The sequence below is a fragment of the Triturus cristatus genome, chromosome 3_1 (genome assembly GCF_964204655.1).
Source record: "Triturus cristatus chromosome 3_1, aTriCri1.1, whole genome shotgun sequence".
NCBI classification, from domain to species: Eukaryota; Metazoa; Chordata; class Amphibia; order Caudata; family Salamandridae; genus Triturus; species Triturus cristatus.
The window spans coordinates 254,459,790-254,531,878 of record NC_140583.1 but is presented as its reverse complement, the minus strand read 5'-3'; positions in this window follow the sequence as shown (position 1 = coordinate 254,531,878).

Below are 72,089 nucleotides of genomic sequence, written 5' to 3'. Positions count from 1 at the left end.
AAGGTTCCCAGAAAATACAACTTCTCTCTATCCCGCCACTTTTCCAAAGAGTCCAACAATTCAGCAAGGGATAACTTGCCCTTAAGTGCACGAAAAGAAATTTTCCGAAGCTCATCCATACGCTCAACTGATAACATAGACCGCGTGTCTACCTTGTCCGAAACCAATCCAGAATCCTGTGAGCTCGGGGCAGTCGCGCCAACATAAGGGGGCGGAGAGCGATCTAATAAATAAAAATCATCGTCAAGATTAGTAAGGACAGGATAAAGCGGTTGGCGGACAGCATATTGACCCGAGACTTGCAACCTACGCTCTTTCTCTTGTCTCTCCGCCAGTTCTCTTTATCCCCGACGCTTCGCTTCCTGCGCTCTCACATGATCATTTTTCCGTTGCTCTTTATCAAACAGCGCTTTCTCACGTTTCTCTTGCTCACGCACTGCCTTCACCCATAAACGTACATATTCAAACATGTCTTGACGAGCACGCCGTTTACACATACACTGTTCCACATACTCAATCTTACGCATATCAAACGATCCATACAAAGGCCAGCGCAACTCAGGATCCTTTTTGGTGTATTTCCTCCATACTGTGCTGTACATTATAGAAGAAAGACCATGCTTCATATACATATCCCTATTAGGAGTCCCCTCTGGGGGGGCTGGAGCAGATTCCTCGAGGTTTAACCGGTTTCCAAAGCAGCAGCACCACTTACGGAGTGCGCTAAAAGCAGGCATGCTAAAAAATAATGCAAAATATGCAGTATTATAAAAAAAAAAATGCCACTTAAACTTTGCGCCGTTCAAAGTTACACAGCTCCGGAGAAATATCTCCACATTACCTGCCTATATGTGTTGCAACGCATATATTCTCACAGTAATCAATACAAGATATGACCGGTCATCACAAATCAAACTCAAATAGCCAACCCAGGCTTCAAAACTCGGAGCAAGTACCGTACAACGGTTCTTACCAATCAAGAGTGTCCAGATTCCAACTGCCAAGTTCCAAAATTCGCCCAAACGGCTGTCACGGCAAAACCGACAGAAGAGGTCTCAGTCGAGGACCGGCGCCACCCAGAAGGTCAGTTCGGAAGGGAAGGAAGAAAACCTCGGGATGCCAGGACTAAAACCGCCACTGGCAGTGATCACATCCCCGGCCAAATTCCTCACCTTCGTCACGACCAATCCTTCGAGCATCCGAGTCGCCGATGAGCCCCATGTTGGGCGCCAATTGATGAATACAGGCCCCAGCTAGGCCCGCAGAATACAAGGGTTCGCTCTCCTGTAACAAAAGCTAGAAGGATGTTGGCACGGAAACTGCAAAATACAAAGACAAAGTTTATTAACCCTTAAGGGTGGTCCTACAACCTATACAACACTCTTCAGTATTGCATAGAGTAGCACAAAGAACTTGCGTACACAGTCCCCTTTTATACACAACAGAGGGGCTCATAAGTGGGTGGATACAACATGAAGCAAAGAGTATTTCCTTTTATGGACATTTTCGATACAGAATCAATATGTGGGCGGAGCTAGCGCACTCCTAAGCCCGCAAAAACATGGTCAAGCAAGGACTAACTGATAACAGATGTGGTCAAGTCTAGGCATGCGCCAGACGGACAAAGGAGCTATTTATAGACTGTTACTAGGCAGATTATGAGAGCAACTGACACGAAGATAGGACTCTTCTCGTGCTGAGCACGTGGAGACACGACAATACAAAATGGAGTCCAGACATTAGTTAACATAAGAAGAGAAACTTGGTCCAAGGAAGGGGAATTCATGTCTTTAGTGAATGCTTAATCATATCGCTGTTTCAATTTTCAACACTCATGACCATAGGAACCTGAACAAGATTGTCCCTCCCTACCAGAGTGGGTATGACATCCACAAATGGATAACTGCACTGGAAAGGGCCTGTAAAGTACAGAGGGTCCCTTGGGAGCAGTGGGCAGCAATCTTGTGCCTCTCCTTAGCAGACAAAGGTAGCGACAAGCTCATAACTGTTAGAGAAGTGGATGCTGATAATTTCAAAAGTCTTGAAGAGTGCTCTGATTGATGGGTTTGGCTTAACCACTGAACAATACAGGTTAAAGTTCAGAGATACCCAAAAGGCACAGACTCAAGACTGGGTTGCCTTTGTAGATTGTGCTACTAAGGCTCTGGAAGGTTGGATACATGGCAGCAAGGTGCATGACTTTTTATAATTGTACAATTTGATTATGAGGGAGCAGATCCTTAATAATTGTCACAACCAGCTTTTACACCAGTACCTGGTGGACTCTGATCTGACCTCTCCCCAAGAATTGGGAAAGAAGGCAGACAAATGGGTCAGAAGCAGAGTAAAGCCAAAGGAGCAGGGTGGTGGCCAGAAGAAAGCTTCTTCCAGGAAACAAGAGAAAGTGGGGTTAAATCAAAAGATAAATCCACTACAGGGCCCCAAATGTCCTCTTCTGGGGGTGGGTCCCCAACTCCTTCCTCCCCTGAAAAGAAACCTTATTGCCATGTCTGTAAGAAACCTGGCCACTGGAAAAATTATCCCATTTGCCCTCAGGTCAGCAATAAGGAAAATGTTACTCCTAGCAATACTACCACTCCTACTGGTACTAAAAGTAGTAATCCCCCAGTTGGTAGTAGTGCACCCAAAAAGTTAGGTGGGTTCTCATGGGGAACTGAGGTGGACCATAATTTAGAAAGGTCCCCCTCACAGGCCTCCTCTGTCTGTGATGGTGGCATGGGATTTGCCACTTTTACTGTCAGCCCCAATTCCTTGGGCAAGTACAGACAGGAGCCACTAATCAATGGTCAGAAGGCGTTGGCATACAGGGACACAGGGGCTAGTGTCACCATGGTGACAGGGAAGCTAGTCCCCCCTCAACAGCTTTTACCTTAATTCAAATACCAGGTGACCAACATTGATGGTATCAGGAGTCGGGACAGATCATCCCATGGCCATAGTCAATCTCGGCTGTGGAGGGGTCACTGGCCCAAAGAGAGTGGCAGTGTCCCCAAACTTGCCTGTAGATTGCCTGTTGGGTATTGATCTGGAAATTTCAGTCTGGGCTGAAGTTGAATACCAGGCCCATTTGAGAATGCTAGACCTCCCTGAGAGAGTTGGTGGGACTCTAATGGCCACAGCCCAACCCCAGGGAAAGTTTGGAGTGATGGAGCCTGAAAGAATGGCCCACTCTACTCCACAAGAGAGCACAAGGGTTAAAGAAAAGTATTCTTCCCCCCAGACTATAGGTAAGGGTCAGTATCCTCAGGGAACTGATCCTACCCCTAGTGAAGGAACTGTCCCAGAGGTGGTCAGGCCTGTCCTGGCAACACCCCTGATGGCAGGGGACCCTTCCAAGGTGGTACCCAGTCTGGAGCAGGTAACCTGCCCCTCTCTACCCTACCTCAATCAGCCGAGGGCTGCAGAGGTCAGGGAGGTCAGTGGACACCCAAGGGCCCACTGTCCAGAGGAACCCCCTCATCCACAGATTAAAGGCACCCAGTCTAGTAGACCTACCCAGGTGAAAGTTCCTCAACTCACTAACGGATCCATCTTAACATTGAATAGGGACCACCCCCAGATGGACTCTGTTGGGCAAAGGCAAACCTGGGACCAAGTAGTTCCAAACCTACCATGTCCCTCCAGTGTTCCAACCAAAGGGACTCAACCCCCAGCTGTAGGCAGCCAGAGGTTGACCCTTAGGGCCAGATACAACTCAGTCATGAAAAGAAAGGCCTCTATGGTGGCCAGTGATCTGAGTAGGCTGAGACCAACTTTATTAGGGCCTCACTTCTCTACCCAGACACCCCACCAGCCTTTTACTTTGCCAAAACACACTACAGGTAGAAATCCCAACGTTTGGAGACCATCCCATACCCTTAGGGCTGGGGACTGCCTAGTGGACCATAAGACAGGGGATATCCATGCTTGTGCAGGATCTTCCTTATATGGCCACTCAGTTAATAAAGGCTCAACTGGCCAAGGTTAGCCTTATCTCCTTTCGTTTGGGTTGGTTTATGTAGGAAGGTGGAATCTGACTGCATGGTGTTTTGCTGGTTTTCGACTTAGTTTGACTGTGATTCTGCTAATCAGGACCCCAGTCTATCTGCTTTCTCCATAAATCGGTTGTTCATGTACTTTAGGTACTCTTCAGATTGAATTCTGGGGTACCCTTATAAGTCCCTAGTATATGGTATACTATATACTCAGGGCATAGGTACCCCAGAGGCCTCTCAAGGGCTGCAGCATGTATTATGCCACCCCTGGGAGAACATTCAAAATGACAAAACAGGTCTGCTACAGCAGCCTGTGTAAGGTGGTGTAGGCACCCCTTACTTAGATATAGGTTTACTATATCTAGCTATATCACTGCACATATAAACCTATCAGTCACCTCTTTGGCAGGCCTTATCAATCCTGAAGGCAGGGTGCTGGGTTTTATGTGAGAGGGTGCCCATGCATGAGCAGAGCCCCTCTGCAGCTTTCGGAACCTTTATTCCGAGGTTGTTTGTGGTGCAGCCTACCATATACTCTTAAGTGCATTATAACCTTGCAGTAAATGCTAACTTTAAAACGGCTGCATGGAAACATGTCGTGTTTGGTGTCAAACACCTTGGAATCATACCTCCACACCAGTAACTGGTGTGGGAGGTATGATTCCACCCTACTAGAGGGAGAAATATGACAGCACCAGTACACCCGGTACCAGCTTTGCAAACCCTGGCATCACAAAATGGATGCTACCAGCCACAGATACGAGTCTGCCCTCCAGCTGCTGGATGAAACTCCGGCAGGGAACGGTTGGACAGTAGGTTTCCTGTCACAGGGAGGTGTGATCACCTCCCAGACAGGCTTTAGTGTATTGGGGCTGGGTGGGTGCACTCTGAGAGTGCTATGATGTCTGCACTGGGGGCACATTTGGTGTCCCTGTGCATAGTCCAGCTCTGGTGCGAAACTGGACAAAGGACATGGGTGTATCCACCCCTCTGTCCTGACCCTCCCATAAATGGGTCCCCAGAGTTTGTCCCACCCCTTCCTTGGGGATAAAGTAGGAACCCCTGACTACAAGACTTTAGATTTACCTGGACGAAACTCTGCTACAGAAACCAAGTACTTCAACTATCTGCACTACTTTGGATGACTGAAGAATCTCCCTTGGAGTAAAGGAGTTACTCCCCTGCAAGGCAGGCACCCAAGACGCATCTGACCGGTTTGCATCTACGCAGCTCCTGACGGACTCCGAAGATTTTGCAAAACAGGAGATAGGTTCCTAAGCTTCCCCGAGGCCGGCCAGTGCTCTCAGCAAACCTGAGACCCGCAGCCCTCGTAGGGACTGTGCAACCCAAACCCCTCGACACCGTGCACATTTGCAGCAGCATATGGTTTTTGGTGATCCCTGAGGCTGTGCTTTGGACTACTTGTAGCCACGAGTGTTCCGTGGGCTGGTATTAAGTGATTCCTCTCAAGGTCCCTTCACGATCCCTAGTCCGTCCACCTGTGGGTCCTTGAGAAGGGTACTTTAACTTTCAGTGGGCTTTCCTTGTTGCTCCAGACGTGCCCTGACTCTCCATTGCTTGGGGAGTCCACAGGACCTTGCTGGTCCACACCGAAGCATCTTTTCTCTGACTGTGTGGGTTGCAGTTGCCAAGGCTTGTTGGTCTCCAATCCGGACACTGACTCCCCAGCACTTAACATCCTTCGAGGGACAGCTCGCCTGTGGACATTGGTTGTCGTCGACGTCTCCTGATCCCTGTGGTTGCAGAGTCAAGCTTCACCTCATCTCACCTGAAGCACCCGAAATCGGTGGGCATTCGTCTACCGAGCCCCTGGTCACTGGCAAGTGACCCAGACTCTGTCCCCTCTGCTTTCAGGTTCTTCTCAGCTCCGATCCAGGCTTGGATCACACCGGACAGTTTTCCTCTTCACGGCAGCAGCACTTTGCAGCATTATGCCATTGAAAACGACAAAGATTCCCGACACCATTTGACACCTATGCACCCAGCTTCCCAGGCTTAGGTAACCCGAGTACTCTGGTACTCACATGGGTGCTGGCCTTAGAACCTTCTAAGTTTGAGAGGGTTTGCTCAAAGTCCTCTCCTAAATGTCCTTAAGCTTTAAAATTACAACTGCGACTTTCCCATAGGATTGCACGGACCTCGCGGCTGTGTTCTCACACTGCGCGCGTCCCCCGTGGGTCCCCTGTGTCACTACCTTGGGTGGTTCCTTGGGGTCCCTGCGATTCTACGTGCTCTATGCACTATGTCTAGTCAATGTCGTCGTTGTTAAACCACTTTCTTAATATATGGTTGGGTCTCCCCCTGGGGCCCACTGTATATTGTGCTATTTACTGTCGTTCTAGTGTATTAATATTGTGTGCCTTGTTCTCTAATCTCATAAAGAGGTTATTAGAGAGTGTTTAGTAATAAATACATATATTTTATATATATACCTTGTGTGGTTCTCCTTTCATTTGGTCATTCACGAGATTATAATCTGGTAAACCAAGCTGCTTTACATTCCTTCGAGACTTAGCCTGAAGGCTGCTCTCCATAGGTACCACTAGGATAGCTTTCAATAAAGGTTGTCTTTAACCTAATCATAAATAAGGGTTGTTTGGACTGGTCCAAGGTGCCCACTTTAATTAGTGGACAGCATATACCATGCCAACTTTTCACACCAAGGTCGCAGCAGTTTCACACTGGTTTGTAAAGCCGAAGAAAGAGACTCATCCTCTCTTAACTCTAGGCTGGCTCCCTTATAGTACCAAGTTCACAGCAGTTCTACACTGCTCTCTAGAGTTGAAGAAAGGGATCCATCACCACTTTACATTGGCTCCCTTGACAATGCTAGTTCAACAAAAGAGTCTAGTGAGCGCGTCCATGCCAATACCTTATTGGTATTTTTGAAAATACTCAACTTGTATAAATAAACAAATAATTATAATACGTGCAGGAACCTAGGGGTTTTCTTAGGAGCCCATCACTGGTGTTACCAAATGCAAGAGTTGCCAAATATAAAGGCCACCTGGACTTGATTCCATCTCTTTCTTGACTCTTTACCCTATCACAAAAACTTCCTTTGTCCTTATCTCATTCTTGCAGATTCTTATTTAATCCCTGCTTCCCCCTTTTGCCACTGTTTTACTATCAATCCCCTCCTCCCTTCTTTTCTGTCTTTTTCTCTTTAACTCTGGGTTAAAATATGATGATGACAAATACATCCCAGTCCCTAACACGTCGCGCCAGTGCAACCCACCCATACCCACCAGCACAAACGAAGAACTGGTTTTAGGATACCAAGACCTTCACAGACCTATAGCAGCAAAGTATGGTCTTCCTATGATGTAAAAGTCTAAAGCCAGCAAGAAGCTTGCAGGCAGAGACTGCTCTGATGGCCTCGTTTCCACCTCTACAGGCAGATGAAGGACACACACGTTTTGTACCAGGCACTAGTCCTGGGAATAGGGTTCAAAGGGGGTAACCAGCTCAACCACACCCATTGTCATTCACTGCCGTTGATTTGCACAAAGGCCTTTACAAGAGAAAGTGTAGCTTTAGTTGCCAAAGAACGCAGTAGAAACTGATTTACACAATGTGCCCTCTTAAAACGTTGGCGCAGACCGAACACTGGAAAGAGTTAAGAAAGACTAAATGACTAGAGCAGCAACAATAGACAAAGGCTCACCCACTCTACTGTATGGAAAAAACTTGCTACGGGCACGAAAGCAACTCACACCAAGCTAAAAAAAATGTAAAGGAAAAAAGTGGGTGTTAGTGACAAAGAAATGGATATCTCACAACAGCAAGTATAACAACATAACCCATTTTTATGTAAAAAATAGAATTTATGCACTTCGAGTTCCTAGATGGAAATTCGTGGAAGAGCCGGACTGTGTTCAGAAAATAGTGCATAAACTCTTTTAAGAAAGTCGTGTCAAGGTCTTTGCAGGAGGATCTCCGGACCAAGTTAGACCCAGGAGGGTGCACATTGCACATACACCTATATCAGAAATCCAGCAACGTGAAGGAAAACGCCATCTACTCTTCCTCCCGCTTCCTCCGCACATCAAAGGCCACGTGCCCTTGGTGGCAGTCCAGAAGACAAGGATGGAGACGGGACGGCAGGATCCGCCTGGGGCAGAGAAATCATTCGCTCCAGAAGAACAAGGACACGAGATTGCTTTCGGAGGCAGAGCACAAACAAACATATTCGGGCCATCCATCACGCAAGGGCGAGGCCCACAGACAGTCATCTCATAGACCTTAAAGTGGTGCCAGTTGGAATAAACATTAAATGCATTTTCGGCAGACCAGCTTGCCAATAGTTTGGGGCGTATTATGCAGCAGAAGCTAACGCTGTTGCCTTTTGAGCGGCGCCCGAATTTCCTTTGACCTGAGAATAACAGGTGGCTGCTAACTGTCCCTTACCGCGTCGGGATGTTTCCAAAATTGCTGACATGACCAGGTGAAGGGGTAGTAGAAATAATTTGGTAAAATGTGAAGAAGCCATTTTTAACCCTAAAACAAGAAATGCCAGTAGAAAAAATCGCATGAGTAATTTACCCTGTTTAAACTACAACATTTCTGTAGCGCACGTATCCCCGGCCCTAGTGCCAACCTGTACAAGAGTGGCACACAAACCAAGTGACCTTGGGGTGAGATGGAGAATAAAAGTCCTGATGACGGGGTGGGGGTGCCCAAGCTTACCATTAATTTGAACACAATGATAGTGCTTCCTCCTGGATTTCCTGGCCTAGGGACAGTTTGTACACACACATACAGCAGATCGGACTGGGGCCCCAAAGCAGCCCTGCTTAGAATGTTTCTACCAGCCCCACATTGCACCAGGGTAGCAGGTGCTATCCTGCATAGGAATGTGTTGGGAAGGCGGTCGCAACCTTCAATCTTCAGGAACATTCAGGAAGCTCTTGAAGACGTGGCTTTTCAAATGTATTCCTTTTCTGTCTTCTCTGTTTACCTGGCGCTGGAAAACATTTTCAGGTAGCCATGAGCTTAGTAATAATAACCTATGTTAGCCAATGATGCTAGGCCTCACCAGTACACTGTCCGACCTATGTATAGGAAAGGGTTTCCCACATCGATATTACTTCAAATATAGCGAGGATGTCCATGATAAATTTGAACAAAAGAAATGTTTTCATCATAATATATTCAAGATACTTTACCGTGCCTCTGGAGAATCTCAAAAAATGAACAAAGAGCAGTTTTTCCCCTTCACATATGTGATTTGGGTGGGGCTGAGCACCCACCCCAAGGATGTTGGCCAGGTGGTGTGTTCTGTGCTTTGGTGCTGTCCTGTTGGGAGCCTAATTGGTTCCCAGGTTGGCTCACAGCAATCAACACAAGTGCATATGCCCACTTTGCTTCCTAGTGTGTAGTTACTGTAGAGTCCTCCCCAGCCTGGGTCTAATGACTATGCCACACACGGAGCTTAGTATAACATGCCTTTATTCTTCTGCGTGTAACCGCGAACTCAAAATTCTAAACCTGTATTCACTTCACTACGCTCTAACATTTACGTCACAGTTCCACAGAGTCCATCAGCAGCCAAAAGAGTTCCTCATTGCTAACTCACACAAGACTACATCTCCCTCTCTGTTAAGTAAAAAATTGTATTTTTCTTATAAATGTATACAATCAGAGATCTTGGATGAGCCTTCGTGGTGCTCTGATCACACGTCCCAACCGTGTCATCGGAAACTGTGGACAGGCTTTCGAAGTGTCCATGAACTGCATTGGCGATGTAAGAACAACAGCAGCCAGGGGTCTTTCATTTTCATTCAGACCCAGTCTCTACATTGACATCAGTACATGACGAGAAATGAGCCACATGCCGGAAATGAGAGGAATCTCGTGTAATGGACTTCCCAGGATTTTACGCAGTCACTATATGCCCTTTGCTGATCACAACATGAAATGGCTCACCATCAAAGGGAGCATCAGATTTCCGATTTCTAGGCTAACGGGCAAGCACTCAATCTCCTCCTCCTCCTCCTCCTCTGATGATGATGGTGATGATGAGAAATTGGTAGAGCGCGGCAAATACCCTAGGGTGTCTAGGCGCTGACTTTGATACAATCAGTACAGAGGGAGGAAAAACAATTAAACCAAGAACAACAAAGTTTTGAGAGGCCCTTCCTAAATTTAGAGAGACTATTCTCTTCTTTCAACTGATAGGCAAGGAATTCCAAAGAGTGACCGTTGTGCCAGTGAAGCTCTTACCGCCCCATCTCACCTTGCTGATTCTGGGTGCAGTTAGGCTTCTTAATTCGGCCGATCTGAGGGCTCTGGCAGGAGTGTAAGGTTTAAGAAATTTCGTCAGCTGTAATGGCCCTATGTTGTGAAGAGATTTAAAAGCAATACATAATGATTGAAATTGGATCCTCTTAGCCACCGGTAGCCAGTGTAGTCTGATCAAAGCTGAGGAGACTGAGTCAAATTTACGGATGCCCAACATTAGTCTTGCCACTACGTTCTGGGTCATTTGAAGTTTGTTGATACTACGCCGTGGAGCACTAGAAAAAAGGGCATTACAGTAGTCAAGTCTTAAAGAAATCAACACTCAAACTACCGTCTTCCTTAAATTCATAGGTATTACCGGGAGGACTTTCCTCAAAATTTTCAGGATAAAGAAGCATGCAGAAGTGGCAGCATTGATTTGTACTTCAAAGGACAACTTGGTGGCAAACAAGATGCCCAGATTTTTGGCTTTAGGTACTGGCTTGAGCAGCGGGCCCAATTGGTCAGGCCACCAACTGTTTGTTCAAAATGAAGGATTGTTCCCCGGCAGCAAGACTTCAGTCTTAAAGGAATTCAATTTTAGACAGTTGTCTGACATCCACTTTGCAATGTGGCTCATACAGTCGCAGAACCTGATAGCCGTCTGGCTGGCATAGCTGCACACCGAGACGATGATCTGTGTGTCGTGAGCATACGACACAAGGGCAAAGCCGTAGCTTCTAACTAGACTAGCCAGAGGGGTGACATAGAGATTAAAGAAAGTAGGGCTAAGAGAGGAGCCCTGGGGAACCCCACAGGGCAATGCAAAGGGGCTGACATCATGTTACCCATAGCCACTTCCTGAGACCACTCAGACAAGAAGGAGCTTAACAGGGATAGCGCTTTACCCCTGATCCCGATGGTGTACAGCCGGTCCCGCAGCAGCCCGTGATTGACAGTATCAAAGACTGCTGACAGGTCCAGTAGGATCAGCACTGCATTCCCCCCAGTGTCAAGTATCAGCCTAAGCTCCTCTGTTGCCGTGATAAGAGCCAACTCAGTGCTGTGCTGAGCGCGAAATCCGAATTGGGAGGGATCCAGGATGTCATTGTCCGTAATGAAGGCAGAGAGTTCAGTGTTTATTGCTTTTTCAATTACTTTTGCGGGTAATGGAAGTCTTGAAATTGGTGTATAATTGAGCGGCTCTTTAACATCCAAATTAGGTTTCTTTAATACCGGAAGTATGGAGGCTTTCTTCTAATCCGTTGGAAAGTGTCCTGTTCTAAACATTAAGTTAAAGGAATGGCTATAGCTTCTGGCAAGATATGCAAAATTATGGGGGGGCATGCATCTAATGGAGAGCCAGATTTGATAGCAGTAATGAGTATAGAGGTTTGTTCGATTGTCAATGTATTAAAATAGGAGAGGGTCGGGGGTCTGGTTCAATGGGGACTTGTACATTATCAAATAGAGCTGGTTGAGTCTTATCATACTCAATCGGTAATTGAACCGGGCTTTTATCCTGCTGCACAAATAAGTCAAAGACCGACTTGATCTTTTGTTGAAAGCATTCTGCTAGTGCATTGCAGAATTCTTGGCTAATACCATTGTCAGATCCAGATGGCAGCTTTACAAGTTTCTTCACTGTAGTTAACAGGGCTTTAGGGCATCTGTTGGCTGCCAGAATTTTCTCAGAGAATTAAATAGTCTTCTCTCTGAGGATAAGTTTCTTATAGGTTAGGAGAGATGCCTTGTATTCCAATCAAGTAGTTGCATTAACATCCAGTCTCCTCTTTCTCTCAGATTTGCGACAGTTTTGCTTCTGAGCTTTCAATGTGTCATTAAACCATGGTTCTGCTGGGGTTCTCCTGGATTGTTGACATTGCTTGAGGGGCGCTTGTAATGTCAGAGCCGCCTCAAGCCAGCAAAACTCTGGCATATGGCCGAATGGAGGTAAGTATAGAAATAAATAAAATGAATTACATTGCGCGCGCTGCATCGCCATTTGGCGTTGCAGCGTGCGCAATGTAATTCGTTTTATTTAATTATTTCTTTACTTACCATCGTTTGGCCGTATGCCGGAGTTTACTACCCCCCACCCTGCCCCTGCCCCACCCCACCCCACCGCCCCACAGCACTCACTCCAGGAGCCACTACTGCAAGCCAGGAATGGTATTGCGTTGCGGCTTGATCGGGTTCCATAGACAGTTTTGGCAGTGTTTTCAAAAGTGTTGCAATTAACGAGCAAGCCTCTACTTTCTTTCTTCCAGGGGCGACTGACATAGAGTTCTCTGGGGGCTTTAAGAATGTTTTTTTGGGCCGTGTTATATCAAATAAGATAGCCTTATGATCTGACCAGATCAAGGGCAGAACTCCAGTCCAACTTTCCAGGGGGGTGTCTGAGAAGATACCATCTAGGCAGTGTCCACCGTTATGTGTTGGGCCCTTGACAAGTTGGCACATCCCTGTGCTATCCATTAGATCTAACAGTAATATGATATCAGGATCGTCAAGTTTTTCTAGATGGAAATTAAAATCGCCTAGCATCATAAATTTAGGAGGGTCTGTTTTGTGAGCTAACAAGGTGCCCAGGTTATCTAGAAAGGCGGCCTTGGATTTGGTCTGGCGATAGAGTAGGATTCCATTAAATGAGAGTTGGCCAAGCAGTTTGATTTCAAAATCAATTGCTTCACAGTCTTTATTATCCATATTCATTTTAATACAAGACATGAAGCTGGATTTGAGAATAAGGGCAATACCCCCCCTTTATTCCCTTCCTGGTCCATTTTGTACTTTACCGGTAAGGCCAGTAATAGATTAGGGTCCGATGAGGTGTCTGCCCAGGTCTCTGCTATAGTGTTCCTGATTAGTGATCTTACATCGACCAGAGCGCAAGATACCCCTCTGAAGGGTGACTTATTGACAGTGTGAGTTTGGGTGGTTGATGCAGTATGCAAGGTTGTTAGGCTACATTTCATGCATTGTATTTCACCCTGAGCTTTATGCAGCTCAAAGCGTGTTCCAGAGCAAGTCTTACCCACCCATTGTACTCTGGTGAGAAAATCTCGACTATACTGAGTTTTAGGTTTCAGACTAGAAGCATCTGACCAAAAACCGGCTGCATGGCCGGCGCTGAGCGCATTCCGAGTGCTGGCGGGCACACAAGGGCTTGCCTTTCGCGTGCCTTCGGTGCGCCAGTGGCACGCCCACTGCGCGCCCGGATCTCGCCCATCTTTTGTAGTGGGCTGCTGACCTGCAATAGGCTAGACCGTCACCTCCTTGCAAGATGGTAGTCAGCCGGAAGTGAGTTACGCGTTCTAGTGAATGGATCAACTCTCTCCGCGACAAACGGGAAGAGCCCGGCAGCGGACCAGAGAGTTGATCCTGCTGGCAGGGGAGGTTCCCACTGATTGCAAGCAACAAGTAAGTGCACAGTGGTGAACGTAACGTCTTTTGCATGTTGGTGCTTGTCTGCATAGGCCTTCATTTTCCTTTTACGTCTCTTATACTGGTTTCTTCCTCAGTTCTTGATCTTCGATTGGTCTATCTGACAGGCATCCGTCAATAACTCTGATACATTTAGCTTCCTTATCATTCAATCAATTGAACTTACAGCGTTTGATGAACGTATTCAGTCTCTGAACATATTTGTAGATTGCTTCACCAACTTTTTGTCATTCTTCACTGAAAATGTACCTTTTGTAATCTACATTCGGCATTGGATTGAACTTGAAATACAAAGTTTCTTTGATTTGATGGTATGAATTTTCATCAACTCGCAACATATTTTTTATGACTTCTTTTACACCTTCACCAGCTAGATTCTTAAGGTATTTGATAATCTTCTTGTTATCTGTTTCTTTCAGCACATCAATGAATCATTAAATGTCTCTATCCAAGCAGCCCATCTGTCGCCAATATTCAGGTTTTTGATGTTATCAAATGGTGGTGGTGGTTTAAGGCAGGCGGTGGAATTGTAACCATTTATGAGATTGAGAGTGGAGTTCTCGGCAACACTGTCTGCTATCCACTATGACCTGCTTCGATCATACTGTCTCTAAGGCCCTTTTCAGTACTTGCCTGTGGGTCATTTTGGATAGTGTGTGGAACCTTCACCTCCCTCTTGACCTCCATTGGAGGCCTTCACTTTTCTGGAGACCTCTGGAGTTGTTCTTACATATTAAAACAAATAACTATAAAACATAGCAGAGCAAAGTAGTGACAATGAAGTAAAAGGTACTAGAATGTTTCTCTGAAGCTTTGGTGGCGTGCCATTTCATGTATGGACAGCTCTGTAAACACACTCCGGGGCTTCTTCTGGGGGCCACCTCACCCAACACTGCCACATACACACCCATGCAGCCGCTTAAACACTGACTCACAGACCTACACAGCACTTATACTGTCAGTCACACACTCATACCTCAAAACCACTGACACAGCCACTCACACACCCATACAGCCACCCACACACTACTCAGTGACCCACACAGCCACATACACACCCAGTCATACACCCATACATCACACACTCACATGTCCACTTAAACACCCACACCCTCGCCTGCACAACCACTAACACACTCGTACTGCCTCTCACACACCCACTCAACACTCAGAGAGACAGAAACCCACTCACATACCCATACAGATACTCACACACCCAGTCACAGATTCATACAGCCACTCCCACATCCTCTCATAAAGCCACTCCTAGAATCAGAGAACCGCTCACACAACCATTACAGACCCCCAAGGGCACTGACACACCCACTCACAAACACACACACACACACACCCATTTACACACCCACACAACCACTCACGCACATACAGCCACTCAGATCAGGGGCGGCTCCTCCATTAGGGCAGAGTAGCATCGCACCACTGCATTCTCGCAGTGCGAGAAGCAGAATCATAAAATGGTATTTTAAATACCATTTTATGTTTCTGCTTCTCAAGCTGCAAAACAGCAGATAGCAGGGTATGAATGGTTGGGGACGGGCGGTATGGTATGCCTAATTGGATGGGGTTAGGGAGGAGCATGCAGCCTACATAGAGAAAATAGCCCCCTACAGGGGCCTGGCACTGTCCGCACCAATCACAACCCTGCCATTGTAGCGTTGTGATTGGCTTAAGGGAGAGAAGCGAGGATGCCTCTTCCTGTTCCGAGGAAAGCATCACAATGCCAAACCTGGGACCCGGCCACGAGCAGAGGCAGCACGGGACCTGGTCAGGTATGTTAAAAAAACAAAAAAAAAACAACCACGCACGAACCCCAACGTGAACCCTGGCACGACCCCCCCACCCAAAAGTGATGTGAGCCCCGACTGCCAACGTTATGACACAATAGTGTTCCAGTGCCCCAAAACAGGAAAACCCTCCACTGCCATCGCCATCCTCAGAGGGTCCTGTTGTAGAGAAATTATACCTGTTACCAGAGCCCAAGTCCTCAGCCACGTTCCCCTGTCTGTCATGAGCGTGAAAATTTGTGGCACGGGCAGCTCAGCAAAATCCCTTGTACCACAATCCTGGCTGTTGCAAGGTGCATAATTTGTGGTGAAATAAAGTGAGATGTTATGTTTATTTAACCCAGTGACTCTGGCAGTATGCAGGCAGTAGCATAGACAATATTTGTAACAGCCCCCCGCGCGAACCCACGCGTGACTCCCCACCCACCACCCTACCCGCGAGTCATGCGAGCCGCAACTGACTCACACACCCATTGTATTAAATGTGTTTTGTATTGAATGCATTGGATCCATAAGTCCGCCACGGATCTGCCCGCAGCATAGCCAGCAGACCCCTTATTTGGCCGAGGATCCACAGTGGATTCACGGATCCAAGTGAGAAATTAGAAAACAGGATTTAAAAACTAAGAGAACCAGTGTTTGGGAAAAGGGTTGGCTCTGAAAAGAGTCTTTGTATTTATGGTGTGTAGATGATAAGTACACATGGAACAGGATGCGATCTTTTAAGTTTTTGAGAAACACCCTGTTGCCTTTGCCTGTGATTTGGACAGTGTCTTTTTGATATATCCCGTCGATGTTGAAGCGTAAGTTGTTGTGGTATATAGAGCCCATGTTGCAGTCTCGGAGAAATACAGAAGCAGCTTTATTGACACGTTTCCTGGTTTTCACTACTAGCGGACAAAATTGGGTTGACCACTGCTACTTTTGTCTTTGGCAAATTCTGGAGAACACCAAGGCAGTATGTAGGAAAAGTGTCATTCATTGTCCTAAGGTATCCTTCATTATGATTCCTGTCCTACCTCAAAATTGTGCCTAGGTCATTGCCACCACAGTGCACAACCATGAGGTCTAGATGTTGGCAATCCACAATGCTTTCTACTAAAGGCAGCAATTGATGCCACTTTCACCCTCTCTGGCCAACCCAAGTAATGTCTACATTAGATAAACCAAGGTCCCTGTAAAAGCAACTTTTTCTAGCACTCTCTCTGGCCGAAAACTCAAAACTATGGCCCACAATCTAGACTCTGACCATTTTGGAGACAAGCAGGAGTAGCACACAGGAAAAGGCTGCAGCAGAATGAGGCCGTTTTAAGGTGGAAGTTAGCTAAAATGGAGGACAGCAAGTAAAATATTAAATAACTTATTTGATTGGAAGGCGAAGATGTGCGGGAACTAAAAATAGGTAGTGATTTTAAGAAAAAAGTAACAACCTCTGTGATTGGCTTTGGAAAAAATCAAGTATGTTGTTTGGGATATGTTTGGAATTGCTAACAGTAAACCACACCTGCTACAGTTAAAGTGAAGCTAGTATGCTGGTTAGAGAAAGTCTTTTGAACTTTTCACCTACTGGTAGGCAGAGGCTCTTAAAAACATGGTTACTATGGAAATGGAGGTAAAAGAGAGTGGGGGAAGGGAACAAAAGTGAATGCACTGTGAAACTGAAAAGCAGACTCGTGACCATAAATTGCCCATTAAGGAGTGTTTGTTTGCTAATTGCTAATATTTTATTAAATGAAATATAAATGAAAAACATTAACAGCAGATTGTAGAATGCTTTTAAGGGCTTTCTTGTGGATTCGCCGCAGATTTGCATGGGCGGGGGGTGCGCTGAGCGCCAGGTGGATTACTAAAAAAATACAACCAAATTTGGCTTCTTTTCAAGTAACATGGAAAGAGTTACAAAATTTGATAATTTAGGAATGGTATAACCAAAATAAAAGATGCAAGGAAGTCTGTGATTTGTTAAATACAGAAGTATGCGTAAGATCACGTGGGGAAGGGTAGCCATTTTAAGTACTTATCTACCGAGAGTGGAGTAGGATTGCCATAGTTCTGACTTGGGTTTTGAAGTGGAAAACAGATGTTAGCAGATATTGCACTAAAAGTCGTACAACAGCAAAGAGAGTTTACAGGTTTGATGATTTGGTTGTGCTAGAAAAAAGTATATTAAAAAAACTGTGAGTATATATAAGCTGAAAGAAAATGTAGTTTCTAGACACTACATTAAGAGGCAAAATAGAAGGGAGTTTAGATGAGAACTTTAACAAACGATATAGTGAGCAGCAAAGGAGGAAGAGGAATTTCTATACTGAAAATATAGGTATTCTATTAAGCTACTATGAATGAATGTGTCAGGAATTAGATGTGGGCACTTGCTTATAGTGGGTAATTTAATAGTATACCATTTGCACCTATTCACACAGTCAGGTGGGCATGCACACACCCAGTTACAATCCCACAAAAGTACTTATGTGCCACCACTCATATAGTCAGACAGTGACTAGCACACTCAGTCTCACACCCATAAAACCCAGCAACAGTCAGTTGAGCAAACTCCGACAAAATGCAAGATGCAGATTTATACCCTACGATACACAGGTTTTGAGTTTAGTCGCATGTGTATTTCTTACAATAAGCACTATCAGGTCACTACTATGAGATCAGAGGAATGAGTGCAGCCCCCCTCCCTGACCCATTTTTGGCCCTGAGGACCCCATCCCTGGCACACATTAATTAAAGATGGGTGTCCTGGTTCCCCACGGGGTGACCACCATACATTCGTTGGGGGCTGGGGAGAAGGCCCAAGGCCCTCAGGGACCCAAACGCCTTGCCTAGTGCTGCAGGAGCCGGCATTCCTCCCGCCCCCCAGTAGCAGCTATTTAGGCTGCTCTCTCTGAGCTGGAGCAATCTCTTGATCTGTTTCTATGCCAGTATCAGTGCAGACAGGGAAACAGATCAAAAGTCTCCTCCTAGCTAGCAGGATAATTTTCAAAGCTCCAGCCCGCTAGGAGCATATCAGTTTTTGCTCCTGCATAGCAGGAGATTAAAAAATGTTCCCTCCAGGCGGGAGCAAATACAGGTTTCCCTGACTGTGCCGATGCTGGCAGGAAAACTGTTGTGTCCCGAAGGTGGGATCCCCGGTTTACAGCATGTGAGCTGGCCCTAGGTGATGGGATGCCATCACCCGATGCAATAAAAGCCTCACAGAAGGGGTCTGCAAGGGCCCGTCCATTTTAAAAAGTTTAGTAGCCCCGAGGGAAGGGGTCCCCTCCCTGAGCCATCACAGGCCCGGGAGCCCACCCCAAATGGGGCCAAAGTTATTAGCAACACAAAAATGCTTTTCCTATGGATCAACTGACCTAACTATAACTACTCTGTGACCACTGTCACTGAATGATATATAGATATGAAAGTATGTGTATATATATATATATATTCAGTCGCTTCACCAGAGGATTCGTTTCCGGGATCCATATCCCATTGTCAGGTGGCGTGTTATACTCGGCCAATCCCACCGCCGAGTAGAGTCAATAAAGTTTTCTGCTACAATAAGCAAAACACGCTCTCAGAAAGGTACAGCTATGTTGTAAATTAAAGCAGAATGTGATTAAGCATTTACTGAAAACATTAATGTTTCCCTTTCATCGTGTTTCCCTCATTATGTTGGCCGAAGTCCGGACTCCATTTTGTATTGGCATGCTGCCACGTGTTCACCACGAGGAGAGTCCGACCTCTGTGTTAGTTGCTCTTGTAATCTGCCTAGTAACAGTTATAAATAGCTTTCTTGTCTATCTGGCGCATGCCCAGACTTGACCACATCTGTTATAATTAGCTTTGCTTGACCATGTGTTTTCGCGGGCCCAAGGAGTGTGTTAGCTCCGCCCATGTATTGATTCAGTATCGAGAATGACCCTAAATGGTAATGTTCTTCAACTTCTGTGGTATCCACCCACTATGAGCCCCTCTGTTGTGTATAAAAGGGGACAATGTACGAATGTTCTGTGTGCTACTCCTTGCAATACTGAAGAGTGTTGTGTGGATTGTAGGACCACCCTTAAGGGTTAATAAACGTTGTTTTTGTACTTTGCAGTTTCCGTGCCAACTTCCTTATAGATTTCGTTACAGAAGAGCGAACCCTTGTCTCTTGCGGGCCTAGCTGGGGCTTGTATTCATCAATTGGCGCCCGTCACGTGGGGCTCATCGGCGACTCGGATGCTCGAAGGACTGGTCGCGACGAAGGTGAGGAGTTTGGCCGGGGACGTGATCACTGCCAGCGGCGTCTTAGCCCTGGCATCCCGAGGTTTTTCTTCCTTCCCTTCCGAGCTGACCGTCTGGGTGGCGCCGGTCATCGACTGAGACCTCTTCTGTCGGTCCTGCCGTGAGAGCCGTTTGGGCGATTGTGGAGCTTGGCAGTTGGAACCTGGACTCTTGATTGGTAAGAACCGTTGTACGGTACTTGCTCCGAGTTTTGAAGCCTGGTCTGGCTATTTGAGTTTGATTGATGGTGACTAGTCATATTTTGAATTTGTCTTTGTGAAAATATATGCGTTGCAACACATATAGGCAGGTAATGTGGAGAAATTTCTCCGGAGCTGTGTAAACTTTGAACGGCGCAACGATTAAGTGCCATTTTTCTTGATAATACTGCACATTTTGCATTATTCCTAGCATGCCTGCTTTTAGCGCACTTCGTAAGTGGTGCTGCTGTTTTGGGAACCGGTTGAACCTCGAGGAATCTGCTCCAGCTCCCCCAGAGGGGACTCCTAATAGGGATATGTACGTGAAGCATGGTCTTTCTTCCATAATGTACAGCACGTTATGGAGGAAATACACAAAGAAGGATCCTGAGTTACGATGGCCTTTGTATGGATCGTTTGATATACGTAAGATTGAGTATGTGGAACAGTGTATGTGTAAGCGACGTGCTCGTCAGGATATGTTTGAGTGTGTGCGATTATGGGTGAAGGAAGTGCGTGAGCGAGAGAAACGTGAGAAAGCGCTGTTTGATAAAGAACAACGGAAGAATGATCATGTGCGAGCTCAGGAAGCGAAGCGTCGGGAGGACAAAGAGCAAACGGACAGACAAGAGAAAGAGCGTAGGCTACAAGTTTCGGGTCAAAATGTTGTTCGTCAGCCACTTTATCCTGTCCTTAATAATCCTGATGACGATTTTTATTTACTAGATCGCTCTCCGCCCCCTTATGTTGGCGCATCTGCTCCGCGGCCGCAAGATTCTGGTCCGGCTCCGGGTAAGGTCGACACACGGTCCATGTTATCGACCGAGCATATGGCTGATCTTCGGAAACTTTCCCTCCGTGCACTTAAGGGCAAGATGTCTAAGGATGAGTTGTTCCATACTTGGGGGTCGTGGCAAGATAGAGAGAGGGTGTATTTTCTATCTCATTTCTCAGAAGAAGTAATTGCTGCTTTCCGAAAATATTCTAGTATCCTTGAGCCTGACGAAGTGTCTTCGGATGCCGGAGCATTGCGTAATGGTGTTTTTTCTCCCCTTAAGGCTTCTGAGGCGGCTCGGTGGCTGTTCGCTTTGCGGGACGAGGTGCTGGCCCTTAGAGAGAAAGCACGTCAACAAACGGAGGAGGAGAAGCAGTCGGATTCGTCTGCAGCAGGGGGCCACCCATCCGCCTCCCAGTCAGATAAGGATGACATAGTGCATGTTAAACCAATGCGAGAGGCGGCGCCTTTGTATGTTCCTCCCAAGGGAGCAGGGACTAGCTCGGATATTAATTCTGTCGATGCTAGGGGATATTTTGTGTATAATTGGGTTTATACTCCATGGCATAGGGCCGATGTTATGGCATTAAAGAATGCGCTGCCTGACCCCCGCAAGAATCCAGCGGCCTTCTATGAAGAAGTCGAGGGGGCCTTGAATTCTTGCATTATGACCTTAGCGGATATAGACTTGTTCTTTGGCCTTATCCTACCGCCGGATACGTGGCGCTCTGTCCGAAAGGTAGATGATGCGGTTGCCTTCAAGGCCCGGTGGTCTGACCTTGAGGATGAGGATAGGGAACGGAAGCCCGCACAGAAACCACCCCAGAATATTTTAGATCTCCCTGCGGCTATTGTGGCTAAGTTGAAGACGATTATCCCCCCTAAAAAGATTGATTGGAATATGTTAGCTGCGTGTAAACAGAAAGTTGACGAGTCAGTCGCGGACTTCTTTACGCGCTTTGAGGAGACGTTTCATGATTTTAGTGGCCAGTCGCTTACTGACGACACGGGCCGCCACCTTTTCGCGGACAAATATGTGGCTAATCTGCTGCCGGCAGTTGCGGCCCGGTTAAAAGCGAGTGAGAGTTCTTGGTCCTCCGCGACACCGACGGCCCTTCTGACCATCGCTCAGTATTATGAGCGTCAGGAGCACGAGGCGAAGGGCCAGGAAGAGAAGAAATCGAAAGATCTCAAAACCAAAGTGATGTTAGCACAAGTATATGGCCCGCCCCGCCGGGGTAATAATAATAGAGGAAGGGGCGGATCTTATGGTCCCCCTTCGGGCCGATCTGATTTGAATAGGAACCAGTGTGCGTATTGCAAGCAGTTGGGCCATTGGGCCAGGGATTGCCCAGCGTTGCGTGCTTCGCGTCAGGGGCACACTCCGGGTGGCCCGAGAGGTAGAGGGGGCTTCTCGAACTTTAGAGGGAATTCCAACGATAATGCCCGTTTCGATACTGCCGGACAGCACCGAGATAGCTCTAACGTTTTCGATCGCCAGCACCAGTATCATGTATCGGACATCGATCGCTCGGAATATCATGATTCCCAGCATGCATAGGAATGCGTTGGATGGGGGTCTGAATCAGTTGAGGTGCCGGTCGATCAGACGGGTCCTTATGTATCGGCTGAGGTTTTAGGTTCTACCGATCAGTTCCTAGTGGATACAGGAGCGACACGTAGTGCATTGTCTAGGTACTTGGTTCCGGGGGCTCCCCCATCCGGCTCAATAGTTACATCGGTAGGGTTTGACGGTACACTCTCCCGAAGCCCTCTTTCACAGCCCCTTGCATTTAAAGTCGATTGCTTTTCTGCGCCTTGTCCGTTTCTGCTTGCTCCGTACACACCGGATAACATTATGGGCCTTGATATGTTAAAGTACTTTAGGGCCACAATCCGCTGTTCCCCTGAGGGTGTGAGGGTGATTTTAAATGACAACTACCCCCGATCTGGGCGGATGTGTACGATCTCAGAGGATGCATTGTTGGCTACCCTCCCCCGAGCTTTATGGGCGACTTCGGACACAGATGTCGGACAAATGGTGATTCCTCCGGTCCACATTAGTGTCCAGGAGGGGGCGGTGCTACCACGCCTCCCACAGTATCGTATTTCCCAGGAGGGCGAGGAGGCTCTCATACAGATTGTGCAAGATTTGATCGCAGTAGGAGTAGTGGAAGAAGTTCCCTATAATATCTGTAACAGTCCGATTCTCCCTATTCTGAAAAAGGACACGGATGCAAAAGTCTATCGGTTCATAATTGATTTGAGGGAGGTAAACAAGATCGTGATACCTCAGTACCCGGTGGTTTCTGATATCACGACGTTGCTTACCTTGGTCCCGCCTACGGCGACCGTGTTCTCAGTGATTGATTTGAAAAATGCCTTCTTTTCTATTCCCATTCACCCTGATAGCCGATTTCTTTTTGGGTTCACATTAAACAATAGATCTTATCGTTTTTGTAGAATTCCCCAGGGCTATACAGAAAGCCCTAGTATTTATAGTCAGGCTTTGAAGCGACAGTTGGACTCCTTTGCCTTACTCGAGGGGGTCGCCCTCATTCAATATGTCGATGACATCTTGTTGGCGGCTGACACCCTGGAGTTGTGTGAGAAGAGCACGTTGAACTTACTTTCCTTTTTAGCATCCCACAATCATAAGGTGTCTAGGAAGAAGTTGCAATTCTGTAGACCAAAGGTGACTTATTTAGGTCACCTTTTGTCTAAGGAGGGGCGTGCACTCACACCAGATCGTATCCAAGTAATTTTGGACACACCAAGGCCATCCACGCAGAAGGATGTGCGTGCATTTTTGGGTCTTGTTTCTTTTTGTAGACAGTGGATATTGGGGTTTTCACACATAGCTAAGCCATTACTAGCTCTCTTGACAAAAGACACGCCCATCCCGATCCCCTGGTCAGATGAGTGTGACGCTGCTTTTCAGCAATTGAGACAGGCCCTTTGTTCAGCACCAGTGTTAGGGACCCCTGATTATGCAAAACCCTTTTCGTTGTATGTGCATGAGAAAGATGGATGTGCATTATCAGTCTTAGTGCAGATGCATGGTGATAAGCAGCGCCCTTGTGCATACTTTTCGGCCGTACTTGATCCTGTCGCCCGAGCATTGCCAGGGTGTTTTCGCTCGGTTGCGGCGACAGCTGTGTCAATACGGCAGAGTGAAGGAATTGTATTGTCCCATAAACTGTTGGTGTTAGTTCCCCACGCTGTTGATGCCCTGCTTAATCAGACAAAGACGCAGCATTTGACCAGTGCCCGTTTAACGGGATATGAGTTGACGCTTTTAGCTCCTCATATTACGTTAAAAAGGTGCGTGACATTAAACCCGGCCACATTGTTGCCATATCCCGAGACCCAGCCTGAGGCACAGAAAGCGCATGATTGTATTCTTGTGACTGAGGAACAAACAAAGGGTCGTATTGATCTCCAGGATACGCCCTTTTCAGAGGTAGATGGAGAATTGTGGGTGGATGGATCATGCCTGAAGCTACCAGATGGTACGACTTCAGCAGCGTATGCAATTACCACGTTACAGACGATAGTGGAGACAGCACGCATACCACAGAAATCAGCTCAAGCAGCGGAACTGATAGCGTTAACACGAGCGTGTGAGCTCAGTACAGGATTGTGTGTGAATGTTTATACAGACAGCCGCTATGCCTTCGGAGTAGCGCACGATTTCGGCCTACTCTGGAAGGAGAGAGGGTTTCTAACGTCACATGGGGTACAGATAATGCATGGGGAGTTAGTCCACAACCTTTTAACTGCATTGACATACCCAAAGAAAATCGCTGTTGTTAAGTGTAGCGCCCATAGGAAAGTGGTTGATAAGGTTGGAGAAGGGAATGCGTTAGCGGATCGAGTAGCACGGGAGACTGCGATGCAGCCCGGTACTACTGCCATGTATGTAGTGAAGTCACAGGTGGAGAGATGGCATGATGCGAAGGAGGAAGTGCGAGAAATACAAAAGACCGCTTCTGACAAAGAGCGGGAACAATGGGCTAGCGAAGGAGAACTGGATGACGAGGGTTGCTGGAGAAATAAGCAGATGGATAGATGGAAGTTACCCACGGCTTTTGTACAACCTATGGTTCAGATGGCACATGGGCTAGCACATGTTGGAGCTTCCGCAATTGTGAAATTGCTTACCCAAGTCTGGGAGCATCCAGAGATTGCTAGCACGGCAAAGAGGGTGGTGCAGACCTGTATGATCTGTCTGAAGTATAACCCAGGGAAAGGCACGCGAACTCCAGCAGGAGGATTTGCGACGCCCACTGCACCCTTTGAGGTTCTGCAGATGGATTATATCCAGCTTGAGCGCTGTAACAATTTGAAGTATGTTCTAGTAGTGGTTTGCGCCTTCAGTAAATGGGTTGAGGCGTACCCTGCGAAAGACAATACTGCAATGACTACAGCGAAGCTATTGCTGAAAGAGTTTTTCCCCCGATACGGCGTCTGTAGACTTCTGTGGAGTGATAATGGCCCTCACTTTGTAGCGGATGTTATAAAGTATGTCTTGAAGGGCCTAGGCATCACCCAGAAGTTCCACGCCGTGTTCCACCCCCAGTCTGCAGGACTAGTCGAGAAATATAATGGTACACTGAAGCTTAAGATCGCCAAAATTCAAGCTTCAACATCTTTGACTTGGCCAGACGCCTTGCCACTGGCGTTATTGTCAATTAGGTCGGTGCCACACTCTCGAACCGGCCTTACACCCTATGAGATTGTATTTGGACGCCCAATGAATATTTGGGGTCCACCAAGGCCTAAGGCTGTGTATGATGTACCTTGTGTGATGATGAGTGATTATCTGGCACAGTTAACGGATAACTTGGTTTCTATTCATCAACAGGTCCGAGAGGCGCTCCCTGATCGGTCTACTGGCGAAGGACATGGTCTCCGGCCTGGAGATCATGTAATGATAAAGGTTTTCGACAGATCGAACAGTTTGGAGCCGAGATGGGTAGGACCTGAGCAAGTCCTTCTTGCAACGAGGACGGCAGTGCGAGTCTCGAACAGGAAGAATTGGATCCATTCCTTGCACTGTCGAAAGGTACCGCCCGGATTGGTGGAGTCTGCCGTGCTGACCGATCAATGAGACATCCTAGCAGCAGAGACAGGCCGTGCTGCAGAGCCAAACGACACTGAGGAGCTCTTTTCGGACCACACGACTTCTGGAGGAAGGCGATATCATCTGCGACCAAGGAAGTGAGATTTCCAGTACCGGGACATACTGTCAGAACGGCCCTTGGGTTAGTGAAACGGAGAGCCGATGAGGCAAGGGGGGGGGATCAGCCCTGCATTAGTGTAGCGACACCCGTCTTGGCCCGCTGGTGAAGAAATCAACCGCTGCCCAAGGGGAAGAGTTCTGACAGACTTTTAGTTTCAGGAAGATATCAGGGTATTGTTTTCTTTGACATGGAGAAGAAGAAAATTCTTTGTGCGTTGGGGTTCATGCTAACAGTAGCTATCGTTGGTATAACCACATGGTTTGTGGAGGAGGCAACTCCTGCTCGAGAGACGCTTGTGTTGACGACTCCAGTGCCTGTGGAGCACTACTTTTATACATTGCCATATCAAGAGTTGAAGCATCGACAATCCTATTTGAATAACACTTTCATTCAGATGCTGCATCACACCCACGTTGCTACAAACGCTACGAACTGTTGGATATGTGGGATGATGCCAGCCCATCAGAAGAAAGGAGGTACGCCATTCATACCACTTCCTTTCTCTCACAATGGCTCTTGTAGAGCATGGTACACTTTGTTGTTTGCCACTCGGAAACCGACAGTGGGACGATTGCTTTTCAGACTTAATAAAGAATGCCATCAGGACAAGAATGGATATCCACAAGCGAATGGGACAATTTGGGAATGGGAAGAGTACCGACCGGACAATGAATCCATCCCCTATATCTTCACGAACACCAGAGACACTGTGGGGAAGGACAAATTCGTAATCCAAGTAGCACAAGCCCAAGCGGACCTGTGTGTCCAGAGTGTGGGTTTTATCCCTGTTGGTGTCAGTGATTGCATAACCGTGTTAAACATCGATGGGTTAAATAACAGTACCTTCCTAGCATCCCATAATACCTACTTTGTATGTGGAAATAAAGGTTATTACCGTTTGCCGGCTGGGTGGTCTGGGGTATGCTATGTATCATTCCTATTACCTCCTGTATTCTTAGCACCCGCGTCATATCATAAGGATTTAAAACTGTTGAATAATGTGACTGTAAATAGATATAAACGTACTCTATCAATTGATGAGGTGGATCAAACAGATACCAGCTTGCAACAGTATATTGATTTTAACTTAGGATTGTTCTTTTTTGTTGGAGCTGCTTTGAATAGTAGGAAGATCCGAAGATTAACGAGAGTGGTAGAAGCTGTGACTAATCAAACTGCTGCTGCTCTTGGGAATCTTACGGAAGAATTACAAATTACTAGGATTGTTGCATTGCAGAATCGTATGGTATTAGATGTAATGCTAGCTGATCGAGGAGGAGCCTGTAAAATTATTGGAAGTAGCTGCTGTGTGTTCATTCCTGATCATACGCCATCCGTTTATAACGCCATTAACAAGCTGCATAAAATAGCAGCTGAAATCCACACAGAAAACGGCACTTGGTCCTTTTCTGGATGGTTTTGGGCGTTGGTTACTGCCTGGGGTTGGAAGGTTCTAACTGGTCTCTGTATTATTGTAGCAATTCTGTTCCTTTTCTGTATGTGTATTCAATGTGGACCATTGTGCTGTTCCGTATGCATTTCATTCTGCATTCCAGATAAGAAAGCTATTGCCGATGTTGCCCGCCAGAAGGGGCTAGCTAAAGAGGTTAAAGGAATGATGATAATTGACATATACGATGACTATTCTTGGAAACCAGATGTCTTCAGTAAATGCTGAAAGGGTCGTCTGTTGTAAATTAAAGCAGAATGTGATTAAGCATTTACTGAAAACATTAATGTTTCCCTTTCATCGTGTTTCCCTCATTATGTTGGCCGAAGTCCGGACTCCATTTTGTATTGGCATGCTGCCACGTGTTCACCACGAGGAGAGTCCGACCTCTGTGTTAGTTGCTCTTGTAATCTGCCTAGTAACAGTTATAAATAGCTTTCTTGTCTATCTGGCGCATGCCCAGACTTGACCACATCTGTTATAATTAGCTTTGCTTGACCATGTGTTTTCGCGGGCCCAAGGAGTGTGTTAGCTCCGCCCATGTATTGATTCAGTATCGAGAATGACCCTAAATGGTAATGTTCTTCAACTTCTGTGGTATCCACCCACTATGAGCCCCTCTGTTGTGTATAAAAGGGGACAATGTACGAATGTTCTGTGTGCTACTCCTTGCAATACTGAAGAGTGTTGTGTGGATTGTAGGACCACCCTTAAGGGTTAATAAACGTTGTTTTTGTACTTTGCAGTTTCCGTGCCAACTTCCTTATAGATTTCGTTACAGAAGAGCGAACCCTTGTCTCTTGCGGGCCTAGCTGGGGCTTGTATTCATCAGCTAGTGGGAGTTTATTCACAAGGTAACGCTACGCGTTTCAGCACAAAAGTGCCTTGATCACACGTTAACCACAAACCAATCAGGAACATCTTATGTACAAACACCAATGATCACCATGTGTAATCAACATAGTGGAAGGACACTGACATTTAAGGAAATGCGTCGGCCATTTTTGACTAGTTCTTTTGCGTTAAATCTCTATTGCATCATAGAGATTTAGAAATCAAAGCAATCAAGCTGAAAAGGATACCGCGGGTTCAGACCTTCCGTCGGGTTTCTCCAGTACCCGCGGTATCCTTTTCAGCGATCGTATCATGGATCACAAACAGAAACAACTAACTGACTGAAAAGCAACAAATAATTATTAACAATACGAAAGTAAGCGGAATATAGTCATTAATAAGGAGAAAGAATGAAAATATAGGAAAATTGCATCAAGTGTGAAGACTTATTGTTAATGTTCTTGAAAAGATCCATATAATGGAAGATGAGCCCTGAAGAAGCGCAACTGGCGCGAAACACGTGTTGGCAAGTTTTGGGCAAGTTCTGTGACTCTTCTTTGTGAACTGGTGACTTCTGAAAAGAATCAAGAATAAAAACACCATGATATGAACGAATGAGAAGACTTATCATCTGTTTATTATTGAAAATACTGACAATTATTGTTCTCAGAGTTTGTTATGTTTAATATTTGGATAACACTGGTGGGGACCAGTGTCTTAGATTGCAGCGCCGGGCAATTTGCCTGCAACCCAACCTTTTTGTAGTATATATATATATATATGGGAAGGCGTCTTCTGCGTATAAACTGCCTCCACCACAGCGGAAGTCGCTTCGTTACGGGAGGACCCCACAGAAGCGGGTCCCGTTAAATTACTGCAGTTCCTTCTAAATCCTCAGGAGGAAAAACGAAGCCGTGTGTGATCCTTCAAAATTCTTTATTCAGCTACTCTGCCAAACGCGTTTCGAGTGCGAAGCACTCTTGTTCACTGACAAGTAAAATCAAAGCGAGCGGCCATTTTTACGTTATTTACCACGTGATTAAACAGAACTACAAATAAAGTGCATTAGAGAACAGACTTGTAGTTTTTTTGATTTCTTAAATAGGAAAGTGGCACGCGATAGTTGACAAAACTCGTATTTGTTGAAATTCACTTCATAATGATCAAACATGTGTAAAATCAATATATGTACAATGAAAATCAATTATAAATATTTATAAATATTAAATATTATAAAATTCTTCTAAAATGCAGTTATTGCGAGTGTTGCCCCAGTGGGCTCACGTAAGCACATTACTGTCAATTATCGCTGCTTTTCAATTCTGCCCCAGTGGGCCTACCACCGTCCTAGATTCAATCGCATTTCTACTACATGTCATGAATTCGTCATAAAACCTATTATAAAACCCAACATTTAAAACTAATAATAATAAAATAACACATTTTCAGACTAAATGGGTGTACAAATCTTCTTCTATGTTCAGTCCATCAGGTTGTTTACAGTTTAGTTCAACAATATACCTTGACTCCAATTTTCTCAACGCTCTTTCACGGTTCCCTCCCCTTGTATTTTTTGGTACCGCATCAATTACAAAGTAAGATAAACCTTTGACATCTTTTTTATGAAATTTTTCAAAATGTCTGGCGACAGGATATGCCCGATCGCCGTTCTTTATTGCCCTGAGATGTTGTAAGATTCTTTTATGCACCTCTAGGATTGTGCTGCCCACGTACTGCAGGCCACAAGGGCACTGGAGCACGTAGACAGCAAAATCCGTTTTACAAGAGTATTTGCCTCTGATTTTCTTTGAATGTTTGCTAAAGCCTGGTTTGTACCTATCCGTATTTACGCCATGCGTACAGGCTTTGCATTTGGGGCATTTGATAAATCCCTTGCGTCTTGTGAGCCAAGTGGTTTTTTGTGGTGGCTTGCTTAGGGTATTTTTTACCAGGGCTTGTTTGAAAGACTTCACTTTGCGGAATGTGATTAGGGGTCTCCGTGTTACAGCCTTACCCAACATTGGGTCATTTTTTATTAGATGCCAGTGTTTATTACAGATGTTTCTTAATTTGTCATGCTGAATGCTGTAGGTTGTTATAAATCTACACTCCTTATTTATTTCTTTTCCATCATTTCGCTTAGCTTTCTTGTTGCTAAACAAAATCTCTTCTCTTTTCTTTGCATTAGCTCTACGAATTGCATCTTCAACCCAACTGTCAGGATACCCCCTATCTTTGAACCTTTTTTCTAAGGTTTTCATTTCTTTTTGTAATTCTTTCTCAAAGCTACAGTTTCGTCTGGTTCTTAGGCATTCCCCATAGGGGATGCTCCTTTTTAAGTTAACCGGGTGGAAGCTTGTAGCATGTAGGATTGTATTACTGAATGTGGGTTTCCTGTAAAGCTTGGTTTGAATTTTACCATCTTCTATAAACACTGTTACATCCAAAAAGTTAACACTAGTCTGACTGATTTCACTTGTAAAACTCAAATTGAGGTCATTTGTTTGGAGCTTGTTAATGAAGGATCTTGCTTGATTTTCAGTACCCTTCCACACTACAAATAATTCGTCGATATATCTGCTCCAATGCATGATGTTCTCTTCCCACTCTTTGCTATATTGTTCCCTGACCACCTGCTCCTCCCACCAGCCCATATGCAAATTCGCATAGCTGGGGGTGGCGAATACTGGTATACAGTGTTGCCACATCAATGGTTATAAGCAAATATTCGTCTTCCCAGGGTATAATACAAATTTCTTTTAATTGAACATCCAATTACACCAGTTTTTTATTTAATCCCAAAAATTCACAAAAACATTGTAGACCCCCCAGGGCGTCCGATCATCTCAGCCATAGGGAGCTCACTAGAAAATACATCCAAATATGTCGACACTTTTCTTAATCCATTGGCGCAATCTTTACCTTCCTACATACAGGATACCGGAGATTTTTTGAGAGGGATTTATGAAATACCCTGGGAAGACGAATATTTGCTTATAACCATTGATGTGGCAACACTGTATACCAGTATTCGCCACAAAGACGGCTTGTTGGCTATCAGGCACTTTTTGAACACGCGACCTATAACTTTGTGGTCGCACACTCAAATGATTCTCAGTATGGTTGAAAAGTGCTTGAATAGTAATTATTTTCTCTTTAATGAGGAACTCTTCCAACAGACCTGTGGCACGGCGATGGGCACCTGCTTCGCCCCCAGCTATGCGAATTTGCATATGGGCTGGTGGGAGGAGCAGGTGGTCAGGGAACAATATAGCAAAGAGTGGGAAGAGAACATCATGCATTGGAGCAGATATATCGACGATTTATTTGTAGTGTGGAAGGGTACTGAAAATCAAGCAAGATCCTTCATTAACAAGCTCCAAACAAATGACCTCAATTTGAGTTTTACAAGTGAAATCAGTCAGACTAGTGTTAACTTTTTGGATGTAACAGTGTTTATAGAAGATGGTAAAATTCAAACCAAGCTTTACAGGAAACCCACATTCAGTAATACAATCCTACATGCTACAAGCTTCCACCCGGTTAACTTAAAAAGGAGCATCCCCTATGGGGAATGCCTAAGAACCAGACAAAACTGTAGCAGTGAGAAAGAATTACAAAAAGAAATGAAAACCTTAGAAAAAAGGTGCAAAGATAGGGGGTATCCTGACAGTTGGGTTGAAGATGCAATTCGTAGAGCTAATACAAAGAAAAGAGAAGAGATTTTGTTTAGCAACAAGAAAGCTAAGCGAAATGATGGAAAAGAAATAAATAAGGAGTGTAGATTTATAACAACCTACAGCATTCAGCATGACAAATTAAGAAACATCTGTAATAAACACTGGCATCTAATAAAAAATGACCCAATTTTGGGTAAGGCTGTAACACGGAGACCCCTAATCCCATTCCGCAAAGTGAAGTCTTTCAAACAAGCCCTGGTAAAAAATACCCTAAGCAAGCCACCACAAAAAACCACTTGGCTCACAAGACGCAAGGGATTTATCAAATGCCCCAAATGCAAAGCCTGTACGCATGGCGTAAATACGGATAGGTACAAACCAGGCTTTAGCAAACATTCAAAGAAAATCAGAGGCAAATACTCTTGGAAAACGGATTTTGCTGTCTACGTGCTCCAGTGCCCTTGTGGCCTGCAGTACGTGGGCAGCACAATCCTAGAGGTGCATAAAAGAATCTTACAACATCTCAGGGCAATAAAGAACGGCGATCGGGCATATCCTGTCGCCAGATATTTTGAAAAATTTCATAAAAAAGATGTCAAAGGTTTATCTTACTTTGTAATTGATGCGGTACCAAAAAATACAAGGGGAGGGAACCGTGAAAGAGCGTTGAGAAAATTGGAGTCAAGGTATATTGTTGAACTAAACTGTAAACAACCTGATGGACTGAACATAGAAGAAGATTTGTACACCCATTTAGTCTGAAAATGTGTTATTTTATTATTATTAGTTTTAAATGTTGGGTTTTATAATAGGTTTTATGACGAATTCATGACATGTAGTAGAAATGCGATTGAATCTAGGACGGTGGTAGGCCCACTGGGGCAGAATTGAAAAGCAGCGATAATTGACAGTAATGTGCTTACGTGAGCCCACTGGGGCAACACTCGCAATAACTGCATTTTAGAAGAATTTTATAATATTTAATATTTATAAATATTTATAATTGATTTTCATTGTACATATATTGATTTTACACATGTTTGATCATTATGAAGTGAATTTCAACAAATACGAGTTTTGTCAACTATCGCGTGCCACTTTCCTATTTAAGAAATCAAAAAAACTACAAGTCTGTTCTCTAATGCACTTTATTTGTAGTTCTGTTTAATCACGTGGTAAATAACGTAAAAATGGCCGCTCGCTTTGATTTTACTTGTCAGTGAACAAGAGTGCTTCGCACTCGAAACGCGTTTGGCAGAGTGGCTGAATAAAGAATTTTGAAGGATCACACACGGCTTCGTTTTTCCTCCTGAGGATTTAGAAGGAACTGCAGTAATATATATATATATATATATATTTTTTTTTTATACTGAAAAAAACATAGGTTTTAGGGAAAGTTATATTTAGTTGGACATTTCACTCGTACAAAACCATAGAATTTCCCCGTTATAGTTAGTTCAGCTAACTATAACTCACGCCCCCGCAATGCACTGCTGATGACATCACATATTTCATCACTCATGACATGGTCAGTGACATCACTGATGACATCGCAAATGACATCACTCATGACATCACTGATGACATCATCCACTGACTGTGTGTTTCTGTAAGGTTCAAATATGTTTAATATATATAGGGAAAGGCATATTGAAGAATGAGTGGGTGTATAAGTGTCTGAATGGATGATATACTAGGTGCGTGACTGACTCTATAAGTGAGTGATTAAACACATCTTACTGAATGCATGGGTTAGTGACTAAACTGTGTGAATGTCTGCATCCGTCTGTCTGTTGGTGTGTAAGCGGCTGCATGGGTTTGTGATTAACTACGTAAGTGTCTATATGAGTTATTGATTGGTTGTCTGAGTATCTGTATGGGTGCCTGAGTGTTGGTGTGGGTGGGGTGTGTGTGACTCTGTGCATAGATGTGTGAGTGGGTGATTCAATGGGTGCATGGTTTGAAGTGTGCATCTGTGATGGACTGTATGGGTGGGTGAGTGTGTGTATGGGTGTGTTAGTGAGTGAATGTATATCTCAGTGGAACATGTGTGAGTAACTACATATATGGAAGGCAGTATATATGTGTGTTAGAGTATATAAATGGCTATACGATTGTATAAGAACGTAATAATGTGCTAGTATTTGTATGAGTAAGTGAGCTGATGTGTGTATAACTGTATAGGTGAGTAAATGGGAGTGTGATTAATTATTTGCATGACTGACTAGGTGTGTGAGTACCTCTATGGATGAGTGGCGGTGTGTGAGTGTCTATATAGGTGTATGAGTGCATATGATAGTCCTGTACTGAGTGACCATAAGTATGAGTGACTGTATGGGTGAGTGAGTGGATGTGTGTGTAGACCTAAGAATCAGTGAGTGGGTAAGTAGTTATTGGTGTTGGAGTGTCTATGGTTTTGAGAATGGCAGTCTGTAATTTTGATTGGGTGTCTTTAAAGTTATATTAGGGTGTGAGAAGATGCATGCAATTATCACATGGATGATGTCATCAGTGATGTCATCAGTGATGTCACTGACCATGTCATGAGTGATGTAATATGTGACGTCATCAGCAGTGCATTGCGGGGGCGCGAGTTATAGTTAGCTGAACTAACTATAACGGGGGAATTTCTATGGTTTTGTACAAGTGAAATGTCCAACTAACTATAACTTTCCCTAAAACCTATGGTTTTTTCAGTGAATTTCTAAGGTTTTTTAAATGCTAATTTCTAACTATAACGTGCCTGAAACCTATGTTGTTTTCAGTGAATTTCAAAGGTTTTTCAAATGCTAGTTTCTAACTATGCCTACAGAGGTAGGACATGGGAAGAAAGAACAACAAATGCACAGAAAGAAGCAAAAGAAATGCAGAAAGAAGCAACAGAAGTCGAGAAAGACGAAGAAAAGTGCAGGAAGAAGCAAGACATGTGCAGAAAGAACCAACAGAGAATCAGAAAGAGGCCTTGTTGCAAAATCATCCTGTGCCCACAACTGTTTCAGACGGGTACTGGTGGTAACTGACTCTGACTAACCAGGCCTAGAGCCAGTGCAATGCTAAAAGACACTTAGAATACAGTAAAAACACCTACATACACTAGGGAACACTATACGTTGGGGTACCCCTGTGATTAGCATGACCTCCTCTGTAAGGCCATAGTACATAATAGGGCAGGGGGATTAAAACTACCTCTTAAAACGCACTACGGGGCGCGTTTGCACAGTGGTGCAGGGAGGGGGGGCCTGAGGTGACATGTGTGCAAATACGCCTTGTGGCCGTTTTAAGTTGGGAGATTAAGTCCCCTTGAATCCTGACGGTCCCTGGGGTCCAACTAGCCCACCAAGTACCTCCAGTAAGCACCACAGAGCTGCGTTACAGAGAGGTGTAAAAAGGAGCATGGCCTGGACCACCTCTCTGCAACGCAGGCCTCTGGAGGTACCTGGTGGGCTAGTTGGCCCCCAGGTACCCTCAGGATTGAAGGGGAATTAATTTCCAACTTAAAACGCGCCAGAGGGTGTGTTTGCACACATGTCACTTCAAGCCCAGCCCCCTTCCTTCACCACAGTGCTAACGCACCCCATGGCGCGCTTTAAGTTGAGGGATTAAGTCCCCTTGAATCCTGAGGGCCCCTGGGGTCCAACTAGCCCACCAGGTACCTCCAGTAAGTGCCACCGACCTGCATTGCAGAGAGGTGTAAAAAGGGACATGGCCTGGACCACCTCTCCGCAACGCAGCCCTGTGGCGCTTACTGGAGGTGCCTGGTGGGCCAGTTGGCCCCCAGAGACCCTCAGGATTGAAGAGGAATTAATTCCCCAACTTAAAATGCACCACAGGGCGTGTTTGCACACATGTCACATCAGGACTGACCCCCTCCCTTCACCACTGCGCAAACACATCCCGTGGTGTGTTTTAAGTTGGGGGGTTAGGTCCCCTTCAATCCTGAGGGTCCCTGGGGTCCAACTAGCCCACCAGGTACCTCCAGTTAGCGCCACAGGGCTGCTTTGCAGAGAGGTGCTCTGAGGCCACGCCCCTTTATACACCTCTCTGCAATGCAGCCCTGTGGGGTTTACTAAAATGATACAAACGGTTCTGTCGGGTAAACAATATTACTTCTAGCAAAAAACCTTCATTGGTTTGCTTATACGAACACACATAGAGACCATGAATAGTATTCAAAACAGCTTTATGAATTGCATCATTCATGGATAACTACTTACAATGGCTGTCAAAAATAAACGTGAAACATATTTGTGACAAAGTGACATATAGTGCTCAGTGCTGTGGTGAACGGTGCGTAATATATACAGTGTGACTTATGGAGGTATTGATAATTTACAAAGGCCAGTCAAGCAAATATTTGAAACAGTCTGCAGATGGATTGAATGAGTCTTTTATGCAGAGTATTTTCAACTGATCCTTGAAAGAATGTCGACGTTTCAACCCAAGGTAGCGTTACTAGCTAGTCAATACGGGTCTTCATCAGGACAGGGAGTGACAGCCTATGAAATAGTAAGGAATATGGTCAAGTGTGTTCAAGAATCTGAATGCCGTGTAAATTAGACGCATGCAAGGTGAGAACTCACCAAAAGGAGCCCAATGTAACTCCTGGGGCCGAGTAGATGGATGGGCAAACAGGAGCAGTTGTATCCTGTAAGACGTGGCTAGGAGTCTATTTGAGAGAATGAGACTTTGTAAGACATAGCCCTGGAATGGCTGTTAAATAAAGGCATTACCGGAAATACGCTGGTAAACTCACCCGGTAATTGGATATATTCTCTCTCCAAATTGGTTCAAGGGAGGAGATTCATGGAGTTGGGTAACCTCTATATCGTATTAGTGATCCCCCTGAAGTTCTGTATGGACAAGTGAAAGTCAATCAGAACCGTGCCATACCAAAAGGTTTATTTGGTAAGTTGAAATAATGCTAATGAAAAAAGGAACTCACCCGCACAAGGGAATGAATCTCGTCCAAGGCGGCAGAGGGGCATGGACAGCAAAGGTCTAATATCCTCAGGAGGAGCGAATCACACTGAGGTCCTGTGAAAATAAATAACGGGAACTTAGTCTTGTATAATAACGTCAAGCCGGGCGAGGTGTCTAATTCGAGTGGGGCAGGGTGTCTAGATCGGGAAAAACTCAGCTCACCTTAAATATCGGCCCGGCAGGGAGCAACTACTTCATATTTGAGCGAGCGCAGGCAAACGTCCTGTCTCTCGAGAAATCTGTCGGCGAGTGTTTGACAGACGCTGTCAATTAAATGAATGAATGAGGTGCGTGTACGTGGTGTGAGCGGCCGCGTCATGCGTTCGTTGCTAAGAGACACTCGTTATGCGGGAACCTGACCTGGAATGAGTGATTGCTGATTGGCTATGGTGAAACAGACCCGGAATGAGAGATTCCTGATTGGCTATGGTGTACGTGGCTGAGGCAACGACGTCAAGCGTTCGTTGCTAGGAGACGCCTAGCGTGCGCGGACCAACTCCGGAGTGACAGATTAATTAATTACCACAAATTCCTGAACAAATGTGTGTTAACGGCGGTCTCTTAATGGATCGCACAATCTTAAATGATTAAGAGAATTGCAAGGCTGGTGTGAGTACGGCGCGGTATATGACAGTGAAATACCGCTTGTAATTATGATATTTGGCTCAAGAGAATTGAGCAATGTGTTCCCCCGCAGTGTCCTCTATCTGTATGAGAATGCAATATCTACAGTTGCGGTTGATATGAAAATTATACTTATAGTTCATGAATTAAATTAGGTAAAATCCAATATTGGCTCTGTTACATGTGTCTTAAATAAACACGTGCCACGAACGTAGAATCTAAATGATTATGATTGATGTTAAAACATTGCCTATTAATACGGAAAAGACTTTTCTGCATGTATTGTAGTATCATACATACAAACTATTCATGTATTAAAAGCATTACACATAAAGTTATAAAAGTTATGTTTAAAAGCATTAATCAAAGAGTGACACGCCAACATATTGCGGATAATTATGATTACTAATGCAGTAATCTTGACAACTTAGTCTGAGACATAATGGAATATATGTCACGAAATTATCACAGTCTTTTCAATATGGCACAACCTGGTCTGTACCCCAATGGGCAAGCAAGAACATATACAAGGAAACGCGCCAACCTGTAGCAGTTGCTTGAGGTTCTCAAACCTTATGCGGTAAACAAAGGGATGCAACATAGTGGAATACTTCTGGAGATTAACAAGCTACAGTTGCCCCATCTGCCTCGCAGTCTCCTCGATTTCGTTCAACCCGGTCTGTACCGAGTTGAGCGAATGGATCCATCTACATTCTTTGTAGTTTAAGGCCACAGAGATTGCGCCTCCTCTAACATTAGGGCTAACCTTCTCTAGGATCCACCATTTAATGCTGTCTGGAGGGTGATTGTGTGTCACAAAAGTCTCCACCATGGGTGCACCTTGCACTTTGCACCTTATTCTGCTCGTATGCTGAAGAATTCTAGCCTTTGCTTTCTGGATGGTTTGTCCTACATAAATAAGACCACAGGGACAAAGAATGGCATATATAACATGCGAGCTATTGCAATTAGTGAAGTGGGGCAATTTGTATGTTTTGTTCTCATATGTGAAGCTATTCCCCTCTCGGCAAAGGTCACATGCCTTGCATTGCCCACATTTGTGGTGTCCGGACACAGGTGGTAGTCCAAAGTAGTTCCTTAGGTCAGGTTGTTTTGGTGGTTCAAGAAATGCTCGTACTATAGTGTCCTTGATATTTTTGCCCCGCTTAAATGCAAAAATGGGGTCCTGCTGGGTCATCAGCTCGCTTGCTACCAGGTTCCAGTATTTCTTTACGATTTTTTTGATGTCATTGCTTTTGGTATTGAATGTCGTAACACAGACAATATTGTTTTTTTCAGTGTCTTTAGCTTTGACCTCCAACAGTTGGTCTCGTGGACAGTACCAAGCACGTTTTTTTGCTCGTTTGAGCAAACCCGTGGGGTAGCCTCTTTCCTTCAAACGATTTGTGAGGATATCAGATTCTTTAAAGAAATCAACTCTTCGAGTACAATTTCTTCTTAGTCTCAGGTATTGTCCGTAGGGCAAATTGTCTCTCAGATTACGAGGATGGTGTGAGTTGTATCTTAACAGTGTATTCCTTTCCATGGGCTTTCGATAAAGGTCACAGTACAAGAGCCCTTCCTCCACTCGAAAGGTGAGATCCAAGAAGTCTATTGACTCGTTGTTACTAGTTATTGTAAACTGAATGTCGTTGGACCTGGCATTAAGCCACTCATGAAAGTTATTCAGCTCTATGTTGTCACCAGACCACACCATGATGACGTCGTCGATGTAACGTTTCCATACCGCAATCTGGTTGAGGTATGGATTTTGGTGACTGTACAAATGCTCCTCTTCATAGTTGTCCATAAAGATATTCGCCAAGCTCGGCGCATATGTGGCTCCCATCGCCACTCCTTTACACTGATAGTAAAAATGTTTCTGGAAAATAAAGTAATTCTTTTTCATTGCGATCTCTAAGAGTGTAATCAAGAAATCAGTTGGGATCCAATGGGGTCTCTCTCGTTCATCCAGGGTAGTTCTGATAACCTCCAACGCTTTGTCTTGAGGGATTGAAGTGTACAGTGAAGAGACATCCAGTGTTACAAGCAGTTGTGTTTGTATATCAAATTCCTGCCCCTCCAAAAGTTGTATAATGTGCATAGTGTCTCTAACAAAAGATTTTGTCTTAGGGACCCAAGGTTGCAAAAAATGGTCAATAAACTTGTTCAGTGGTTCCAAGATTGACCCGCAACCAGAGACAATCGGTCTGCCTGGTGGTTTCAATAGCCGCTTATGCACCTTAGGTAACGTGTAGATTGTGGGGATTCGAGGTTCTTTTTTATTAAGGAAATCATGTTCATGTTTGCTCAGGAAGCCACAATCCAATCCGTATTTGGTCACCTGTTGAATCAATGATTGTACTGCAGGGGTCGGATCTCTTCTGGTTAGTTGGTAACTTTCCGAATCTCCCAATTGAAGTTCTATCTCCTCCACATAGTCCCTGGTGTTCTGTAATACCACAGCTCCGCCCTTATCTGCTGCTTTGATAACGATTGAGTCATTGCAGCTCAGGGAGCGCAGTGCCAGATTTTCTTCCTTGTCGATGTTATATTGTATATATTTTCTCTCATCCAATAGTTGCATGGTCTCTTGGAGAACAATCTTTTCAAATGCTAGAATCTTCTCACTCATTTGGTAAGCACTTGGAGTGAAAGTGGAGGCAGGCCTAAAACTCGTCGCCGATGATTCTGGATTAAAAGTATTTTTGCTGAAATAGTATTTCAGTCTGATCTTGCGAAAGAATTGTTGGAGCTCCAGTTTCACTTGAAATGAGTCAGGTATAACGGTAGGCACAAAGGACAATCCTTTGATGAGAACATTTCTCTCAGCATCAGTCAAGCTATGTGTTGACAAGTTAATTATTGGTTCTCTATGATCAATTGTAGTGATATTGTTCTTGTTTGTACATTCAATCCGATCTATTGTGTCAATAGGGCCAGTTATAGATATCTGAGGTGCTGAGGTGTCATTAATGTCTGTGTTGCCAGTTATAGCTGTCTGTGGTACTAAGATGTCAATACTCTCTCCAATGGTAATGCTCATCGTATTTTGATGTGTCCTTTCATTCTGTGTTCTCAGATTGATATTGTGGTGAGAATTAGATAACAAAGCTTCGTTGTTCATATTATCAATGCTGGTGAAGGCACTCTGTGTCTGAATGTTATTAGCACTAGTTCTCTGGTTTTCTACCACCTGTAGGTTTGTCTCCGGGTGGAGATTTCTCCGTGTGTTTCTGGTTGGTAGAAGCGGACACGCGATGTTCCCTGCTGTGTATTCCTGCCTCTGTTCCAACTCCTTGGTCTTTCCCAGTTCTGCGCCCTGCCACCTCCCCTGTTGGTTTGGCGGTAGCCTTCCCCTAAAAAATTGGGGCCCTGATTAACTTGATTACCTTGATAACTAGTGGAGGGTCTATCTAAATCCGTGTCTGAGCCACTACCAAAAGAAGAATCTGAGAATGTTTTGAATCTCCTAGGGCCCTGTCTGCTTTTATTCGAGAAAAAACCTTGACTATCTTGCTGGTAATAGTCGTCCGATAAATAGGGATATGTATTGTTCTTGTCGTAACTCCTTATATCCTTAGCTAATTTATCTAACTTCCCATTCAGTGTGACTGTATTAAACTCTGCCAATGTTTTTTCAGCCCGCTCAAGGGCTTCTCTGGCATTAGAAAGAGCTCTATCCTCAAGAATCTCCTTCTTTAAGTCAGAGATTTCTTGCGTGAGTTTTTTAACGTACTCAATCGCAGTCTCAACACCGAGAACCATCCAGTGTCTAGAACAGTTATTGGCTACGTAGCTGAATCCTTCCCTAAACTTGGGGATGTCTATGAAAATAGCTGGTTCATTGCGTACTTGCAATCCTTTGGGAATTATATTGGATTGCAAGTACTTGGTTAGTACGTGCCCGTGAAGGCGTGCTCTAATTAGTTTCTTTTCTAGTCTTTCAATTTTGGCCAATTTCTCGTTAAGACCTGAGTCAACTGATACTCTGTCTGAGCCTAGAAGAAAATTAGAAGCACCTTGATCTTGTATTAGCTTCGCTATATAATCTTCAGTATATGACAGAGTTTCCTTTTCAGACATACTACAAAAATACAAACACAATACAACTGACAAATTATTATAAAACAATGAATGAGAGTTAGAAACCCTCGCAGGTATGAACCTGCACTCAACTTATTATTATCACAATGGGGTAACCCAGTATCCCTCAGAACCTGGGCAGATTATCAAAATGATACAAACGGTTCTGTCGGGTAAACAATATTACTTCTAGCAAAAAACCTTCATTGGTTTGCTTATACGAACACACATAGAGACCATGAATAGTATTCAAAACAGCTTTATGAATTGCATCATTCATGGATAACTACTTACAATGGCTGTCAAAAATAAACGTGAAACATATTTGTGACAAAGTGACATATAGTGCTCAGTGCTGTGGTGAACGGTGCGTAATATATACAGTGTGACTTATGGAGGTATTGATAATTTACAAAGGCCAGTCAAGCAAATATTTGAAACAGTCTGCAGATGGATTGAATGAGTCTTTTATGCAGAGTATTTTCAACTGATCCTTGAAAGAATGTCGACGTTTCAACCCAAGGTAGCGTTACTAGCTAGTCAATACGGGTCTTCATCAGGACAGGGAGTGACAGCCTATGAAATAGTAAGGAATATGGTCAAGTGTGTTCAAGAATCTGAATGCCGTGTAAATTAGACGCATGCAAGGTGAGAACTCACCAAAAGGAGCCCAATGTAACTCCTGGGGCCGAGTAGATGGATGGGCTAACAGGAGCAGTTGTATCCTGTAAGACGTGGCTAGGAGTCTATTTGAGAGAATGAGACTTTGTAAGACATAGCCCTGGAATGGCTGTTAAATAAAGGCATTACCGGAAATACGCTGGTAAACTCACCCGGTAATTGGATATATTCTCTCTCCAAATTGGTTCAAGGGAGGAGATTCATGGAGTTGGGTAACCTCTATATCGTATTAGTGATCCCCCTGAAGTTCTGTATGGACAAGTGAAAGTCAATCAGAACCGTGCCATACCAAAAGGTTTATTTGGTAAGTTGAAATAATGCTAATGAAAAAAGGAACTCACCCGCACAAGGGAATGAATCTCGTCCAAGGCGGCAGAGGGGCATGGACAGCAAAGGTCTAATATCCTCAGGAGGAGCGAATCACACTGAGGTCCTGTGAAAATAAATAATGGGAACTTAGTCTTGTATAATAACGTCAAGCTGGCATGTCACACCCCTTTTACACCTCTCTACAACGCAGCTCTGTGGTGCTTACTGGAGGTACCTGGTGGGCTAGTTGGCCCCCAGGGACCCTCAGTATGAAGGGGAATTAATTCCCCACCTTAAAACGCGCCACAGAACCTGTTTGCACACATGTCATATCAGGCCCCGCCCCCTCTCTTCACCACTGTGCAAATGCGCCCTGTGGCACGTTTTAAGTTGGGAGATTAATCCCCCTTGAATCTTGAGGGTCCCTGGGGGCCAACTAGCCCACCAGGTACCTCCAGTAAGCACCACAGAGCTGCGTTGTAGAGAGGTGTAAAAGGGGTGTGACATGGACCACCTCTCTGCAATGCAGCCCTGTGGCGCTTACTGGAGGTACCTGGTGGGCTAGTTGGCCCCCAAGCACCCCCAGTATTGAAGGGGAATTAATTTCCCAACTTAAAACGTGCCACAGGGTGCGTTTGCAGAGTGTTGCTGGGAGGGGGCAGGGACTCGGCGATGCCGGTGTTATTTAAAAAAATTTTTTTTAAGAAGTGGAGCGGTGTGGCCTCCCTTCCTTTCCTATTTTATTGGCCCTGGGGACCCTATCCCCCAGGGCCTGGACCCTATTTTTTTTCTTTTTGTAAAAAATGGAAGGGCGCCGCGTGGCCACCCTCCCGAGGCCATATTCGACCCCAGGGGCCCCATCGCCCGTGGCATGGCCAGTGATTATTTTTTTTTTTAATCTTTGGAGGGGGCTGCGTCGCCCCCCTCCTCAGACCCTTTATGGCCCCGGGGACTCCCTCCCCGGGGCCGGCCTTTGCGTGTTTTTTTTTAATTTAATTATTTTAATTAAGGGGAGGGGGGCTGTGTGGCCCCCCTCCCTGGCCACTTCTGGCTCGGGGACCCCATCCCCCGGGGCCTGGCCACTTTGTTGGGGACCGTGGGGGGAGCCCCAATGTCCCCACGGTTCCATCCGGCTCCCCGCCTCTAGCGGGAGCCGGCATTGCTTTTCCACATGGGGTGCTGCTGACATGTGGTTTAAAGGCACCCCCAGCCCCAGGGATCGCTACCCCCTGGGGCTTTCTCAAAAATGGTTGGGGGGGCTCAAAGGCCCCCCCAAGCCTCGGGGATCACCACCCCCGTGGCTTTGTATGTTGTGGAGGGGGACTGCCATCCCCCAGGGCCAGCTCCTGCATTGTTCCGGGGTGCCTACCCCAGGACACTGCTGTTTGCTATGGCAGGGCAAGAGCCGAGGCTCCTGCCCTGTCATAGCAAACTTTGTTTGGATTTTGAAAGAGAGAGCAGGGAAACCTGCTCTCTCTTTCAAAATCCAAACCATTTTGCTTTTCCAAATGGGGAGCTGCATGTTAGCAGCTCTCCGTGCGGAAAAACAATGCCGGCTCCCGAAGGACGCGGGGAGCCGGCTGGGACCGTGGGGGCATTGGGGCTCCCCCCATGGTCCTCAACGTTATATATGAGCCCCGGGGGATGGGGTCCCCGGGGAGAATAGAAATGTGTGCTAGGTGCTAAAAAAAAAGAATTACGGTGAAATTAGGAGACGCGCATCCAGTGCGGCGGTCAGCGCGGACCCCTGGTGTACACGCGTTGGGTGCACGACTCCTAACCTGTAGGGTGCGCGACTCCAACACGTCGGATGCACGATTTTTCTCGCGTTGGGTGCGCGACTCCAAGCAAAAACAAAAAAAATATTTTTCAGATATACATCAAGCTGATGTGTTTATTGACAGATTTTGGTACCTACAAGTAAGTACCTATGCAGAGTCTAAAGATCATGAGGAAGACTCTGTTACCCTCATCTGTAAAATGTACACCATCTCTCCTATAGATGCCATCCATATTGAAACGCAGATTGTTGTGGTAAATGGACCCCATCCTATAATCTCGGAGAAAAGCAGAAACAACTTTATTGACATGTTTCCTAGCTTTCTCAATCTGTGGACAAAATTGATTGGACCAGTTCTATTTCGGCCTTTGGCATATGTTAGAATAGACAAAGGCAGTTTGGGGGAAAAGTGACATCAATTCTCCAAAGGTGTCCTTCATACTCATTTCCAGACCTACCCCAGTCAAAGTGCCTAGGTAATTGCCACCACAGTGCACAATTATGAGGTCAGAGAGTTGGAGATGTAATAAGGATTTAACCAATGGCATCAATTGGTGCCACTTTAACCCTCTCTGTCCAATCCATTTAATGTCTACATTTGGCAAAGCTAGGTCTTTGTCAATGCCTCTGTTTTCTGCATACCTTTGGCTCCAGAAAATATAACTGTGTCCCACAATCCACACTCTAAGCATCTTGAAAGGAGGCCTGGATGCACTCAGATGGTCTTTGTAAATGAAATGGCAGTTTGAAAACTAAGATTTTTCTAAAATGGTGGATAAGATGCAGTTTTGAAAAAAGAAAAGAAAAGATTGGTTGTTTGAGAACATTCTAGACTGAAAACGAAGGTGCATGTTTCCGTTTTTTAAAAGCATATTTCTTATTGGTCAACGAAAACTGTTTGAAAGGAACATTACATAGGATAAGCTGATATATTGAAAAGTCAAGCACACTTGCTGTTTTGATTAGCAACATTGTGTGCTGAACTTATGACCTGTGTGCTCAGTTGAGTGTTCCATGACCTGTTACTATGGTAGATTGGGGGGTAGGGTTCAAACATATGTCAATTGGAAAGGGGTGAAATGTGTAACCAATAGAAATGTGCATTTGCTTTTGAATTAATGTGGGAAGCAATGTGATTTGATATTTACATGTATATGTGTGCAGAATGAGAGGGAAAGTTTGCCATTCTTTGGTTTTCCTGAAAGCAGTTCAATACAGAGATTCTGTATTAGAAAATCTGGTGTGTGACTGACATACTTCTTAATCTACAAAACAATTTGAAAGGTGAGTTATTATTTTGTGAAGGGGTATATGTGGTGCATTTTGTTTTTAATAAGAGTAATGTGTTTCTCCTGCAAAAGTTCAGGGGGTCGTTTTTATTGTCGAGAATCACATTGTGAGTCTGTGTGCATTTGGGAACCATTGTGACAGAAGAATGTGGGTAGTTCATGTGTTTGCAGACACATAACTGCCTAAAAACCTATCCTGTTCTTAAGTTTTGATAGAATTGGAAACCAGTTATTGTTTATGTATTTGCAAAATGAGTCAGGCTTCTACACTAATGTGCTGTAGTAAAATATGTGGAATGTGTGGTCACCTTACCTCTTTTAGACTGGTAAATGTGTTTTGATAAAATGCAAGGGATAGTGTTTATTGTCTAGAATCACACTGTGAGTCTGTGTGCATTTAGGAACCATTGTGAGAGAAGCATTTGGGTATTTCATGTGTTTGAGACACATAACTGCTTAAAAACCTATCATGTTCTCATGTTTTGGTAGAATTAGAAACCAGTTATTGTTTATGTATTTGCAAAATGAGTCAGGCTTCCACACTAAAGTGTAGTACTAAAATATTTGAATTGTGTGCAGTCACCTTACCTTTTCCAGAGTAGTTAATGTGTTTTTGTAAAATGCAAGGGATAGTGGTGCTTGTCTAGAATCACACTATGAGTCTGTGTGCATTTGGGAATCATTCTGAGAGAAGCATTTGGGTACTTCATTTTTTTGCAGACACATAAGTGCTTAAAAACCTATCCTGTTCTCAAGTTTTGGTAGAATTAGAAACCAGTTATTGCTTATGTATTTGCAAAATAGTCAGTCTTCTACAGTAATGTGCAGTAGCAAAATATGTGTCATGTGTGCAGTCACCTTACCTCTTCTAGACTAGTAAATGTGTTTTGGTAAAATCCAAGGGATAGTGATTGTTGTCTAGAATCACACTGTGAGTCTGTGTGCAATTAGGAACAATTCTGAGAGAAGGATTTGGGTATTTCATGTGTTTGCAGACACCTAACTGCTTAAAAACTTATCGTGTTCTCACGTTTAGGTAGGATTAGAAACCAGTCATTGCTTATGTATTTGTAAAATGAGTTAGGCTTCTACACTAAAAAGCAGTAATACAATATGTGGAATGTGTGCAGTCCCCTTACCCCTTCCAGACTAGTAAATGTGTTTTGGTAAAATGCAAGGGATATTGTTGCTTGCCTAGAATCACACTGTGAGTCTGTGTGTATTTAGGAACCATTCTGAGAGAAGCATTTGGGTATTTCATGTGTTTGGAGACACATAACTGCTTAAAAACCTATCTTGTTCTCACGTTTTGGTAGAATTAGAAACCAGTCATTGCTTATGTATTTGCAAAATGAGTCAGGCTTCTACACTAAAATGCTGTACTAAAATATGTGGAATGTGTGCAGTCCCCTTACCCCTTGTAGACTAGTAAATGTGTTTTGGTAAAATGCAAGGGATAGGGTTGCTTGTCTAGAATCACACTATAAGTCTGTGTGTATTTAGAAACCATTCTGAGAGAAGCATTTGGGTATTTCATGTGTTTGCAGAGACATAACTGCTTAAAAACCTATCTTGTTCTCAAGTTTTGGTAGAATTACAAACCAGTTAACTCTAACCACCTTCACACTTGTGTTTCAGGCCTACAATTCCCCAGTCAGTATCCATACACTCCAGCAAACATCCTGTCACTGCTCTTGTAATCCCATAGTGACCCTTTCAGCACCATGTACTAATCCATTCACTGAAGTAAAAGTCAACCAATTATAAATTCACCCAGTGTCTCTCCTTGTACTACTTCAATCATTCAGTCTGTATCTATATAGTCATTCAGCGAGCCAGGCCTTAGGACATGTATTGCTTTAAACTACTAAGCACTATGCATGTAGTGGTCTAACCACCTTTCCACTTGTGTTTCAGGCCTACAATTCCCCAAGCAGTATCCATACACTCCAGCAAACACCATGTCACTGCTCTTGCAATCCCATAGTGACCCTTTCAGCACCATGTACTAATCCATTCACTAAAGTCAAACTTAACCAATTATAAATTCACCCAGTGTCTCTCCTTGTAGTACTGTAATGTTTGAATCAGTACCTAAGTACTCATGCAGTGCTGCAGGGCCTTACCACTTTTGACTGGTACAAACTCCTATGCACAATGCATGTACGTCTCTAACCACCTACACACTTGTGTTTCAGGCCTACAATTCCCTAGTCAGTTTACATACACTGCTTCAAACATCCTGTTACTGCCCTTGTACTCCTCTAGTGACCCTTTCTGCACCATGTATTAATCTGTTCACTGCAGTAAAACTCAACCAATTATAAATTCACCCAGTGTCTCTCCTTGTACTACTCTAATTATTCAGTCAGGATTCATGTGCTCATCCAGTGAGCCAGGCCTTAGGACATGGACTGCTTTAAAGTCCTATGCACTAAGCATGTAGTCCTCTAACCACCTTTACGCTTCTGTTAAAGGCCTATAATTCTCCAGTCAGTATCCATACACTCCAACAAACACCCTGTTACTGCCCTTGCGCTCCTGTAGTGACTCTTTCAGCAGCATGTAGTAATCCATTCACTAAAGTAAAACTCAACCAATTATAAATTCACCCAGTGTCTCTCCTTGCAGTACTGTAATGTTTGAATCAGTACATAAGTACTCATGAAGTGATGCAGGGCCTTACCACTTGGACTGGTACAAACTCCTATGCACAATGCATGTACGTCTCTAACCACCTACACACTTGTGTTTCAGGCCTACAATTCCCCAGTCAGTTTACATACACTGCTTCAAACATCCTGTTACTGCCCTTGTACTCCTCTAGTGACCCTTTCTGCACCATGTATTAATCTGTTCACTGCAGTAAAACTCAACCAATTATAAATTCACCCAGTGTCTCTCCTTGTACTACTCTAATTATTCAGTCAGGATTCATGTGCTCATCCAGTGAGCCAGGCCTTAGGACATGGACTGCTTTAAAGTCCTATGCACTAAGCATGTAATCCTCTAACCACCTTTACGCTTCTGTTAAAGGCCTATAATTCTCCAGTCAGTATCCATACACTCCAACAAACACCCTGTTACTGCCCTTGCGCTCCTGTAGTGACTCTTTCAGCAGCATGTAGTAATCCATTCACTAAAGTAAAACTCAACCAATTATAAATTCACCCAGTGTCTCTCCTTGTAGTACTGTAATGTTTGAATCAGTACATAAGTACTCATGAAGTGATGCAGGGCCTTACCACTTGGACTGGTACAAACTCCTATGCACAATGCATGTACTCCTCTAACCACCTACACACTTGTGTTTCAGGCCTACAATTCCCCAGTCGGTTTACATACACTGCTTCAAACACCCTGTAACTGCCCTTGCACTCCTGTAGTGACCCTCCGTGCACCATGTATTAATCTGTTCACTGCAGTAAAACTCAAACAATTATAAATTCACCCAGTGTATCTCCTTGTACTACTCTAATCATTCAGTTAATATCCATGTACTCATGCAGTGAGCTCAGCCTTAGGACATGGACTGCTTTAAAGTCCTATGCACTAAGCATGTAGTGTTCTAACCACCTTTACGCTTCTGTTTCAGGCCTACAATTCCCCAGTCAGTATCCCTGCACTGCTGCAAACACCCTGTTACTGCCCTTGCGCTCCTGTAGTGACCCTTTCAGCACCATGTACTTATCAATTCACTAAAGTAAAACCCAACCAATTATAAATTCAACCAGTGTCTCTCCTTCTACTACTCTAATCATTCAGTCACTAGAGGAGTGCAAGGGCAGTTACAGGGTGTTTGAAGCAGTGTATGTATTTCTTAGATCTCCTGTTTGCAAACCAGGCCGAGACTGAGGTGGTTGACATACTGCCTCAGAGTTGGACTAACCACTCTCTCATTCATTTCTGCATTTCGATACGTAGTTTAGAGGGTAACAACAACCGGCCGGTGATATATCGAAAGGGAAGAGAATGGTCCAAATTAGTGAAAAACAGGACATATCCGACCTTCCCGAAACAGAATCTTTTTGTTTCTTCTGCCTCTTTAGGTGAAAATTATCAAACCTATTGTGATTATATAACCGGAACCCTTGATTTAATAGTTCCAGTAAAACAACTTAAAAATATGAAGAAAAAATCTGCTCCCTGGTACAACGAAGAATTGAAACAACTACGAGTAACATGTAAAAAGGCCGAGAGAAAATGGAGGAGGGCATACTTAGAGTCAGCAAATAAAGAATTGAAATTAATGCAGGCCCAATATAAGGAGTCAATTTCCAAGGCCAAAGCAGATTTCTATGACAATTCTATTCTGCAGGCACCAAACAGCACAAAAGCACTTTTTAATGTGTTTAGGGACCTTTCTAGCCCAGCCTGCACGAGTAGTAGGGTGGTCGCATCGCAGAAACTCTGTGACGAGATTGCCACTTACTTTGAAGAGAAAATAACTAAAATTGTTGGCGATCTGCACCCCACTGTTATTAGTGACCAGGATGATTCAACATGGAAGCCAGACGTAGGACCCCAGGTAGATTCTTCCCTGGAATATTTTCAAGGTTCTGCAGAGAACTCTTTTAATCATCTGGCCCAAAGCGTGTCCTCAGGATCTCCTTCTGATCCCCTTCCACATAAAATCTGGAAAATATTTGGGCAAGAAACCCTCCCTTGGCTATGGCAGATCTGTTGCCAGTCCCTGGAGGAACGAGAGGTACCAGAGGCATGGAAACAGGCAGTGGTGACTCCCTTGCTCAAAAAACCATCTTTGGACCCAACAATTCCAGCAAATTTTAGACCAATCTCTCTCCTGGCATATCCGATCAAAATTTTAGAAAAGGCAGTTAGCAAAATTCTATCAGGCTATCTTGAGGATAACTCCCTGCTTGATAGGGACCAATTTGACTTTCACCCAGGACACGGCACTGAGACTGCTTTGGCAACAGTAATGGACAATCTAAGAATGCGTGCTGACAATGGGAATTCATCTGTCCTAGTACTATTGGACATGTCAGTCGCATTTGACACGGTGAGCCATGCAGTACTAGTGGAGAGATTGAAAGGCATAGGAATTAAAGGATTGGCCTTGCAGTGGCTACAATCTTATTTGTCGGGAAGACAACAGGCCGTATCTTTGATACTGTTCACCTCCGATAAGTCTCAAGTACACGATAGGGTGCCACAGGGCTCGGCGATCAGCCCTGTTCTTTTCAACATCTACTTACGCCCTGTATTCCCCATTATTAAATCTTATGGAATTGACCTGTTCAACTATGCAGATGATACCCAACTGGTGTTTTCCCTTGAGGGGAACCAAGCGATATCCATGGATACCTTTCAGGAGTGTATGCACCAAACCGCTCGCTCAGGAAAAATTCCCTACAGTTTAATGGGGGAAAACAGAGGTGGTGTACTGCCCTGCTACTAGAAACCCCTACCGGTGGAGTTTAGGCTCACCCCTGAGGATGAAGCCCTGACTCCTGTCAAAATGGTGCGTAATTTGGGGGTCATGGTGGATGATAATCTCCAAATGGAATCACAGGCCAATAAAACTGCTAGTGTCTGTTTCTCTTTACTACGTATGCTTCGGAAGGTTCTTCCGCTACTACCAGAAGATACTCGCTCACTTGTAGTAAGGAGCATAATCCTGAGCAGACTGGACTACTGCAATTCCCTGTATTTGGGAGCACTGCAATATATCTTGCAGGGTTTGCAGAGAGTCCAGTCTACAGCAGCTAAACTGGTACTAAATAGACAGTGTAGGTCTTCCACGACATTGGCTCTGAGAGACCTACACTGGCTGCCTATTAAGGAGAGAATTTGTTTTAAATCTCTCTGTATCGTACACAAAGCAGTACATGACCTGGGTCCAATCCCCCTGCAGAAGATGTTCATCTGGTATACTCCTAGGAGGCATCTTCGTTCCTCAAGTACAAATCTGATCACAACCACCAGATTTAAGAAATCTAGGATGGGGGGTAGAGCTTTTGGTGTGGCTGCTGCTTGTCTATGGAATGAGCTGCCTCAGAACCTTAGACAGGTTAGTTCTCTATCCTGTTTTAGGAAGGATCTGAAAACCTGGTTATTTCCAAGGGGCGAGTGATAGATCCCTTTACTGACAACTGCTTCTACTGCTATAGTGGGTACTCTCTCAATCGAAGCGCCAGGATACCCATAGGGTGGCAGTCTGCTCTATATAAATTTCATTTGAATTCAATTCAATTCACTATCCATGTACTCATGCAGGAAGCCAGGCCTTAGGACATGGACTGTTTTAAAGTCCTTTGCACTAAGCATGTAGTCCTCTAACCACCTTTACGCTTGTGTTTTAGGCCTACAATTCCCAAGTCAGTATCCATACACTCCAGCAAACACCCTGTCACTACTCTTGCAATCCCATAGTGACCCTTTCAGCACCATGTACTAATCATTCACACTGGTACAAACCCTGGTCCATTACACATACAGACGTGTAATCACCTATACAGTTATCTTTACACCTTGAATTACAATTTCAATTAGTGATTACAAAAGAAAGTGGTAAATGGCTTTTATATAGAATGTGTTTGTATAGTAATAGAAAACTATAATTTATAAATTTATTAAAATACATTTATTTATGTTTATTTTTTACAGATATTGTTTATCATCATTAAAATAAAGTTATCATGCCTGAAACACCAAGAAAGAGGAAAGGACAGAAAAAGGACAATTATTCGAAGAAAATTCAACAACAAGTATTGGATGACCAACATCATGTGGCTAAAAAGAAGAAGTCTTCCGGTAAGACAACCAAGGAATTCATTTAAAAAACTTTCAAAGCCTACAAACTGTGTGCGGAATGTGCAAACTAATGACAATGATTCGACTAGACAAAAGAAAATCAATAATAGGAAAAGAAAAAAAGAAAATTTACATGCAAAAGATTCGAAGTATGGTAAAAGAAGGCAAACTCAGTACAAAGAAATATGGAAAAAAACTTTTTACAGTAGAGTGGTTCTTAATTTGCTGAAAGATATGAAAAAATATAGAAAAAGAGCACTATTTTATAAAAAAGAAGAAGCATATTGAATCTATTGTTGAAAAGGCTTTTGAAGTAAAAAGGAAACTATTTATTTTAGTTTTAAACAGAATTTGATCACTAGATAAACCAATCCATTTAATGAAGGCCAAAAGTAAGAGGAAAAGAGTAATTAACAGAACACATTTTCGTGATATTTTTTCGGATGAATGGAAACACAGTTCAAGTTCAGAGCCTTTCTTTAATGAAGAGAGTTATTTACAGAGCAATAATTTGTTGCATGCAGTTGACACTAGTGGTCGAGGTTATGAGGTTAGAAATGGTTGTCCAATTGACAAAGAGAAAATGGTTCAAAGAAATGCAGAAGAAGTGATAGCTGATGAAGTTCTAGGCAGACGTCCTAAAGCCCCAGTGTACACTTGGGATTGCAGTAGTATTTGTAGTGTACGACAAGAATCTATTGATATTTTACGCGATTTCTTACGAGCATATAGTAAAAAATCTGTTAAACAAAAGATTAAGATATTGCAAGGACTAGACCCTTGCAGAGTGAGAAAAAATACTGGCTTGCAAGGTCATTTTCTGGCTTGTCTTTCTAGGAAAGTATGTCAAAGTGTTTTTCACCATTTCAGGATGTTAGAAGTACATCATACTCAAATGCGGAAATTAGTCAGACGATTGTATTATGCAAAAAGGCCAGCACTAATGTTAAATGAGTTGAACAATGCTCTTTTGCGTGGATAAGTATCAGATGTGAAAAAGGTTTGTGATGAAATTGAGTTTTGTTACTTTGGTCCTGAACAAGAGAGTGCAGAAACTGATACATTAATAGAAGAAAATGTTGAAGAGAATGTTGAACATAGTAGTACAAAAAGTTTTGAAGATCAAATTATAAAGGTTAAGGTGATTTCAGGTGAAAGGCCAAATTATTCTTGTATTTGTTGCCGGCGAACTCACTATAAATATCAGACTAGGACTGTTGATCTGTATTTAAAAAGTGAAAGAGAAAATAATGATAAGTGGAAGGAATTTGCAACTTATTTGTTGGTAGAGAATTGTTTTGATTTGGGTTCTGACCAGCGTATTTGCAAATATTGTTATTAGATGAGAATAAAATGCCCGCTAGAGCTGTTCATAATAATCTAGAGTTGGTTGCTATTCCTCCAGAACTGATAGATTTAAATACCTATGAGTCTATTCTCATTCAATGTGTGCACCCGTTTGAGGCTATTGTTCGTATGGAGCCTAAAACAGGTAAATTGCCTCCTTCAGATTTACAGGGTGGATTAAAAGGAAGCGTTGTATATTTACCTCTAGATTTAAAGAAAAATATTGAGACTATTGGTGTAGAGAGTGTAGAAAATGAACCACTATTTATTCTAGTTAATGGCGTTCCTACTAAGAATAAGAAAATATGGCAACAGTTAGTGGATGTTAGGAAAGTGCAAAAGGCAACATTGTATCTGATAAAAAATAATGAGTACTATAGAAACGTGTATGTAGGAGAAGAAGAAATAGATTTAGCAGAAGCTACTGAAATGTCAAGTGGACAAATTGAAAAAGTGGACATGTCCAGATGTGAAAAAATCTATGAACATTACAGTGTACATCCACTTCATTCACAAGAAGTGATGGGGAATACTATTGAGTTATTCCAAATGAAAAAAGCAAAGGGAAGTCCCATGAGTGTATGGGAAGAAAGCTAGGAAGCTCGTTGTTTTCCGAAGTTGTTCCCAACAGGAAAAGGAGGACGATATGATGAACGACCTGTGCAAATTCCTGCATCTGAATATCGGACAACAAGATTGTATGCAGAAGATCCAAGATTTCGACAATGTATTCCATATATATTTCATCTTTTGTTTGAAAGTGACTTGTCTGGACTTTCATATGCAATCAATCACATATTGAAAACAGGACTACATTGGAAAAATGTTTCTGCAAAGGAATTTATGTATAAAGTACATCAGAGAGATGATCATTTAGAATCTCAGCTGATTAATCTGATGGCATGTCAGTGTGGCACTAATGAGTATTGGTACCATCGTCATGGAGAACTTAAATGTATGCTAAGGAACTCAGGAACTCCTACATGGTTCCTAACTCTAAGCTGTGCTGAATACGCTTAGTATGATTTACTTAAATTTCTTCGAGAGGCAAATTCGCATATAAAAAATATTGAATACAAGACAGAGAATTGTGCTCTTTGGATCCAGTTAATGTATGCAGGTATTTCAATCATAGATTTGAAGCTATGATGTCTTTTATTTGCAATTAAAAAAATCCTCCTCTTGGAGAAGTTGTGGATTTCTTTTTCAGAAAGGAGTATCAAGCAAGAGATGCTCCTCATATACATATGCTGATATGGATTAAGGATGCCCCTAAATTCAGAACAGATTCAGATGATACTGTTTTGTCTTTTATTGAACAATATGCTACATGTGCTATACCCGAAAGCGCAGAAGAAAACAACTTAAGACAACAAGTCTTACTATTCCAAAGCCATCGTTGTGGAAAATACTGTCGACGAAAGTACAAGTCTAAGGAAAAGTTTTATATCAAATGTCGTTTTGGTTTTCCACGTCCTGTAATATCTAAAGGAAGAGTAAACAGTTTTATGTCAGCTATGCGACATACAATCACAAGAAAGTCTAAAAAAAATGCCTGCAATTTAAGAAGAAGCTAAGAGTCAAATACATAAATGATTACAATCCGGTTATTCTGTCCATGCGGAATGCTAACATGGATATTAAGTATGTTGAAGACAATTCAATTGCTGTTGCTCGTTATGTAACATCCTATATTACAAAATCAGAAAAGACGGAATTGAAAGAAATGTGGGAAGAGATTATACAGTTTCAGTTTGAAGATGTTATCCCATCGAGAAATCGGAGCGTATGAATGCTCAGATCGGTTATCATCTGCAAGTCTATACTCCAAAACTAGAAGAATCATTTGGGTGAGTCTAGGTCTTGCTGCAACACGAAATCGAGTACTTAAATCTGTACAAGAAATCGAATATTTAGCAGAAAAAGATCTGGAAAGTACAGATATTGTGAAAACAAATATGTTGGACACATATTATCCAAATAGAAGTCATCATCTTGAGAACATATGTCTCTATGAAGTGCTGCAAAACTACACTTTTAAACGGAATACTACAGAAAACATAAATGAAGGAAAATATGCAGTGATTGGTTCCGAAGGATGTTTGGTGAAACAAAGGAAAGGAAATTTGATTAATCACAGAAAACTGAGTTGTGATACTTCTGATAAAAGGGAATTTTACTATTTAGCACTTTTGCAATTCTTCAAACTGTGGCGTTCAGAATTGGAATTAATTGGAGATTTTCAGAGCTATGAAGATTCCTTCAAAGCTTGTAAAGATAGCATAGAATGTATAGTTTTTGCAAATTATCTCAAAATGTTGAATGATGAAATTGATCAAGAAGCTACTATTGCAGCTGAGATTGCTATAGACAGTTCTCAAGACAGTCAAACTTCTGCTCCGCTGAGTCAAGATCCACTGGGACAACCAATTGTTGAAAATGTAGCAGCAATTGCCATGAATGAGGTGGACACAGCAATGCATCAAGCTCAAGAAGATACTATGGACTTAGCAAACTTGGAAGAACAACTAAGGTGCCGATTCCGATCCGGTAAAACCGGTGTACGAATCGTCGTACGGAGCGTTTTCTCCGTCCGACTCGTACCCGGGAAAAACACCTTACAAACTCGCAAGTACGATTCGTACAGAAACACCATTTCCCTACGATTCGTAAAAAACTCCGACCGGCAAAAAAATACATACAAATCTGATTAAAACAATTACCTCCATGGTCCGGTCACTTCGGGGGCGTGTCCACCAATCCCACGTCCCGCCACGACGGAAGTGGACGTGAACGCGTACCCGTCACCACCACAAGAGTGTGGGTATGGGCCATACCACGCCTACCCCTACGTCACACCAACAATGGCGGTACGGCCCGTACCCACGTCCCAAAGGCATGGGTACGGCCCGCACCCCCAGAGTTGGGGTGCCGTAGGGGTACGGGCCGTACCCAGGCCTACAGCGCGTGGGGACGGCTCATACCACGCCTACCCCTACGTCATACCAACAATGGTGGTACGGCCCGTACCCACGTCCCAAAGGCATGGGTACGGCCCGCACCCCCAAAGTTGGGGTGCCGTAGGGGTACGGGCCGTACCCAGGCCTACAGCGCGTGGGTACGGCTCATACCACGCCTACCCCTATGTCACACCAACAATGGCGGTACGGCCCGTACCCACATCCCAAAGGCATGGGTACGGCCCGCACCCCCAAAGTTGGGGTGCCGTAGGGGTACAGGCCGTACCCAGGCCTACAGCACGTGGGTACGGCTCATACCACGCCTACCCCTATGTCACACCAACAATGGCGGTACGGCCCGTACCCATGTCCCAAAGGCATGGGTACGGCTCGCACCCCCAAAGTTGGGGTGCCGTAGGGGTACGGGCCGTACCCAGGCCTTCAGTGCATGGGTACGGCTCGTACCACGCCAGTGGACAGACACATAGGGGCGTGTGCCTATCACTCCCAGCAGTGCCCAGACAAATGAGGGGTGGGTGCCTATCACGACCAGCAGTGCCCAGACAAATGAGGGGTGGGTTTAGAGGACCCCCAGCAGTGGACAGACATATGGGGGTGGGTGCAGAGGACTCCCAGCAGTGGACAGAGACATGGGGGTGTGTACATCATCCTCCGATGAGCAAAACTCCATGGGTGCATGAAGGCATCCACAATGTGCGACTATGTTGAGAGTGCCATGACAACACATCATTGACAGCAGTGTCCCACTCCCATGAGGATGGATGTCCTTCCCCCACTGCATGACACACCACATGTGGGTGTGATGACAAATTACACATGCATACCCACCCCTGGCGGTGGCAGCACAATACACACACTGAGATTATGTAACAAGACTGTATCCTCATGTTAAACCCTACTAAACTAAGAGAGTCTAAGGGAACACACACTGTCACCCACATTCCAGGACTGATAGGAATGTACAGGTGCTGGGGCAGCCAACAAGTTGATGCCTCCCATGGAAGGAAAAGGGTGGAGTACCCACAGATACAATGCCCACAATTGTCAGTAAGGTGCCCAAATACCCTGCAGAACAAGTAACACATGTGTGCTAGGCTGGGAGTACACACATGCATAGTGCGGAAAAGGGACCATGTCCACATGAAGCCATGGCAACATACTCCATACACAAGTACAGTGACTACCAAGGATGGCACAGACGATGCAGGCGGAGACATTGCTGAGCAGGCATGGGCAAATATGAAGGGATCCCTCACACAGCAAGGAAATGTAGACACAGGTCAGCACAACAATTGGGAAACACCCTGCAGGGAAGAAGTCAGGTGCCACAGAGGAAGGAACATTCCTTGGGACAATGTCACCATACAGTAAGAGCTTACATGACCAAAGATTATTTGCAGCGACCTTGTGATGGCATGCAGATACCAGGTTCCTCCCCATGAGCAGCACACTACAACATTTCCCAGACACCTAACACATTATCACCACCCCAACTCAGGGAGCAGCAGCACCAACAATAGTGTGCAAACGAAAAACAAAAATCCACATTCAGAATTCAAAAGAAAATTTGCTACAGTACACAATTCACAAAGCCCATAGGCCACGCCAGATGCGAAGTCCTGGGGGGGGGACACGTTGGGACACGTCTCCCCTAGCTTGCCTGCACAGTTCACTGTTCCATATCATCCACAGAAGGGGGGGCATCATGTGGGGGGGAAGAACCAGGCACTGCAGGGACAGGAGGGGCACGGGTAGGTGTCGTGGGTGCAGGGACGGACAACTCCACCATAGGGGTTGGGGCAGCGCCAAAGGAGGAGGTCAGTATGGCGCTGCACATGCCCGCAAGCTCTTCCAGTGTCTCCCCTGCACCCGAAGGAACCACAGGCCCCAAGGAGGGTGGGGGTTCGGAGGGATGGGTTGCAGCATTACTGGGGGAGGGTGTGGACAGGGGGGGGACTCAACTACCCTGCCCGGGGAATCCCACAAACGCTTGCGGGGTGGTGTCACACTGGGGCTGAGGGACAGACTGGCCATGAAGGACTCTTTGTTGGGCAGGAGAGCCAAGGGTAGTGGTTTTGGAGGTAGTGGGTCATGAGGACTGTAGACACCTACTGTGACAGCGTGGCTGCTGTTTGCCCCCCGACCCAGTGGCTGTGCCTACTCCCCCCTGTGTGTGCGTGACAGGAGGTGTGCGCTTGGCCTTCCCTGGTGGTGTGCTGCCTGTGTCTGGTGGGGTGCGTGCAAGGGGACGTCTGGGTGTGTTTGGGACAGGCATGGTAGTGGGAAGTGTGGATGGTGCCGGGGTAGGGAGGGGGACGGAGTGCTGCAGGAGACCCACTGCTGGCGTCAGTGACGAGTCCATGGACCTCAGCAACATCCTTTGGTCAGACATCGCTGATGACATGCCCTCCATGTACGACACCATCTGTGTCAGCAGTCTGGTGTGGCGATGGAGGACACGCAGCAGCGATGTCTGACCAACCTGCAACTGGCGCAGAATGTCCACAGACTCTGCATTGACGGCAGCAGGGGAGACAGGGGCAGTGGGGGCGGTGCCTGGCACGAAGGAGACATGTTTAGTGTTACACAAACTCCCCTCAGAACCCTGAACCCCTTATCCGACTAGCTTAGTGTCCCATTCGTTAGCCGAGGTTTAGCTCGGCGGTCCCAATGTATAGACAACCCAGAACAAGCAACTTTGAATATTCTCAGGAATGGTGGGAATCAGAGATACCTGTTCGTCATTATTCTCAGATCAGTCCACAACAGAATAAACAAAGACACGGTAAAGTTGAAAGAGTACATTCAATGAACCTCGCGTCCTAAGAGGCAGTACTGTGGCAAATAAAAGCAGACAAATGGTTAAGTTGAGAAGCATCAGCATTGTTACAATATCATAGAAAATGAAAGGAGCAATCATAAGAAAATGACAGTGGAAACAGCAACCTTCCTGTCGCTAGTAAACTAATAGTAGTATCATTGGACTAATAGAAGGTCTCTAGGCTTGAATGGGGGACCCCCCACCGTACAGATCAGCTCAGTGGAATCACATCACAGGATCAGCTAGTCTCTTCTCCTGCGACAGCTCTCCTTCACAATGAAACTAAAACGTGCTGCACTGCAATATTAAAAGCACTCGTCTTTCAGGTATCTGCAGCTGCGTGCATGTAATGGCTAAATAGTGGGACGATCAACCTGCACCCAACAACATGCACCATCTAGTGACCCAGACTGTTTGTGTACACAATGTACAGAACAAGCTCGCTGCTCACTGTGATGGATGTCAAACAACAGACAGTCCTCATGTGAAGCAAAGTCGAGTAAGCATTTTTCAATTAATAACACGCAACTACAGTGTCGCGTGCAGAAGCAGCAAAATTGGCAAGATGGCTTTCTAACAACTAACGCAGTGGTGCTAACTTAGCATTGTACATAGGGAGATAGTAATCATCACTACACCCCCCCCCCTTGTTCGTACCACTAACCACTAGGGGCGCTAATTCAAGAACGCAGAGTTCAAGTTTGATAGAACGGAACCAAGGGCATGAACTGGAAGTCCATAAAAGGTAAGCGAAAAAGTCAGAAAAGAATTTCAATTATAAACGATGTATCATGGAAATTAACCATGTAAAAGGGGAAAAAAGATTACATCGATGGATGCACCATGAAATGAGCAGGGCAAAAGTCAATCCATCAAGGTATAAGCACAATAAGTTGCAACAGCTTCCAAGAGGAAATCATTGGAACGTTCCGCAAAATTATCTGCCATCCAGTTCAGCAAGGGGAAAGAACACACGTGTTCCTCAACAATCGGGGCATCCAGCACCATTTGTGGACAACAGGTGGGTACATCAAGATAACTTCTGGATAAGAATTCTGTTGCAGCTGTTCCGATGTCCCAATTCCCTAGGACTCCATGTGCTGCTCCACAGGCCATGATCCTGACGCCAGAACAGTCCAACTCATGAGCCACTAAGGGGCTCATCAGTCAATCATAATCCGGGGCAGGAGACACCGAGTTAGACAGGCACAAATCCAGAGCCTATTCGAATGGACAATCTAGGCAATGAAAGACAGGTTGCACACAGATAAAGAAGTGAAACCGGAAGGACAATCCATAGGCAATGCTTAAGGTCGCCAGCGGCAGAGTGCCGTAGTATTCAAGCTTTTGGTTACGAAGATGGAGCAGCCGGGACATGCTGTCTTGTAACGCAAGTTGTGCAGCCATAGCGTAGTACGCAGATCAACAATATCACCCCAGCTACGACGGCGAGAAGCAAAGGGAGACCTCCGAAGATGCTGGAAAAAATTGAATGAATAAATGCGGGGATCACACCAAACATAGTTTGGAAGGAGGTCACGAGGCCGGAGCCCACAATTTAGAAAAAATCAGCCAGGCCACTTGTTAACGAGGCCTTAAAGATATTCTGAATCAGAGTCCCAAAATGGAGTGGGAGATCAGTGTTCAGAAGCGCTTGCACCTCTGTGCGCGTGTTAGCTACGTGAAGGACAAATGTTTCTCAGGATGAAGTCAACGCGACTTATTTGTGAGGCAATAGAGCCCTTATTCTGCTCATCTTGTTGAACTCTGCTTTCAAGGTTGGAATGGAAGGCCAGATGGATACATCGAGCCGGCAATGCGGGGGTGGGAAGAGGACGTTATTACAGAAAACCACTCGTTGTGATGCAGTCACGATGTTAGGAATTTCCACCAGCATCCCACAGCAAGCTTCATTATTTAATAGCACATAGCTACCGTTACCAAGCAGAGTACAAGGCGGTGGTATAACTGGCACACGAATCCCTTTCAGAAAACATGCTAAATTAGGAGCGTGTATATTACAAGCACCATGCGATTGAATGTGCCTACACACTACAGAATGATCCGGAGTGGAAGTGCACTCTTCCCCTTTTCAATACACCTCCTTGCCGTCTCTCACGCACCTGTTGTCGCCTAGCACGAACACAAGGGACCCGAGCAAGTGGGAGGCCGGTGATGGGAATGGAGGTTGCGGCGAGAGATGGAGTGCTGCTTTCAGCTCCGGGAGCAGCCTCCGCCCCCTCTGGGAGCTCAGCCTCGGACCCGTCAGCTTCATAGTCAGTGGTTGGACTGGACAGGTCCTCCACCTCACTCCCCTCGGCCTCCGTGCCACTTGCTGCGCCAGACTCCCCAGCACTGGTGGCCCCGGTGCTGGATCCCTCCCCCACGTCCGTGCCAGTGTCTCCCTCGGTTTCCCCCGACGATGCTGTGGGCAAGGTGAAGAGACAGGAAATGATCAGACACCTGTATACATATGACACATGAGTCCAAAATATATAGGTCACAGTGCATAGCATGAACGGCACCACACAGTTGGTTGACCCACCATGCCACTGGGAAACAATGGAGAGCATGACACAACAGCAAATTACTTGATATCAATTTATACAGAGGAGCTAGTCTCTGGGGACAGTCGAGCACTGCATCACTGGCATGGCACAGTCACCAACACCCGCAACTGTCCCCTGATGCCAGGTACACGGTGTTGGACCCGGCCTCGTGGCGTGGTCCTTACCCCCGTGGATTGTCCCCTTTCCCTGCCCCGGCCTTCACGGGCCACCCTTATGAACTGCACCGAGGCCCTTCATCCTGAGCTGCACGAGGTCGCATACCCCTCGTGGCTCCGCCATCTTGTTGGCACCCACGTGACTCTGTGCACCAGCCAGCGCGACCCCGCTCAACCCGGCCTCGACCCCAGCGAAGCCCCGACATCGAGGCACCACGAACTGGCCAGGGGGTGCCGCAGGAACCATTCATCGCCCCCGGCGGAGGACAGTATCGATGGGACCCCCAACTGTCCTCCCCTCTCGAGGTGTGATCACCCTGCAACTCCCTTGGGCCTGGCGCCTCTCCTGCTGGGCGTCTGGCCACCTCCACCCGGCCTCTCCGCCCCCACCGGGCGCCTGGGTCCGGACATCAAAGGGCTCCAGACCTATATCTGGGGCGACCCCGCCACAGATCGGCAGTTGTATCCCGGAGTCGAGAGCCCTGCTGATTGAATCGCGGCTGACCCTATGGAGAAGAACTCTTGTCGGAACCATCACGAGCCCTGCTGACTGCGTCGCGGCTCCTTCTTGTGAACACTTTGAAGCCACCTGGAACATCGGAGCCCTGCTGACGCTGTCGCGGCCCAACCTCGCTGAAACCTCCCTCGGAGCCCTGCTGACGACGTTGCGGCTCGAGCTGAGCAGAAACCATCTTGAGAGCCCTGCTGATTGGATCGCAGCTCTCCACGAACTGTACGCCAGAGCCCTGCTGACGCCGTCGCGGCTCGACCCCTCCGAGATCCGGAGGTCCTCCAGCTTGAGGATAAGAACTGGGCCCAGGTACCCTCGTACCGCACTCCTGCCAAAGACTGTCCCGCTACCCCTACCCTTCCAAAGAGACACTGAGACTTTTGGTGGATCCCTCGATCCCTTCGTGTAAATATTGACCTCGTAACCTTTTTATTGCTGATAAAGAATTGCTTGTCTTGAGACAACCTCCTTGAGTCCGGTGTGGTGGTGTTACTGTGCTAGTACGTGATAGGAGAAGGATCTCGCAGGAGACTTCTCGGCAGCGCTCGGCTACTTCGTACAGTGTGAGGGCCCCCCTTGGTGGTCTCGCCGACTCCTCGGGGTCCGCCTTCCAACACACGGATAATTACACCTGAGATGTAACTACCGGCGTTGCACGATGTGACTATGTCATGTGTATGTCATGTGTTCCCATGAGCTTGCTGTTGTTGTTCCGTCACATGCATCTGCAGTTGCTGCATCCAACATGTGTCTGCTTGTTGATGGGCATGGCACACTATTACGCACACCAGGCCACATGTGCAATCAGACGTAACGTGTGTATGTATGCATCGCACATGGACTTGCGAGACAAGGACATATCTGCGTAGTCTCAATGTATGTGTGATCAGTCTTGACATGTACCCTTTCATGGCAAGGTGTGTCGTCTGTCCTTTTTCAAGGACATGTGACCTGTGCCTCTAGTGTTCCGCAACCTGTCTGTATGATAAAACATCCTTCTTCTGCACATATGTGGATGTCTGTCACTCCTGTAATGCGTCTGCCTGTTCACTTACACTGGCCCACAGCTAGTTTCATGGCATGTCATGTTGACCTTGAGCACCCACGTGTGTAGCTGGCTCTTGGTAGGACTGTCACCTGGCTGGCATACATGTCCAGGATATATTGCACAGACCAGACTCTGTATGTAGCAAATGTGTATTAGCTGTTGAACATGTGCTCAGTTCATTGACATTGGTGTAGTTATGTACTCAATCTTCGTTATTCCTTCCAAATTTCTGCAGGGCACCGCCTCTCCCCCGACCAATGCCAGACTTGGCTGCCATGAGGGAACGTGACTGTATACGCCGCTACCGCTTCTCCCAACCGTTGATTGACAACTTGACCGCAAGGCTGGCACCACACCTCCAACCGCTACACAGGTATCCTACTGCACTGACACCCAAGATGAAGGTGATGGCAGCCCTACATTTCTTTGCCATGGGTACGTTTCAATTGACCATAGCTGATGTAGGTGGCATGTCCCAGACCATGTTCAGCCGTGTCCTGCATGATGTGTTAGAGGCCATGTTGGTTCACTTGGATGAATTTATACATTTTCCAACTCGTGAGCAGTTGACAGGTGTCAAGGGTGAGTTCTATGCCCTGGGAGGGATGCCCCATGTCATTGGGGCCATTGATGGGACACATGTGGCTTTGGTACCACCACAGGCACAGGAGGTAGCCTTTCGTAACCGCAAACATTACCACTCCATTAATGCCCTTGTGGTATGTCTTGCTAACATGCTGATTTCTCATGTCTGTGCTCGTTTTCCAGGATCAGCACACGATGCCTACATCATGAGGCGTAGCAGGGTGCCTGAAATGATGCTGCAGCTGCGCAATGAACGAGCATGTCTTGTTGGTGGGTATACTCTGTTAGTCCTGTATTTAGCGGTAGCTTTATATCTTACTGCTTCTCCTGACCCACTTCTGTCCATGATGTTTCCATGTAGGGGACTCTGGCTATCCAAACATGCCTTGGCTGATGACGCCTCTTTGTAACCCCAGAACAGCCGCAGAACATCGGTACAACGACACCCATGGGCAGATGAGGCGCGTGATTGAGAGGACGTTTGGACTCCTGAAGAGCAGATTCCAGTGCCTCCACAAGACCGGCGGCGCCCTCCCATATGCACCGGTGAAGGTCTGCAAAATCTTCCTTGTGTGCTGCATGCTGCACAACATGGCAGTGGAGAAGGCCATGCCACTCATCCTGGATCCCGATGAGCAAGATCATCCACCCGTGGAGGATGAAGGGCTTGGGCACGGGGCAAGTGAGGATGAGGAGGAGGATGAGGATGAGGACATCTGGAGTCAGCTTATCCGCAACTTCTTCTCATGATGGTGAGTCCCTGTGTCTGAGTGTGCACGCTTTGAGCCTTGTGTGGCATGTGTTGCAATGTGTGTGTCCAGCTGACTGTGTGCTAAGTGACTTGGAGTTGTGTTCTGATGTGTCATTGAAGTGAAGATGTCATTCCACACATTTTTGCTGGGACACTAAATTTATTAAGGGCATGGTGACAACATCATTCCTGTAGAGTACATGTACATGTCTGCAGATTACTAGCTCTTCGCTGACTTGTTGTGTGTCTGTCCTCCCCAGGTTCTTGTGGCTGTCGTCTGCTCATGTCATCATTGCCCTCCTGCTATTCCTCATGAGTATTGCTACGTGTGCTGGATCTGAGTTACATGCACAGACATGGTGAAAAGTCATCTTTTGGTAAGGAGTGCAGCAAGGCGTTTTGTGGGTGGTACGTGTTTGTGATATGTGGGGACTGCTCCTGTGAATCTTGTGTTACCATGCATACATGTCGACTCACCATGAGCCACATGACGTGTTGCATGGCTCCCATGAATTGATAGTCACCCTTCCTGACAGTCATCTGTCATGGTTTGTGGATTCTGATGAAGGCATCAATGTGTGTATAACGTCCCTCAGGAACATACGGGATGCTAATGGTGGACATGGTGTGGGACATCCCCATGACAGGGTCAATGGGGAATTGCAGCCTCTCCGTTTGCAGCAAGGGGTGTGAGGCTCAACCCCTTCACTTGTGTGCTAGCTCAGTAGGATTTACCACATCTGTGTGTTGAAGGGGGTGTCCGGTGTAGGTCACACATTTTCAGCCAAATGACCTGTGAGTCTGTTCCAATGGATGCATTTCCATTAGTGTGAGGCTGAGTAATAAAGGTGTTCATCACACTCCAAGGTGCCTCATCTCTGTCAATGCAGGTCTCTTGCCACTTAGCATGCGGCATATATGGCATAGTTGTTGTAGAGTATGCATATGAGTCCATGTGTAGTTTAGCAACATGCATGCAGTTGCTCATGGATTAGGCTCCCTTTTGGGCATGAAGTACATGGTCGTGTATGGGTTTTTAGCAAGGTGGACCACACAATGGGCCATCAACAGCTGCTGAGGGTGTGTCTCCTGTGCGCAGGTCGGCCTTCAGTTTCCTGATCCGGTGTAATGCCTCTATGGTGATTGTGCATGCATTGTCTCTGGGTGTGCCATGTGACACTGGACACTCCTTACTTTACACACGCGCCTGTTGCAGTTGTCCTTCTGACATCCTAGTCTTTGTGTGCACAATGCGGCATTTTGCAAGGAGATGGCGCGTGCTGCTGCGGGCCCTGCACAAGCACCCAGTGGCCACACACACAAGATGGTGTGCATCATGTTTGGCTCGCTCACATTTGCCATGCTAGTCCACAGCATCTGTACCTCATGCTGCAACGCCCTCTGCATTATGCACATGACCCACAGATAGATCCACTCCAAGAACAGACAGACCATCCCCCAGGTCCATGACAACATCCGTGTCAAATACTGCCCTGCCCTCTACGGCGCAAGTACATCCAAGCTCTCAGGTAAGTTGTCCACATCCAGGGTGCATCTGCACACCTCAGCTCCAACACCCTGCACCCCAGCCACCTCACCGTCCACCATAGATAGCTGCAATGGATCACTGTGTGCTGCAGGATGACATCCACACTCCCCACCCACACTCAGGAGGCAGTCCACAAACCCGACCCCACACCAACCTTGTACGTCTGTCATCCTAGATCCCGTGGGGCCATCTCCGTGCATCCAACCTTGCCCTGGCCACCGTTCTTCACATCCACCGTACTCCAGCGTACAGGACATTGTTCTCCCACCTGGCCACACATACCTGGGACTCCCTCCCCGGTACCTCCACATGAGCCATGACCTCTACGCCTTGATGGGAATCTCCCAAATAGGTCTCTCCGCACAGTTTAGCAAGCACCCCCTCAGCAGCTTAAGGCCATCACAGGTGAATGTTGTGCTCCATGCCGACATTGTGTGATACCTTGTGACCCATGTGTGTCCTGTACCAGACTCTGATCCCAGGGTATGGATGGCTGGAGTTAGTTCAACATTTAGGCATAGTTAGACATTTCCACACACATTTGTCATTGAATAATGCCAAATGACAGCAACATCTCATGTGAAGAACAATAAGATTTTATTTCTGGTGGGGTGAGTCTTTTGGTAGATGTGCTAAGGTGCTCTACCGGGGAATAGAATCCAAAGTTCACAGGGGGAGATGGTATCCTTGGCATTGGAAGTCATCAGAGTCCAGGGCACAGTGTTGGTCATCATTGGTCAGACTGTGGCCAGCAAGTCCATGTGGCAGAGAATGTCATTGGATGCGGTGCTGCTGTTGCGCCAGAGGGCCAGGTGCCAGGCCAGGTGACCTGGGAGATGTGGATGGTCCGCTGACTCTCACGGTCTTTTCCGTGGACGACCCACCTTCCTCCGGGGACCCTCAGATGCAGGCCTTGACGATGCTGGGGACGCTCCGTCAGATGAATCCTCCTCCCTCCCTGTGTCTGGTGCTGGTCTACGCCTGGTGGGACAGGGAGGGTTTGCCAGGTTTTGGGCGATCTGATGGAGTGATTGGCTCACGTTCCTGTGCACCGCCAGGAGCTCAGCCAGTCTTGCCTCCATCCGTCCTTGGTGTTGTTGATGACTGGCATGATGCTCGACCTGCAGGTTCTTAATCTCATCGAGGGTCCCCTGCATCCCGGAGAGTCTTGACACGGCCTGGTCGATGCCTCTGGTGTCACGCCGGTATGAGTCCAGGATGTTGCGTATGTGTGACATACCGGTGTCCTGAGCTGGCTGGTCAGGTTCGCGCCTCCGCCTGCCTCCACTCCCACCACCCCTGCCCACTTGAGCCTGGCCTGCCGTTGTGGGCACATCGGGTCTACGGGACCCCTGAGGGATGGCATTTGCAGGGTTGCCTGGGTGCCCGGAGAACCATGTCCCTCCTGGTCAGACTGGCTCTGTTGTTCAGTGCGAGCAGGGCTCCTGGGTGTGGCCTGGGATGTGGCAGGAATGGGGGTGGTGGTTGGCACAGATGTACCTGACGCAGGTGCTGCAGGATCCTGGTTGGTCGGGGTCATCCACGGAGTGGTGAGAGTCGTCGCTGCCGGTGGGATCGTCTTCACGCGGAGCCTGGGACTGTGATTCTTCCCCCCAGTGTTGGGGGGAGATCGACGATGTTGCCCTGTGTGTGTGAGAGAGAGACAATGTTAATGGTGTTTCATGCGACATCTATATTTCATACATATTCAAGTTGACACAGTTCCTCCAGGTAGTTGGATGTGCCTAGCATTCCTCTCAATGTCCACTTGGGGATGGGTATGTTGCGGGGGACAGATTGGGATGTTCTCCTGAGTGTTTGACCTGTAGATTGTTGGCTCTGATGCTTATTTGGCTCTGGATTGGTCTTGTTTTGTCACATGTCCATTGTGGGAGTGTGCAAATCCGTTGCCTGCCCGGGGGTGTGTGCTTGTGTTAGGGGGGCGGGTGTGACCGGGCCTGCTGTTGTGTGTAGTGTGAGTTGTCATTGGGTCTCCCAGGTGATGTGTCTGTCCCCTCATGGTGCAGGCTGGCATGGCAGTGAGTGTGAGTTCCTGTGCTAGATACCTGTGCTTGTGGAGTTGGTGTTTGAGTGTACAGTGGTCCCAGGAGGGCCTTGTGCTGCATACAGCAGGGCCCAGTGTCAGCTACCTTGTCAGTGGTTTGCCAGTCCCTGTGCATTGTGCATGGGTATGTACCTATGCCATATGGGCTGAGGGCATTGTTGTCTGCGTCTCATTTCCACAATGTGTTGTGTGGGGCCCACCCTCCCAGCCTCCCGGACATCCAGTCTTGTGTTTGTGGTTGTTGTAGCCTTGGACATGGCCTTGCCTTGATTTGTGAAGGGTGCATGGAGACGTTAGTGGCATGAGCGTGGATTTTGAGTGTGGTTGTGTGCGGTGAGTGCTTGGGGGAAGTTGCGTGCATTTGGTGTATATGTGGTGTGGACCCCATTGCCCCCATGTTACGTAAGTTGTTTGTGTACTCACCAGGCTCTGCGACTCCTTCAACTCTGTGTACTCCCACCGGCGGTAGCAGGGCCATCCCCTTCTCCTCCCAGGGATGGTAGTGTACGGGTCTGCGGGGCGGCCCACCTCCAGTGATGTTGGTCTGGGCATATTCTTCATTCATTTTCCTCTTGACCGCCCGGCGCAGATTGTACCACCTGGCTTGGCATTCATGCCTGGTCCTTCGGATGGGCGCAACAGCATTCACCTTATCGACAATCCTCTGCCACATGGCAGATTTTTCAGATATGCTGGTCTGTCTGACCAATGTTCCAAACAGCTGTGGCTCGACTCTGAGGACTTCGTTGACAAGGAGGTCCAGCTCTGCCGTTGTGAACTTTGGATTCTTGTCTGTGGGCATGGTGTGGGGTGTGGGTGTGGATGGTTGTGGGTGTGTGGGTGTGAATGTGAGTGTGTGTGTGTGAATGTGAAGAGGGGGATGTTTGTGGAGGAGGTTGTGTGAAGATGTGTGAGTGAAGGTGTAGTGAAGGTATGAGTAATGTGGGGTTGTTTGTGTGTGGGCTCTGGCAGCAGTGGGTCTGTTGCAAAGGCTCATGGGTTGTGTGTGTGGGCCCTTTTTATTGGTCAATTTTTGGGTGTGGCTGTGTTTGAATTTTGGTGGGTGTGTTATAAGAGGTGGTTGTGTTTGGGGCCTCTGTTGGCCTGTTTGGATGTGGCAGGTCAGTCATTGAGATGTATTGTGTCGTGTAGACGTGTTTTGTGTTGTTGTGCAAGTCGATTTGACCCTCCTTGTGCTGTTTTACAGTGTCCTGGTTCTGTATGAGTCTTTTTCGCGTAGGTACGATCCGTACATACATGATGCTGGGTGAGGGTGCTGGGGTACGGTGTTGGTGTGTGGCACGTACATGCGGTGGGGGTACAGTGTGTACATGGGGGGTGTGGTGCATACATGCGGTGGGGGGGCAAGGGGTACGGTGTGTACATGCGGTGGGGTGGGCAGGGGGTACGGTGCATACATGAGGTGGGGGGCAGGGGTTACGGTGCGTACATGCAGTGGGGGGCAGGGGGTGCGGTGCGTACATGCGGTGGGGGGGCAGGGGGTACGGTGCGTACATGCAATGGGGGGCAGGGGGTGCGGTGCGTACATGTGGTGGGGGCAGGGGGTACGGTGCGTACATGCGGTGGGGGGCAGGGGGTACAGTGCGTACATGCGGTGGGGTTACGGTGCGTACAGGTGCGGCCCTGGGGTACGGCACGTACATGCGGAGGTACGGCGTGTACATGAGGGGGTGATGCGCGTACATGGGGGGGCGGCGCATGCAGTTGCAGGGCTGGGGTTGGTGTGCGGTCAGGGTGGTGTATGGTGCTGACATATTTGGGGTTGGGGGGGCTGTACGGCTCGTACACGGGCATGGGGTTACCCGTGTACATGTGTGCTACTGCGTTAGCTCCGTACGGGCCATTTTCCGTGCGATTGTGTATTCGGACGGACGGTCGGGATCGTACTTGCGCGTTCGGACTTGTGTTTTACGATTTTCACGTACAAATGTCCGGCTCACTCTCGTACACTTTTCCAGACAATATTCGGACATAAAAAGTTTCCGACGCACTCTCGTAGACTTTTCCCGACGCTATTCGTAGATATTTTTCACGTACGAATCGTACTTGCCCGTTTGTACGGTGCTTGTACGACTCGTATGTAAAAAAATACGGATACGAGTCGTACGGTAATTTTTTTAACGGATCGGAATCGCCACCTAAATGTTGAACAGAAATAAATATATCAGCAAGTGAGACAACAGATTGACCATGGATTACTTCATGAAAAGAAAGAATGCACATGCACATCATTTCAACCTATCCGAATGTATGTGAGTGGACAAGCTGGAACAGGAAAAAGTTTCTTAATTAAAGTATTCACCAGTTCTCTACAGAAAACAACTGAGCCACATTTGTCTTGTGTTGCAACTGCTCCAACTGGGTTGGCAGCACACAACATTAAAGGAATTACATTGCATCGTTTACTTATGCTACCAGTGGAGCATGAAAACAAATTGGAATATCACAAGCTATCTGGAGAAGCTTGTTGTGAAGTTTCAAGAGTGCTGTAGAAAATGAAACTTCTGATTATTGATGAGGTAAGCATGGTCTCAAACTTAATGCTTGCTTTTGTTCATTTAAGAATGCAGAAAATTCTTTAAACAGAGTACAACGTGTTATTTGGAGGAATGTCATAGTTTTTGGAGATCTACTGCAACTTACTCCCGTAAAAGGACAACCAGTATTTAAAACACTTGCGCATGAAGATACCAGAAAGTCTCTGGGTAGTGTTGAAAACATTAACATTTGGTCATATTTTGAGTACAAAGAACTCATTACAAATAGGCAAATGATGTTAATTATGGAACTATTCTTCAAGATATAAGAATTGGAGTACTGACAGAACATGGCAAACAAGCTTTGCAGAGTCGGTTACTTTACAATTTGTTTCCAAATGAAAATATAGTTCCTGAGAAAATATATATGAAAATTGCAGAAAACAAATCTGTAATCTGCTTAATGCCAACACTGTGTGAATGTTCTATATTCACCGAACAATTTTTGAAGCTGGAAAATGAAGACATAATAAAAATGGAAGCCATTGATAAAATACAGCATGAAGGAATCACTATTATTTTGAAAGAAAAGTTGAAAACAAAATTGGATTCTTTATAAAAATCAATATCTAAAACTGCTGGTTTAGAAAAGAATCTATATGCATGTATAAACTGTCGGGTAATTTTAAGGCGTAATTTGGATGTAGAAAAAGGTTTAGTTAATGGAGCAATGGGCAAAGTTGTGGATTT